The sequence below is a fragment of the Sparus aurata genome, unplaced genomic scaffold (assembly GCF_900880675.1).
Source record: "Sparus aurata unplaced genomic scaffold, fSpaAur1.1, whole genome shotgun sequence".
Taxonomy (NCBI): domain Eukaryota; kingdom Metazoa; phylum Chordata; class Actinopteri; order Spariformes; family Sparidae; genus Sparus; species Sparus aurata.
In genome coordinates this window covers 1-59,269 of record NW_022045131.1, presented here as the reverse complement: position 1 = coordinate 59,269, position 59,269 = coordinate 1, and the positions used below count along the sequence as shown (strand labels likewise).

General features: G+C 41.1%; 1 protein-coding gene, 1 long non-coding RNA gene and 11 gene segments (V, D, J or C); 6 read left to right on the top strand and 7 right to left on the bottom strand.

The window, feature by feature from the left end:
* The window catches only part of LOC115577912 (immunoglobulin kappa variable 1-39-like), a 693-nt gene extending 271 nt beyond the window's left edge, over window positions 1-422 (bottom strand). Inside the window, 2 exon segments of the V gene segment in view lie at window positions 1-51; window positions 267-422. The exon segment at window positions 1-51 is cut by the window's left edge and continues 271 nt beyond it. Of these exon segments, the coding sequence occupies window positions 1-51; window positions 267-318 (103 nt within the window).
* The window catches only part of LOC115577906 (Ig kappa-b4 chain C region-like), an 11,190-nt gene extending 2,189 nt beyond the window's left edge, over window positions 1-9,001 (top strand). The window contains 1 exon segment of the C gene segment in view: window positions 8,483-9,001. Within this exon segment, the coding sequence occupies window positions 8,483-8,826 (344 nt within the window).
* On the bottom strand, window positions 6,722-7,279 carry LOC115577909 (immunoglobulin kappa variable 4-1-like). The segment is given in 2 exon segments: window positions 6,722-7,085; window positions 7,182-7,279. Coding segments are annotated over 2 exon segments (432 nt in total).
* A 9,113-nt stretch (window positions 9,002-18,114) lies between the features above and the next one.
* On the top strand, window positions 18,115-18,716 carry LOC115577913 (uncharacterized). The gene is made up of 3 exons (XR_003983302.1): window positions 18,115-18,205; window positions 18,283-18,345; window positions 18,611-18,716. It is a non-coding gene; the product is annotated as an uncharacterized LOC115577913 (long non-coding RNA).
* Window positions 18,717-19,278: 562 nt separating this feature from the next.
* On the top strand, window positions 19,279-21,232 carry LOC115577901 (G2/M phase-specific E3 ubiquitin-protein ligase-like). The gene is made up of 5 exons (XM_030410773.1): window positions 19,279-19,492; window positions 19,671-19,849; window positions 20,120-20,292; window positions 20,490-20,704; window positions 20,793-21,232. Exons 1-5 carry the CDS (start codon window positions 19,279-19,281, stop codon window positions 21,023-21,025), a joined length of 1,014 nt encoding a protein of 337 aa, XP_030266633.1. The 3' UTR covers window positions 21,026-21,232.
* A 10,280-nt stretch (window positions 21,233-31,512) lies between these two features.
* On the bottom strand, window positions 31,513-32,733 carry LOC115577915 (Ig kappa chain V region 3381-like). The segment is given in 2 exon segments: window positions 31,513-32,368; window positions 32,589-32,733. Coding segments are annotated over 2 exon segments (360 nt in total).
* A 3,039-nt stretch (window positions 32,734-35,772) lies between these two features.
* Window positions 35,773-36,266, bottom strand: LOC115577900 (Ig kappa chain V region 3381-like). The segment is given in 2 exon segments: window positions 35,773-36,107; window positions 36,215-36,266. Coding segments are annotated over 2 exon segments (387 nt in total).
* Window positions 36,267-36,449: 183 nt separating this feature from the next.
* Window positions 36,450-38,401, top strand: LOC115577899 (Ig kappa-b4 chain C region-like). The segment is given in 3 exon segments: window positions 36,450-36,480; window positions 36,759-36,839; window positions 37,883-38,401. Coding segments are annotated over 3 exon segments (456 nt in total).
* A 661-nt stretch (window positions 38,402-39,062) lies between these two features.
* Window positions 39,063-39,928, bottom strand: LOC115577914 (immunoglobulin kappa variable 1-39-like). The segment is given in 2 exon segments: window positions 39,063-39,556; window positions 39,773-39,928. Coding segments are annotated over 2 exon segments (360 nt in total).
* A 4,728-nt stretch (window positions 39,929-44,656) lies between these two features.
* LOC115577898 (Ig kappa chain V region 3374-like) lies at window positions 44,657-45,147 on the bottom strand. The segment is given in 2 exon segments: window positions 44,657-44,988; window positions 45,096-45,147. Coding segments are annotated over 2 exon segments (384 nt in total).
* Window positions 45,148-45,570: 423 nt separating this feature from the next.
* Window positions 45,571-47,124, top strand: LOC115577917 (Ig kappa-b4 chain C region-like). The segment is given in 3 exon segments: window positions 45,571-45,620; window positions 45,672-45,727; window positions 46,597-47,124. Coding segments are annotated over 3 exon segments (459 nt in total).
* Window positions 47,113-48,787, bottom strand: LOC115577916 (Ig kappa chain V region 3368-like). The segment is given in 2 exon segments: window positions 47,113-48,412; window positions 48,629-48,787. Coding segments are annotated over 2 exon segments (360 nt in total).
* Window positions 48,788-57,242: 8,455 nt separating this feature from the next.
* On the top strand, window positions 57,243-58,962 carry LOC115577904 (Ig kappa-b4 chain C region-like). The segment is given in 2 exon segments: window positions 57,243-57,405; window positions 58,441-58,962. Coding segments are annotated over 2 exon segments (504 nt in total).
* The last annotated feature ends 307 nt before the right edge of the window (window positions 58,963-59,269 follow it).

Below are 59,269 nucleotides of genomic sequence, written 5' to 3'. Positions count from 1 at the left end.
CAGACGACTGAGCTCCAGGAGACTGAGTCACTGTGATTTCTCCTGATGAACCTGGAAAACATGAAAAAGAGGAGAAGAGTTATTGAGACAAATCCAGTTTGGAGAAAGATGATCAACATCCAAACAGAAGAGGATGATTTGTTTAACTTGGAGAACAGATGGAAGAAGGTCCATGCTGCTTGTTTCAGTGTTTCTCCATCATAGCAGAACATCACTGTGGTGAACCTGGTGGCATCCTGAAGCAAAGTTTTCAGCAGAGAGTCTACCTTGAACAAGGAGCCCCAGGGTGGCCAGCAGTAGAATCAGTGACATCATCATTGTGCTGCCGGCGTGTCAGTGGCTGTGAAAGGCCTGGACAGCCACTGATCAACACTGGCCTCTTAACGGCTGGGAGCAGAGAGGCAGGACACATATGCAAACACACAGAGTCAGTGAAGTGAAGCTGTCCTCAATGATTATTCTCTAATCAAATAATTCTTCCATGAAAGGATTGACACACTTTTATATTTAGGACTGAAACCTGTCTGTCGTCCTGGTTCAGCAGTGATGCCTCTCTGTTGCCATGGTTACTGAGCTCAGAGAGAGAAGTGAAACCAGTTTAAAGATCAGTTTCATCCAATCTGAGAAAGACCGACAGCTGCTGCTGCATCGACTTCAATCAAACTCTATTAACTTCACTTTACTGCCACTCAGTGGTGACACTGAATAGAATATCTTTATTGTCATTATAACAGATACAACAAAATTAAGTGCAGTCCCTGTTCAGTGAAAAGCATCTACTTGAGGTAGTACATGCACAACTAAATCCATATGAATTAATAAAATATGCTACTACTGTATGCATATTAATGCTAAAAACACATAGTTGACACACCCATACAGACATCCACATTCAAAAATTGCACATAGCCCATATGACAAAGATAAGTGGTGAGAACTTTGCTTCAGTAGCACTATTCAATGCACTTATGGCTGTTAGATAAAAACAGTTTTGTAGTGTGGTTGTTCTGGTTTTCATAGACCTGTATCTCCTGCCTGGCAGCAGCAGTTTGGCCAGTGTGTGACCAGGGTGTGATGAGTCCTGTACGATGGTTTTGGCCTTTTTGAGGCAGTGAGAGCTGTGAAGTTCTTCCAGAGGGGGGAGAGTGCAGCCAATGATCTTCTGTGCTGCCTTTGTGACCCCCTGATGCTTTTTCCTCTGTGCCACAGTGCAGCTTGAAAACCACGCACAGAAACAGTATGACAGGATGCTCTCACTTGAGCAGCTGTAGAAGGACAACAGCAGTTCTGGGAGGATGATGTTCCTCCTGAGACCTTTCCAGAAGTAAAGTCACTGCTGGGCCTTCCTCACTAGCCCAGTGGTGTAGACGCCCCAGGTAAGGTTTTCCATGATGTTTACTCCCAAGAAGTGGAAGTCGGAGAACTCTCTCCACACAGGTCCCGCCTATGACCAGCAGCTGGATGTCCATTTTCTTCCTCCTGAAGTCCACGATGACCTCATTGGTTTTTGATGTGTTGAGGAGCAAGTTGTTAACTCTGCACCACACCACCAGTGTTGGACTCATCCCCCCCTCGAGATGAGCCCCACTACTGTGGTGTCATCTGCGAATTTGAAGAAGGTGTTGCTGTGTTGGGCGGGGGTGCAGTCATGGGTGTGTAGGGTTGTAGAGCAGGGGACTCAGCACGCAGCCCTGTGGGGATCCTGTGCTGAGGCTGAGGGTGGAGTGTGGTATTCCAACGTCAACAGTTTGGACACCAGTCTATGGGGGAGGATGGTGTTAAAAGCAGAACTAAAGTCTATGAAGAGCAGCCTAGCGTAACTCCCCTGCTGCTCAAGGTGGGACAATGCAGCATGGAGGACTGTGGCCACGGCATCCTCAGTAGATCTATTAGCCCTGTCGGCAAACTGGTGTGAATCAAAGGTGGGAGTGTAGAATGACATGATGTGACTACAGACCAGTTTCTGAAAGCACTTCATCACCACAGGGGTGAGTGCTACTGGCCGGTAGTTGTTGAGAGTGTTGATGTTCGTCTTTTGGGCAGGGGGACTTTAGGCAGGATGGGACAGTGAACTGGGAGAGTGACTGGTTGAAGATCTTAGTAAAGTCCCCCACCAGCTGGTCCGCACAGTCCTTCAGCACGCGTCTGCAGACGCCATCAGGTCGGCCACCTTCCGCGGGTTGACTGCCCGCAGCGTACGCCTCACCTCATCTACTGTGAGGATGGTGTTGCTGTGGGCTGCTGGATGTGGTGTGGCTGCCTCTGGTGGCTTAACCTCAAAAAGTGGTTCAGCACTTCCACCAGTGAGGCATCCCCTTCGCCAGTCCCGAGGTTGGTCTTGTAGTTGGTGATGTGCTGGATTCCCTGCCACACCTGCCTGCTGTTGTTGCTGTCCAGGTGGTTCTCGATCCTCCCCCTGTAGTCTGACTTGGCCTTTCGAATTCCCCTCTTCAGATTGGTACATGCTGCACTGTAGAGAGCCCCATCACCTGATCTGAAGGAGGTGTTCCTCTCCTATAGCTGGTCATCCTTAATCATCCAGGGCTTCTGGTTGGGGTAGACCTGGACACGTTTGTCCACTGTGACAATGTCTATGCAGCTCTTGATATAACACAGAACACTGTCCATAAACATATCCACGTCTGGATGTTCAAAAATGTCGCAGCAGGTCCTGTCAAAGCAGTCCTGCAGCTGCTCAGAGGGTCCATCAGGTTAGTTTTAACAGTCTTTGTGATGGTAGGAGCAGCTTTACTGAGGCGGTGTATGCCGGGACTGAAAGCAGTGACAGGTGGTCGGACTGGGCCAGGTGTGGTAGTGGGCTGACCCTGTAGCCCCGTTTGATGTTTGAGTGGACCTTGTTCAGTGTGTTAGCTCCTCTGGTTGCACACTTAACGTGCCGATGGAATTTTGGGAGCACTGCTTTTAAGTCCACATGGTTGAAGTCCACTGCAACAACAAACACTGCATCAGGATACCTGCCCTGCTGACTGCTAATGACACTGGAGATTTCTGCCAAAAGATGTGAGATCTACAAACTTTAAAATATACTTTACATAGTTTTAATATGGTCAATCTGAGCTTCAGGTGGAACATTTACACATTTGACCTTAAAACAGTTGATCTGAATTATGCACATCTTCACCTGCTTTACTTTTCTTCTTCTTTAACATATATTTCTACTGAATGTAAAGAGCCCCCTGTATCCCCTTGTATATAAAGTGTACATGTACAATGATATAATTTACTTTTCCGTTGTTATATTTACTGTTTTTGTTGATAAAACAAGCAGACACAACAGAAAATGTAAAAACACATCAACACAATATGGATGTGCCACTGTGACTGACGCTTTGCCTGCTGCCTCTCCAGGTGATAGCGGTCTGGCTGATTACAAATATCAATAAGAGGGGGTAGGGTACTAGGCTCTCTCTCTCTGTCTCTTGCCCTCACCATTCCACCTTCTATCCATAGATGCAGTCAGTCAGCCTAGAGGCTGGCTATGGTGTTACGTTTTGTTTTATGTTTATCTGATGGGTGTAGTAGTGTAGCTTTGGTGGCTTTTTTTCTGCTAGGTTTTTTTTGTTTCTTTGTGTTGGAGCAGAGCGTTAGCCTCCAGCGCTTACGGCCCTGGTGGGTTGATTCAGATTCAGATTCAGAATACTTTATTAATCCCCGGGGGGAAATAGTTTTTTTTCCAATGCTCCATGCAAAGAAGAAATAGAACTACAGCATGAATGGAAACAAGTGATAAGATGAAGATGTAAATAAAATAAAATATTTAAGTAGACATTAAATAAAATAAAATATCAAAGTAGACAATAAAATACAAATAAATAATAAAATAGTATAGTATACAAACTGAAATATATACAATATACAATGAAATGGTTGTAACATTATTATTATTAAGTTAAATGAGAATGAATAGTTATATTGCTTGCTTTGTTTTATAAATAGCCAAATGAGTCCGATCATCAGAGGGAGGAGTTGTACAGTTTGATGGCCACAGGTAAGAATGACTTCCTGTGGCGCTCAGTGGTGCATTTAGGAGCAATCAGTCTCTGGCTGAAGGTGCTCCTCTGTTTCGACCAGAGCGTTGTGGAGAGTGTGAGAGACATTCTGAAGTATCGCCCGCACCTTCCACAGCATCCTCCTGTCTGATACTGCTGACAAAGAGTCCAGCTCCACCCCCACAACGTCACTGACCTTTCTGGTCAGTTTATTGAGTCTGTTAGCATCGGCTACTCTCAGTCTGCTGCCCCAGCACACCACAGCAAACAGTATAGCACTGGCCACCACAGACTCATAAAACATCCTCAGCATCGTCTGGTAGATGTTAAAAGAGCGTAGCCTCCTCAGAAAATAGAGGCGGCTCTGTCCCTTCTTGTAGAGGACTTCAGTGTTCTTAATCCAGTCCAGTTTATTGTCAATGTACACCCCCAGATATTTGTAGTGTTCAACAATGTCCACGTTATGCCCCTGGATGGAAACTTGGGTCTGGGAGGCTGCCATTTAAATTAAGGTAATTCTCAACATGGTGATCACAGTTGTCTGGCTCAAAATGTTCAATGTCCCTGGCTATAAACTCAAGCTCTTCAAGGCGGAGGTACTCTAAGCTAGCGTTTCTATGGACATTGACATCCCATGCTGCAGTTCTGTCTAGCTGAGAGGCAGGGGCAGGACAGCTGTTATCACTCTCATGGAGGTGCGGAGAGGAAGTAGGGCACTCCTGGAGTGATCTGGTCCCCCTTTCAGAGGGAGAGGCACTGATGAAGGTGTCATGCATCGGAGACTGGGAGCAGTGGGTAGAATATCTTCTGGGGGATAAACTACCTGTGACCGCACTGTCTGTTTCAGGAAGATGGAAAGTCATGTTACTGTTATCTCTGTCTCTCAGTGGAGGTTGAGAAACTGACTTCATTCCCAAGGACTTGGGGTCAGTTGAGAATTGTTCACATCTTCTGAGCGGAGAGGGAGTTAATCTTCCATCAAGGGAGGAATGTGAATCAGAGTAACCAGAATCACATTGGCTGAACAACTGTGGAGGGGAGAGACGTCCTGACCTAAACCTTAAAAGCTCCTCCTTGTGTGAACAAAGATCTAACTCTGTTGAGTGCAGGTCATCTAAAATATGTATGGCTTTCTTATTAGCCATCTGAACTTCATGGAGGAGACTAGAATTATGCACTCTAAGGAGATCTACCTCCTGTTCTCATGTTGTTTTGCTCTGAACAGCAAGGCTGGTTTGCCTGTGGGAGATCAGAAGCAAACATCTTAACTGGCCTGTGGATGCTGTCTGCACATAACAACTCTCCTTCAGTAGGAACTCTATCTCTTCATTGCACTCAATGAGATTTAACCTGCTAATGACTTCAGGGCAGCCAGGTTTACAATCTGTGCCAGGGAAGAAATAAATTGCTCTACACAGGGGCTCTCCATTGTTAAGCAAGTTGTCTAAACAACGACCAGTGTAGTTGGCTATTGTGTTGCTTGGCAGACACTCTGTAGTGTAGTTTGGGGGGAGTACACTAGCCTAACCAAACTGTGTGCTGGTCTACACTATAGGGGGTAGCTTCCTGTGGAGAAGGGGGGCTATGGCACAATCTAAAGGCTCTGTGCATACAGATTGGGGCCGATAAAGATAAACACAGTTTACAGCGTAACTTTGTTTACCAAACCTTAAACATGCACTAACTGGAATGCAGGGTAGTTACAATCAGACAATTGTCTCTTAAAGTTGACTGGAGCTGAAACACGTGGTAGAAACAGCTGAAGTGCAAAACTTCTGTTTCACAGGGCTGGTAGCATGCTGTGGCTCTCTCTCCAGTTCTACTTCTACTCAGGCTGAAATGCAAGGCAGTAACAGCCGGATATGATCTTCTATGTATCACACTCCAATTGTTTGTAAGTACAAATCAGCATCTACTCCTGCAGTAGACTAGTGGTGGTTAAATATAAAGACTTTTGGCTAAGTGGTTCGAGATATTAATCTCAAATTTTAACACAGTCCAAATTATGCTAAAATTAATATTACACATTTATGAGTGATTGCCAACAATACGGGGCACCATTAATGTTGGACTTGGTTTACAGGCACAATTAAGTAATGTTTATGCAATGTTACAAGGGAGATTTAGGAAGAAGTAGAGGGCGTCAAGTGAGAAAGCAAGAACAAGGAAGGTGCTGGAGTTTTGACCATCTGGGCAGAGGGGGATCTGTTACTCTGACCAATAGTAGCTCAAACCTGAATTTTGCATCTAAGTATGAGGAATGGTGAATTCTGGGACACTGGGTTCAGTTCAGAGGTCATTCTGAAATCCCACAATGAATGACTTCATCTGTGGGTCCCAACAGAAGGATGGAAAAAGGACAGAATACAAGTGTTTCTTAATTTAAAATGTTTTTGTTTTGATAACAATTTCTATTTTTGTATTTTACTGTGATGTAAAACACAAAAAATGTACAACTTGAATTGAACGAGGTGTTTTATAGATTCAGTTTATACTTTAACTAGTGAGTATTGGCTTTCCATGAAAAATGGTAGAAGATTAAAAACATAATTTTAGTGTCCACATGTTGTTAAACTGTAGAGCTGAAGTATTTAGTATTTAGTATTTAGTACAGTATATTTAGTGTTAAAATGTTCAAAGTGATTATTATTGAAGATATTTTTGTTGTGAAACCTCTGTTAATCAGTTCCAGTTCCTCTTCAGCTGAGGGAGGTTTTTGTACGACTCTTTTTCACTGTGTGAACACAGCTTGACTGTTGATGGAATGATGACTCTGACAGTAGTAAACTCCTGAGTCTTCAGCCTGAACTCCACTGATGGTCAGAGTGAAGTCAACTCCATTCCCTGCTCCATTTCCACTGAATCTGGACGAGATTCCGGAGAATCTTGCTGTTGTTACGTAGATGAGAGCTTTCGGAGCTTCTCCAGGTTTCTGATGGTACCAGGCCAGGTAGTATTGAGAACCAGAGTAGTGAGTAACTTGTGTGCTGGCCTTACAGTCAATTGAAACAGTTTGACCGAGCTGCAGTGATTTGGCTGCTGGCTGAGTCAAGACAACATTTTGTCCAGCAGAGCCTGAGGAGAGAGAAGAAACACTGGACATGAGACGCTGAGGTGAAACTCAGATACACTCCAAATGATTTTCACAGGACAGGAACATGATGTTCTCACCCTGAGTGAAGCAGAGCAGAGTCCAGATGAGGACGGAGGTCAAAGTCATGTTTGTGATGAGGAGGATTTCTGTGTCTTCTGTTGTCATGAAGGACAGCTGTCAGTCATCCAGTGTTCAACTCTCAGGACTATAAACTCTCCCAGAGCACTGGAGCATGCTGCTGCTGATGCAAAGTGGCTCTCTATGGAAATGTTCTGACTGACTCCAACAGGGACTTGATCACTCATATCATGCTGCTTATCAATCAATCAATTTATCAGAGTATTGATTAGACAATATTTTAATACCAATTTCATCTAATTTTGGATTCATGCTTATCGAAATCAAGGAGTTTGCAAATGTCGGCTGTCTAATTTAAATGAATTTCAAGAGAAAATGAAGTTTCATTTGAAAATGAATATATATGAAAGAAAGAAATGTTTTGTGTAAATCTGTGTCTCTGTGTTTTTGTCACTTTTCATATCAGTTGATGATATTTTACAATCAGAGACTGATTCAGTTGAGTGTGTTTGTGTCAAAGTCAGAGAGCCGTGTCTCTCTACAGTCAGAGGTTTTTGTAAAACGGCTCAGTCAGTTTGTATCACTGTGGTACACGTTCGGTGGAGGAACCAGACTGGATGTTAGAAGTAAGTTTCTGCACAAATACTACATAAAATACTGTAAAGTTAATTTTTAATTCAGATTTGTTTTGGATGTTTGAGGCAGATAAATATATCTTGTTTTAATTCCATCACTTTTAGTCTCCATGTGTTAATTCTGCTCCTTTATCATGGAGGCTAACTCAGAGCAGCTCCACTAAACATTTCTTTACACATTCATGTCAAAGTAACATTTAAACAGCTTGAAGTGCAGGAAAAATGAAAACTGTTTTACAAATGTTTTGAAAGAAGAGATATCATTTTTCACCTGAATGATATCAGTGTTCAAAACGCTCCTCTTGTCGATTGTTTGATCGTAATCAGTTCATTTTCTGCTTTTGTGTATGTGTCCACTAAATCCTTTAAAGTAACATATAGTTCAGGTTTTGGATGATTGTGATGAGAAAGTGTTTGCTCTTTTATTTCCAGTGTAGTTTGACATGTTTCAGGTCATATGAGGACTCTTTGTGTGCTGATATGCATGAGAGGTTTCTGAAAGGGAAGTGAAACCATGTGTGAGTGAGTGACTGGTGGAGCAGAAAAACCCTCTGACAGAAACTCCTTAAAGGACTAAATCATGTCTCACACAGTGAAGGTGTCCAGGTTGAGTTTGATTGACAGCCGTGTGGTCCCTGTCCTCTAAGCTGATTGGTGTCTCCTAGGTGATGTCCGTCCCACCCTGACGGTGCTGCCCCCCTCCAGTGAGGAGCTGCAGCAGGGGAAGGCCACGCTCATGTGTCTGGCCAACAAGGGCTTCCCCTCAGACTGGAGTCTGTCCTGGAAGGTGGACGGCAGCAGCAGCAGCAGCAGCAGCAGCAGCAGCAGCTGGGAGCAGAGCAGGAGCCCCGGGGTGCTGGAGAAGGACGGCCGCTACAGCTGGAGCAGCACCCTGAGGCTCCCTGCAGACCAGTGGAGGAAGGTGGGCTCTGTGACCTGTGAGGCCACCCAGGGCTCCCAGACTCCAGTCTCAGAGACACTGAGGAGAGACCAGTGTTCCCAGTCCTGACCTGACTCACTGGGACTCTGCTGCTGGTTTTACTCTGCTACTGCTCTCAGTCTGCACTCTGTAACTATCTCTCTCTCTCATCTGACATGTTTCAGCAGCAATATTTACCAGCTTGTTGCTGCGTCTCAATATTATTTCACTGTTTCCACATAATAAAGACGTGTTGATCAAAGAAGCTGTTTTCATCTTTATTATCATCAAAGTGTGTGAATGATTTTATCTTCATGGTGTCAGTGACTTTATTAAATCCAGAGACAAACTGAGCTGTGATGATTTTAAAACTAATGTGTGAGATCACATCATGTGCAGCCAAATACACTGAATATTAAAGGAGGTTGTAAACTCAGACAAATGTTTATAATTGTATCAGTACTGTCACAGCTGGCTCAAGGCCATGACAAAACAACAGAGATGCACTGTTTAAAGGAATAACAAAAAGATGTTTATTTAAATCAATAGTACGAATAAATCAAATAAGACACTAACATGAGGTGTGAAAGTCAATATAATCAGTGATGTAGGATGTGCATGCATAGTGAATATGGTTTGTGGGTGTTGTGTAGTGCATAAAGAAAACTAAAGGAACCCAAAGGTTTAAGGCTGCCGCGTCATCTGGGGAGACAGGTGTCTGCAGGGAAGAGAGAGAGACACAAGAGAGAGAACCTGCTTATATACACCAAACCAGATCACCGGCCCAGGTGTCCTCAGTTACCAGATTGCCCGGCTGGCCTAACCCCCTGCCAACCAGCAAACTACTCCAGACCCCACTGTCAAGCACCAACAGGGGTCGCCACAGTACAAACCAGTGATGGCATTAGTATAACTTCATAACTTGTTTTGATAATCAATAAAATACCGTCAGGACTGTGTAGTTTCTGTGCTGTGTTTGTCAGGTGTTGGTGTGTAGTATGTTGATAAAGGAATCTGCGGAGGCAAGGCTGGATGGAATGATTGAGCAATTTTTATGGAAACAGATCTCAAGCCTGCATCCGAACCAGGCAGCCACTCCCTGGTGTTCTCAAATCTATGACAAAGTTCTGCCCAATGCTTTGCTCTCTGCTCTATCAGAAATCCTATCGAGCCTTTCGATCTCGGAAATCTACGAAGTACCACCACCTTCTCTGCTTCTACGGGCCTTTTTTAAAGTCTATTCACTTGCACCTTCCTACTTCTAATTGGTCACTTTGGTGTATTGAGGGTCCATCTGTCCAATAGTAGAAAGAGAAGATGACCTGCCTCCTTCTTCTGTACATTATCTAACTCCGGTGAGGTCACTCCTTGGCGCTTACAGCCTAAAGTGGACAAGATTGTCTCTCCATGCTTATGTAACCTGTATGTCTAAACAGCCATTGTAAAACCTAATCAATCAGAATAGGTATGGTAGTATTAGAACAATTACTCCTTCTGTTATTCTGAAGTTGACATCTTTTTCAGCTAACTTGAATGTGAATCACATGAATGCTTCATAGCCAGTTGTTTCGTTGTTTTGTTCTCGCTAAGCTAGTTCATTAAACCGGACGGACAATGTTAAGTTCATCTTTGAAATGTGTAAGTGAAATGTTGAAAAAACTTATGATTATTGAAATGTACTCTGTTTTAGTTGTAATGATGATGATAGAGAAACACAAGTGAACTGTTCAAGTGGACAATTAAGTGATTGCTCTGCACGTTTTGTGCAGGCTGGTTTTTGTTGAGACTGTTCCACTGGCAGAGCTGTGCTGCTCGGGTCGCCGCTATTCCACTGCCTCCTGATCTTCACCTATCATCCCCATCCCCTCACCACTCTTTGGATCCATCCTCATCTTCATTCCCCCATTCCCATTACTCACGCCTGCTTCATCCCCTTCCATCCTTGTGGAAATCAGGACGGACAGTTTCCCTACTAAGGGTGGTGGTAGGAACTCAATCTCACGCAAAAAGGATTTATGGAAGTGTCTGATTCACCTTAAGACTGATTTAATATTGGAAGACACTTGTTTATTTTTTTTATTGAGAGACTATTTCATTCTGAAACTTTTGTTATTTTTGTTGTTAGTCGAATCACAGCATTTCATAACTGTGTGAAATATATACACTGGGATTGAGCCATATAGCCAAATATCGCTAAATTTGTTGCATCATTGAATGGAAAATTGGCTACAGTGGTTGGGTTAAATGGTTCAAGTCCAACAGGTGTATAACCTTAATGATTTCTGTAACAAAATAGAGGTGTGTTGCCTTAACTGAATGAAAATATGAAAGTTATTGTTCTACTGACAGGAAATAAGAGCAAATAATACACTACGGTCAACGTAAAAATACTTGGTTGTTGGTGTGAGTTATTCTTAAAGTAGGGATAAAGAAATGTCAATCTGTACATCACTGTTTCATGATGCGCCAGTCTCCTCTTAGAACCTAGACACTTTGATCCACCCTTTAAACTTGGCTACCTGGGCCAAGTGGGTTACACTTAGATGCAAATGTATACATTAAGTCAGCTCTGAACAACTGGCATGAGAGATAAGTTCAGTTTTAGTGTTCTATTCAGGCCTGTCCTCTAGCTAAACTTTAACGCACACACACAAAACTGTTTAATTGCTCCGGGGCCCCCGGACATGTAAACATCACATCGGCCACATCTCTTACCTCACAGTAAGGGAAAGCAAACTATCAGTGTTGGTCAAGTTACTTGGAAATAGTAATTAGTTACTGATTACTGATTACTTCTCCAAGAAAGTAATCCAGTTACTTTACTGATTACTTATTTCAAAAAGTAAGTAGTTACTTTACTAGTTACTTTACTTCGTTACTTTTCAAAAACATGATGCACAACCTGAACACGCTATAAAGCAATAGACCTTTCGTGGCAGCGGGAAATAAATGGACAACTGTCAGACATGAGATAAACAAACCCTGTGTGAGCCAATATTACAGTAGCACCAGCTCCCAAAGGGCTTTGCATCACTACCCACCTCTTCTAGTAGGGCTGGGTATCGTTAAGAACCCCATGATTCGATTTTGATTCTTCAGGTCGCAATTCGATTCAATATCGATTTGATTCAATATTGATTTGGATGCTTCGATATGTTTTAAGTAATAAGCAGTAATAAACAAATAATTCATTAAAGTACCTGTTGATCATTTTCAAATTCAAAAAAGTAAATTATAAATCTTTCCTCTAGGAAGCTCTAGTTGAAATGTAAACAAAGGCACACGATGTGTTAAGTTATAAAATAGTACAACCATAGTTAAGCTGAGAAAGTGCCATTGTTTCTGGGACTGCGTCGTACATTTTTGTCTGACATAAACAGACAGCGGTCCCTCCGCCCTCCGACTAGATGCAAGTGGGTAACACGTTGACACTGAGCCCCCTCTCTCCCCGGAGGAGAGTGCTACTCGCGGGCGCACAGTTATTACTGTAATGCGTTACTTCTAACGCGTTACTGCCCATCACTGCAAACTATCACTATTAAAGCTTAGCTCTGAATGTGTAACTGTGCAGACACCTCAACTGTAAAAAAAGAAATATCTTGTAGTTGCGGCAGAATTGTCTGTAATAATAAAAATTCATTTTAATTAAAATCCTCCAATCATTTTTATTACTGCTGTGAGATAAGGTTAATACGGTGGCCCTGAAGGGCAAACGACAACCACAAATAGAAAAACACAACAACATTAACAAAAACACAGTCACAAAAACAAAAACACAACCACATTAACAAAAACACAATGACATTAACAAAAACACAATTACATTAACTAAAACACAACAACATTGACACAAACACAACAACATTAACAGAAACACAATGACATTAACAAAAACACAACAACATTAACAAAAACACAACTACATTAACAAAAACACAACAACATTAACTTCTACCAGAAAAGGTAGGTACCTTCTACAACACGGATAAATGCTGATTGGACGAAAGCACGTCCGTCTTTTTAACAGGTGGGAAGGGCTGCTTTACGCCACACCAGAGGGGTGTACTGCGAAGCCAGTTTAGTGTGTTAGCAGGTATGTTGAGTCTAAAGCCAGGCTTCCCTGTACTACAAAGGTGGCTCTCTTTTAACCCGGCTAGATCACCATGGTAACTTATGCTTAGCTCATAACCTGGTCCGGACCAGGTTATGTTCAGAGTTTCATCTTAAAATCGGCTATAAAAGCGCCGCTGTTTCACTGTGTAACTCATTCGGAGATGGCGTCACCATTCATTGAGAACCCGGTGGACCTGGTAGCAAGAATAATTCGGGCAGCACTACGACGTGAGCGGCTTCTTCGAGATCGCGCTGATCCGCTGGCATTTCCTGATGAAATTCTCTATGAGCGATATAGGTTTTCAGCCGAGGGAATACGGTACATTTGCTCACTTATTGAGCTGAGTGGCAGGAATGCCACTCGAAGAAGCTGTGCGCTCACTGTCGGGCAAACTGTTTGTGTAGCCCTTCATTTTTTTGCCACGGGAACCTCCTTACATTCAGTTGGTGATGCAGAAAATCTGAGCAAGAAGACACACTGACAAAATGATGGGCAGCTTGGCTACATACTACTCTGAATGATGTTTTTGTATTTGGCTCTAACTTGCTGCCATGTCCGACTGCTGCTCCCACATCTTAATAAAATGCAATATGAAATATTAATTAGGCCAACCTAGTATTTATTTGTCACAGATAATGAGTAAAGTTAATTATTTCTTTGATGTGGCCATGAATAAACTGATGAACTGATCAATGTTTCACCCGCTGTAGGGCAGTGTACGCCCAAACACAAATCTTACAGGCTAGAGCTATTTTCACTGTCTAAAAGCTCTTTATTGTCATTGTACAGGGACAGTCGCTACATCTGCTTGTTCATCCCGACACAGTAATACGAAAAAAAAACACTGAACATTTGTAGCCTACGCACACTCAGCCTCGCTTTCAATAAAACACACACGCGCATTCTATAACTGAGATCAGTAAAATGTGAAAACAATATAGACATCATTCAAAAATGAAAAAAGATAGTTGTTGCTTCAGTTTATTTATTTTTTAAATTAATGAGGGTTAATATGTAAAAGTTGCACAATATTGAGCTTTCAGAAATTAAAACACTAAGGGCTTAATATAATATTGATCATAATATTAATCACTGTTAACTTACGCATTTACACGGTCAGCAATTTTCTGCCAGCAGCCCTCCCTCGCTCTACTGGCGGCGACAGTGTTACTTTCTGATGGTTTCTTTGAATTCTTCATAGCCTTGCATAATAACAATCTGCTCATCTTGAGTAAAATATGTGGCCCAGGATTGATCCATTTTAACACGGAAGTAGAATAATATGACGTCAAACGCCCCCTTTTATGTGAACGCGCGCAGAGCACAAAGCAGAGAACCGGACTTGACAAAGTAAGTTGATAACCACCGTCGCAGTACCGTTTAACTCTGTTTGGGGACTTGGGGCTTTGTTGAGCTGCAGCATGAGCACAAAGCCTGGCTATGTTGAGCCCCCTTCGCAGTACAGGCCTCAGGTAGTTTACGGCTCGGACTGCTTTCATTTACCATCAGATGAAGACAAATATTAAAGATGTATTGCCCTCACTGTGGCAGAAAGGTACCTGAAAACCTTGTCGAAAGGCCTAACTTTTGCAGTTATTGTGGCAAGGGGCTTCAAGACATGCTTAGCGTTGAACCCACCGACGCACCGCCTCCAGGTAAGTTAACTAATGTAACGTTAAGTGTGGCTAATGAAGTAGTGAATGGGCTCGTCAGACCTGGTGGTCCGCAGGCAGGCTACATGGCTACATAAAATGAAGAATAGTGTTGAAACCATATACTCTGGCACTTTATTGTTGTATAGCCGGTAACATTGAAATTCATGGATTATAACGGCGTTACTAGGAGGAAGGGAGGACATTTCTCTCTGTTTGATAACTTGAGAAGTAGTAAGTAAGAAAGGTTAGGTTTGCTAATTAAAAAAAAAAAAAAAAACACGAGACAAAAGAGAGCCGAGCAACAGAGAGCTAGGGAGGGGACGGTAGCGTGAATAGCATTGCAGTTTCTTTTTAGATGTGTTAAAATGGTATAATGTCATTACATTTCTACTGAAAAATATAGTGTCCTGCTTCTCTGACAGACGAACGCGCCATGCTGCGCTCCAGTTGAATTGGACGTCGGGAAATACAGAGTAACGTTACGTCTACTCGGTCTTTACCGGGCCTTCTAACGTTAGTACGTAAGACTGGAAAATGTGCGAAGCCTGTGTGAACTTAAGTTTTGTTACCTGGTAAACACAAGCCAGGAGTTTGTGTCTGAAAACAGCCCATGTCTCCCACCAGGCCTGAACATATTATAGGGGAAACCCTGTGTAGTTTAGCCATGCATTTTATTTATACCGCTGTTGTTGTATATATGCACCTGTAATGCATGCTTTGCCATTCATAAGAATGCATTTCGTTTATTTCCCTGTAGTATCACAGAATCCTCCATCTACTCCAACCCCATTGGTAAAAACCTTCCTGGAATACCGGAAGAAAAAGGTAGAGGAAAGGCAACATTTTTCCTGTGGTAAAATGGGGACAAAGAACAAGGAAAAAAGGAAAGTTCAGGTAACAGTAAACGTTGTTCCCAAAATCTCAACCCTCTAAACATGAGCCCCATAGTAGGGTCAATTTAATGACAACCAATATATTTGTATAGATATAAAAATGTTTTAAAAAAAAAAAAAAAATATATATATATATATATATATATATATATATACATATACATATATACACACACACACACACACACACACACACTAATAGGCCTCTGTGTTGTAGTCTGTTAACTCTCAAAACAGCATTGAATTTCTTGTTTTACCCTTTTTTTCACCTGATTTCTGATCATGAATATAAAATGTTGTGTAGGTTACATTGGAAATTAAATTAGTTATCTGCCCAAGATCGATTATTACATTACATTTTTTGTTTTTCAAATGTACCAGCAAATCTGCTGTTTACTAAAATTTGAAGTAAAGATCAATTTTGCATCTAAATGTAACATTTGTCAGCCTTCAGCGAAACAATCACTTTTGAATCAAGCATTGATCTTTAATCCAGATGTAGAATCACCATATTTTTTCTATTGCAGATAAATCTTGGCTTGATGACTGCTCAGAAATGTGGTTTAAAGCGACACTGTGGGACAACTATTTCCTTGACAACAGACCCTGACAGCACTGCTCAAAGTCTTCTTCGTCAGGCTGTGAAAAAAATGAGGGACTTCAATAAAGATTTGGATGAGGGACCCTTCATCCTTCTTTATCCGGATGGATCTGAAGTTATCAATACCCCTGGGACACAAAGACCTTTTATTCTAAAAGAATACAAGGCAGAACTAGGCAAATCATATCAATGAATCAACATTTTCATCTGCTCTAAGAAGGACTTTGAAGAAGGTTAGTGTTTTTTCCATCAGTAGCTAATGTGCCTAGCTGTTTTACCTCTCTAAGAGAGACTGTAGCTAATTAATGAAGTAAAAAAACTAAGTATCCAAGAAACTGCTGAATGCAAATCTATTTTACTTTTTGTGCAGGTATATGTTGCTGTTGCTCAAACAGAGATCTGAACTTGAGCCAAAATCAGCTGCTTCTGACACAGTGTGTCAAGGTGGCTTTCCATTCAGCACTTTCTCCTAGATTAAGCTACTTTTTAAATGTTTATCATTAAATAAAAGTGGATTGGTGGTGGCCTTGTGGTAAGGGATCTGGGTTTCCAAATGGAACACTGGAAAGTTATGAGTTTGATCCAAGGGGTAGCCACCATTCTGCCCCTGAGCAAGGCAGTTAACCGCAAGTTGCTCCAGAACGACTGTCCCTGTAGTCGATTCCCTGTAGATAACAGTGTCTGTTAAATGATGTAATATTGTGACTCTGAGATTTTCATAAAAAGACCCACAGACTTTGATCTAGCTGACACACTGGTGAGTGCAACATATTTTTGACAGATATTCAGAAGTGGTCAGGGTTGTCAATGATTGATGCTGATATTTAGAGAGCTGGGCAGCCAATAACTCCTATGTAGGAAGTTACACCATTGGTCAGCCTACTGCTGCTTCTTCCTGTATACATATCAAACTAAAAGACCCATGTTTCAATCATATACTAGGTTTTGACCTGGTCTTGTTGTTTTTTTGCCTTTATGAGTGGAGGCATCTGCATTGTAGTGGCGGATTTGTCCTAAATAATAATGCCCTTTGTTCAAATAAAAAACATCATCAAAATCTATTCAAATGGCCACAGAGACACTTCAAGAGTGAATCTTATGTAGGTATGTGACAAAACAATTTTCCAGTCATGGTGGTACAGGTTTGCAGGTTTATTTTCCCTTTGGTGCCAAACAATTGATGATGGCATCTGTGTCTCTCTTGCCCTGTCACCCTGGTAAAAAAAACTATAAACCCTTCCCAGTGCCTGCCTTCCACCATCTGCCTCGTCATGTATATAGATTGACCCCTGCCAGTGCCTTCAAAACAAAAGCCTTATCAAATATTCAAAATCACAAAACAATATAATCAAACTAATTAACTAACTTGTACTCAATAAACAATAACAAAATAAAAAAAATGTTGAAATTATATCACAGAACGATGAATAGCTCCAACAGGCAGATGACCTTAAAATGTCAGATTAATCGGTTTCCCACTTGTATTAATGAACTATTTTTTGTATCTTCATATGTAATATGCGATATGTTGTTGTTTTACTACAGCCATTTGAACCTCAGCATGAAAGCAGCCCTGTACCAAAAGTGCCAGAAATGGGGTAATTGCATTTTTTGCATTTACATGTTTTTAGTTTTTGAGAAGTCTGCAATATATTGTGATTTGACCCTTGCAACCCTCTGTTGTGCTACTTTTCACATCATAGTGGATCCGCCTGCACATCTAGCCCTCTCCCAAACAAGCTAATCACTTTTCTAAAGTCATGTCATTGTGATATCAATGTAATTCATTGCAAACATTCATGGATTCACTTTTTCATTTGTTTGTTTTCAAGCAGCACTTCAGGGGCATCAGCTCAAGTTGTAATGGAAGAGGTATTCTATATTTTATTGTTCATAATCGATGTAAAACCTTTTTATAATTACATAGTTTAGCACTATTAATACATTAGACTATTACTGTAGACATTGCTATTAGATTATTAGAATAAATCAAATAAAAAAATCTAATAAATCAAATAAAAAAATGTCAGACTATTACATTTAGATATTACTGTAATGTAATGTACAATTACAGCACAGCTTTCACACAGTACGTCATATTTTTTCATATTTATGCTGACATGTTAATCTCAAATCAGGTGTTTATTTCGGACACTGATGACCCATTAGAGTGCAACTCTGGAGGACGAAAGAAGACTACTCCAAGGTAGTGAGTAGAGCTGTTGGGTATAATGTGACATTATTACACTAGGCAGATACCTTAAATTAATGATCAATGGTTAGTGTTGCAGATGCAGCCCTTGCCACCGAGACTGCTGTGAAGACGATGGAAAACACATTGTACAGGTAGTGTTTCTTTTAGGGTTTCAACACACTTTCAAACACTCACTGTCATGTCTTGTTTCACCATTTGTTTATTTCATGGCGGGGTAATGGTTTCAAATGGATCACCGGAAGGTTGTCAGAATGATCCTATGGGCTGCTTCCATTGTGTCCCTGAGTAAGGCACTTAACTGGTGCCCCAGGGGGAGTGCCCCTGTAGTTGGTTCACTACTAGTCGCTCCGAATGGTTATCTGCTGAATCATAATTAATCACGTTTGTTATTTTCAGCAAGTACACACAGCTGTATGCTCCTATTGTAATTGAGGATGATGAGGACGACAGTCAAGATTGTGATGTTATACCCATAAGCACTGACCCTGCAAAAACAGCCAAGTAAGTATTTATGGCTGCAATCATGTGAATTTTGTGTCTTATTAGAGGTAATCACTGGACCTTTTTTATTACCATTATTAAGTCAAAAACAGAACATCAGTGCTTTTGGACATGGCAGTCTATTTGCTATAATCTAAGTTTATCGAAAAAACATACACCAGTAAAAAAAAAAAAAGACAAATGGACATCTTAGTGAAGTAAGAGACTTCTTCTGTAAAGGAGTTCAGCATGAAGTTCAGACAAATTTTTGACAAGGTCATTTATCTTTTTTGTGGAAAAACCAGGTTAGATGCAAAAGATTCTCTGAAAGACTCTATAATGTTAACATAATGGATTGCTTTTTTCCACTCTTTTTTATTCATTGTAAAAATGAATTTGATAAAACATATGAAAACATGAACAAGTATAACATGAACAAGTGAACAAGTATTTTATATACTTCTCTATTCTTTTCTGTATCTATTGTCATAGGGACCCAGGCATATCTGCAGCCGAGATCATTGTGGAATTAGCAGATGCCATTGACCACAAAACTGTCAACAGATTCAACATCACACGCTCAAATGTTTGGGATGGAGCATGGGTTCAGACGCTCAAGCTTCTCTGAAAAATCGGATTTGCTTGTGAAATTCAGTGACGATGCAGGCTCCTTTGAGGAAGGAATAGACAATGGAGGTCCTAAACGAGAGTTTCTAACACTTTTAATGAGCCAGTTGCAGTCTCGACCCATTTTTGAAGGACCCCCGGAGAGCCGGTACTTGGTGTACAATGCTACAGGTTTGTTGTCAGCCCTGGACCTTGAATAGTTTGATGTTAGCCAGTAGACAATGCAGGATTCAAATTTTCAAGTGCTTTACATTCTTATTCCTCAAGATACTGAATTTATATTTGTTATGTCATGTACTGTAGCTATGTGACTCAATGAAGTTTGTTTTCTACCCTGTGCACCCCTCAGCAATCGGAGAGGATGAGTTTTTCTTGGCAGGGAAGATGATAGCTGTGTGCATAGTTCATGGAGGACCAGGCCCACATTTTCTCTCTAGGGACCTGGTGAACCATATTGTTGGACAACCTGGTTTCTGTGCAAATGTGAAGGATGTGACAGATGATGAGATAGGGAGAGCTCTCAATGAGGTATGACAAAGAGACTACACTGGTCTTTGTCATAAATGTATTGTTTATTGTAAACCTCATAGGTACAGTACTTCTCATTGAGTTTACAGTGGAGGCCCTTATGAAAATGTCTGTGCAGAAACACTATAATACTCAAAGATTAACTATGCATTACTAAAAACATTGAAACCACATTCCTCTTTATGTAACTACATTTTAAAGGTTTTTGTTTACTTTGTCCTGGCCTTAAAATATCAATATTCTCTCTCTCTCTATCTCTATATATTTCAGATTGAGATGGCAGGTTCTTTGGAGTCTCTGCAAGACGTATTACTGAAGCACAGCTCCTTGCTTCAAACTGCAGGATGCTTCAGGCATGTCAACTCCGTGGAAGACAGACACTCAGTTGTGGCAGAATACCTTAAATGGTACATCATTGACAGAAATTACAGTGTAATTGAAAGGTAAGGCTAGATGTTTTCAGACTGATGAATATGTTGAATGGGGCTAAGTAAATCAGCAGCTTGTTTCAGGGCTAATACAAACACTGTATATGTCCTGAAATAATATGCCTACAGTAGTTACCTTGTACATTGTAACAAAAAAATTTACAATGGATTTTACTGCCCATAACAATTCACTAATCTGTATCTTCTAATAGATTCAAACAAGGACTAGCCAGCCTACACTTTCTTGATGCCCTTTGCCAACATCCCGGTGTACTGGCTCCAGTGCTGTGTCACATGGACAAGAGGCTGACTGCTACAGAACTTGAACAACTCTTTATACCACAGCTCAGTCTAGCAGGGAGCAACAGGAGGACAACAGAAAACTTGGCACTCAGTTTCTGGGGAGACTATATTATGGACTGTGAAGGTTTGTGAAGTAAAATACTGCTCTGATAAAATGATAAAATCAGATTTTACATGAATGCAAATGTATCTAATGACTGCTTCTTTTACAGAACAAGGACCTGTGTCAGTGGAGGAGGTGTTGATGTTTTCCACAGGCCTGAAGTCAATCCCACCTGCAGGAATGACACCCCGTCCATGCATCACATTTACACAGGAGTCCATGTATCCCTCAGCAAATACATGCGCCAACACAATCACACTTCCACTCTTGCAAACATACAATCTTTTCAAAGCAAATATGGACTTTGGTATTCAAAACTCGCCAGGTTTTGGATGTCTCTGAAAAGTGTGGAAGATAGAAGAAGTTACCAAGTAGAACAGGCAAGATAGTTCTAAGTTCTGCCTGGCTTGGTCTTTTGTGTCAACTTCCTTTCCAAAGTTTTGAGGTCCAAGTTAAATCAGTTTACTTTACCTAATTTTCTAGTCAACACTCCACTGTTTCAAACGAGTGGGGAAAAGGCAAGGAATTGCACTGATTGCATTGATCATGCTGTTAGATATGGTGCATAACAGTTGCAATAAACAAGTTGTTTAACAACAGATTGTCTTCTGGGTTGTGGTGAATTGCACTTAACTACAAGTCAGTGTACACTTTTTAGGGCTGCTCTGTGCTGTGTCCTTACACTGAAGGTGCTGTCCAGTGCCCAGTGGGCTGCAGTAGTCTGTTTTTGTATATCAGTCCATATTTATAGCCCAGCTATTTCCTTCAGAGTAAGGTATAGTTCTGAGGCTGACTCCCAATCATGTGGCTGCTGTAATCCATTTTGTTCCACAGCCTGGTGTAGATAATCCTGAATGTCAGGATCACTACATAGATGAATAGTTTGCTCCGACTCAGGAAACATATGAAGTTCCCTGTCTTCAACTGCCAATCCGCAGTCCCTTGATCCAAACCTGCACAGTGAGACAACCATATAATTCAAAATGAAAGGAATACATGTCCCTAAAATTTGGGAAATGCAGTTTCAAATTATTATTCTTTGATTTTGTTCCTTCATAGACAATAATGCGAAGGTAAACAAAGGCAGGGACAACTAGCCTAAAAATTAAAGGTTATAATTTGCCTACATCTGTAATGATCCAAATGTATTTCCCATGACTGTTGTGCTATAATACAACACTTTGCATATTTATAGGAATGTATATGGTCAGTTCATTATGAGTTGAAATGGATTACCTGTGAGGCAAGAGATAGAGTTCATTTGGAATGCCCCCAGGACATGATGCAAGTCTGGAGGGTCGAATCCTGTGCTTGTTCCAGAGGTCGACGCATTCATCGAGGTCTTTCTGCAGAACATCCCTGAAGCAGAATCTTAGTAAGTCCTGGTGTTCATTGCTGCCATTAAACTGGCCAGAGTCTCTAAGGTCTCCAAATAGATCCATCCAAAATTGAGCCCTGGAAAACATTAAATACAAAGTTGCTTATTATAAACATGAGCAGAACATCAAGATTGAATAACTTAAAACAACAAGTAATGCAGGAAAGCATTGATACTGCTGCCATCATTAGTGAAAAAATGACAGTGTGAATGCTTAGGCTTACGTAGAAGAGCAATGGACTTTATGCACAAGTGACTTTTTCTTTTTATGACTTTTGATTGATAAAATTGTGCAATAGTCTAAGAGAAAAGATTATAGTCTTATGAAGTAGACCACATTTTATAAATGTATAGAGGCATTACTCATCAATGTATAGCCGACTATAAGGCCTGATATACAAAACCGTATTTTTAATCCATCAAAAAGAAATTTACAAACCTTCCTTTCCTGAAAAAGGACCACCACGACTCGATACGCTGATTCCCTGCGGATGAGCCATAACTGTGACTTGACTCGCCTGCGAAGTAGTCGGTATGATGGTGGCGGAGGGTGCATTGTATGGCAGCCATTGTCCCATTTTCTGTTCCGAGGTCAGTTCTTAGTCTCATTGGGATCACACCAACACTCTTGGCAAATTGAATATAATTGTAAGCGATGACCGATGGGTTGTTGTTGGTTGCCCCACAAACAAGCCACATGATTCTCCTTGAAAATCCATCAATACATCCTGTGAGAGCCAAGCCAAAGGGTTTCATCTTATCGTAGCCGTCTACATGCCACATGTATTTTGGTCCCATCGAGTGATATGTACGCCTCATAAACCTCCGGCGTGTCCTCAGATCTGTCCCTTGTGGATAACAGTTTTTATTGATTGCTTTGACCTGTTTAAACAAACTGGAATCAACTTGGTTTTCATCATCACTGTCTCAGCAGAGCACAAGACACCTCTTGCAGATGTGTTAACCCTTTCTCATTGAATTGACACATTTTCCTCACCCTTTTGCAGAACAGTTAACACGGATGTCATTCAAGCAGTCAAAACTCCATTGTTTTAGCTATGGTAACCAAACAGAAACCATCTGTTCCTTACTATTAGAAACTACCTACATCAGTATGAAATCACTAAAGCACCTGTTTGACACTCCTAAACACAAATCTTCAATGAGCAATCAGTCTGCAGGCCTTAAAAAGTGCAGCGGCTGTGTTGTTCTTTACCAACATGGATTGAAGAGGTCTAAGGCAGATGAGAGTGAGAAATAGGTGCAGAGGAATGTCAAGGTTGGATGGCATGCAAGAAGATTTTTCCCTTGGTTTATTGCAAGAGAGGATAATGAATGTGATATGGATGAGGCCATGTGGCCCCATCGTCAAGACAGAAGAGACTGAGTATCAATAGTGGCTATTTCTTATACTTTACAGTAATAGATTGTTATACTTTACTGTAATATTTTATATCTTTAACTTCTTTTCTATGTTTTAAAACAGGTCAGTTGTTCAGGAAAATGCTTGCTGTGAAGCTGCAGAAATGTTTTGTGAACTATGAGACTACCAGCTTTCTTATTTTCTCATACTCTAATAGATTTTATTTTGGTTTCCATGTATTTTGTGTAATATTTACAGTATTTCAGTTTTCAGCCACAGTTCAATCAAAAAATGCATCAAAGCATTTCTGATTCTGGATTCAATTCTTTGCAAGACGGCAAATTTGACAACAAATGGCATGAAAGCTACGTAGAGTAATAGGCCACAATGACAAGCAATGGTGCACCGATTCGCATTGCTGTATTTTGTATTTTGTTGTCCACTGTGTAATGGTTGATTGGAAGAGCTCATACACTTGTTTGCAAGTTGTGTTGATTGAAGGCAAAATTAGCTTTTGTTGCATATTTTAAATGTTTTGGCACGGTTAGAGCCTTTCGCAAACAAAATGAGTCATTTTGATCATGAGTGCCACTGTTTCGGCCTGTGTGTTAACTGTTTTGAAAATGTGGAGTTTGAGTTGACTGCTGCATCAAAGCAATCAATAAAAACTGTAAGTTGCTTCAACAATCTGTGACGGCCCCCTGCTGTTCTATGGCCTGCTTTGTGTGTCCCTTCCTTCCTGTTTGCAGGTATCTCAGTGGGCGGGGCTTGAAACTAGGAGCACCTGGCCAGTCTCCTGGAAGTGTTAAGAGCGGCCGTCTCAGTCGATCTAGCTCTCTCTCACCAGAAGGACCTGGTTTTTCCTCCGGCGCCATTGTCTTGTTTTGTTGGCTGTGGCCTGGTTTTTACACTTTACAACACTTAGCACTCATCACTCACCAGCACTCATCGGCAGACACACTGATAACCATACGTTCACACCTCATAGCATTATTATGATTTATGTACTTTATTTAAATAAATATTGTTAATTGTTGCGCTTACCCCCGTCTCACTATCTTTTGTCATGGCTTTTTGAGCCGGTCATGACAAAGTGGGGGCTCGTCCGTACACGAGGTCCCGGGGATTTGACTCGTGTTTTCATTCATGTTCATTCATGATTTTTGATCGGTAGATTTATGAATGGACTCGTCGACTGCCGCTGAGCAGGTGACGTCAGCGTTTGTAGTACTACGAGGCTTTTGTGTGTAGTTATCTGCGTTTTGAGTTGCGAGATTGTGGACCTATGGTTTCATCGAGTGAGATGTGTGGTAAGTTGTGTTAAGTGGCTTGTGAGGTCATCAGTGAAACTGAAGGTAAAGTGAGTGTCTGCCGGTGTTCACATTGTAACGGAGCCATTTTCCCCTGGTAGGCTGTAGCAGCGTTGCTCCTTTGGGCTTTGCTGGGTTTGTTTTTTTCTCTAGTGCTGCAGTAAAAGTGGTCAGAGCTTGTCTCGGGAGCATGGCCGTGGTTGTGGGATGGTTGCCAGAAATTGGTCGCTTTCCCAGGCCAGCGGTCTCTAGTGCGTAAATACCCGCCGCAAAGCTGCATGAAGACTAGGGGTGAGTTAGTTTATGTAGTTTTTGTTAGGCAGTTTAGTTAGTGGGGATTATGCGCTCCGGCTGAGGTCCTGTTGGGCCGCGTGATCACGAAGCTGTCACTCGTTTTTTCCTGGTGTTGAGAGGTGTAACTTTTGGGCTTTTCTCTAGTTTGTGTGCCATGGCTGAGGTGGCCGAGTTTGTTAAGGCTCCAGCAGAGGAGTTGTTGGATAAGTGCACGAAGGAGCAGCTATTGAAAATAGCGGAGCATTATGATATTGACATCTCTGATAAACGGTTGAAAGATACTGTTAAAAGTATTCTGCGCGCTAATCTGAGTGAGATGGGTGTGTTGACAGGCGGTGCGCAGCCTCTTGGCTTAGACAAGGTGGAGGGTTTGGCTTCGCCGGTGGTTACGGTTGGTGGGCTTAGTAGTCTCACATTTGAGCAACAGAGAGAATTGCTGTTGCAGTTGGAGCATGACAAAATAATGAAAACGGCCGAGATGGACAAGCAGATTGCAGTGGAAAAGCTCCGCTACCAAACGGAGCAAACAAAGCTGTCTTTGGAGCAGTCCCGGTTTGAGTTGTTGAAAGGTGGAAGCTCTGTTGCTGGCGTTTCTGGAGAACAAGAGAGTTCCTCCGTTCATCCCGGTGGCGGGGGTGACGGTTTTGATGTGCTTGGCAATTTGCGATTGCTCCCGAAATTCAATGAGAAGGATCCGGAGACGTTCTTTTCTCTATTTGAACGAGTGGCTGCATCGAGAAAGTGGCCGGAGTCGGCGCGCACGTTAATGTTACAATGCGTTTTGACAGGGAGAGCTCAAGAGGCCTATTCATCCCTATCCTTTGTTGATAGTCAGAGTTATTCGGTGGTAAAGTCTGCTGTTCTCAAGGTTTATGAGCTGGTCCCCGAAGCTTACCGTCAACGGTTTCGGACGTGGCGGAAAGCTGAGAAGCAGACGCACCTGGAGTTTGCCCGCGACCTGTCGGTTCATTTTACGCGCTGGTGCGTGGCACTGGCGGTAGAGAATTTTGAAGATTTATGTGATCTAATAGTGTTGGAGCAATTTAAGAACTCTATTCCTGACAATATTGCTACCCACATCGGCGATCAAAAGGTTAACACTGCCATAGAAGCGGCTGCGCTGGCAGATGATTATGTCCTGACGCACAGGCGTGCGTTTGGAGAGGGGCGCGCTCGCGGCTCTGGTTCTGTTGAGAGTGTCGGGGTGGGTGATTATCCTCCTGTTTATCCGGCTAGAGCTGATATGAGGTTTCGTGGCGCCGAGAAGATTTGCAACTTCTGCCATAAGAAAGGTCACTGGAAAGTTGACTGTTATGTGTTGAAAGCAAAGCTAAGCAGCCCATGACGCATGTGAAGGGTGCGTGTATGGCGGTGTCTGCGCCCGAGGTACATGGGGTTCATTTGAATAACGGGGTGTTGCAGCGAGATGTTGCAGCTGGTGAGCTTGATGCTTTCTTACCTTTTGTGTCTAGTGGATTTGTCTCTTTGGTGGGAAGTGATGAGAAAGTGCCAGTTAAAATCCTGCGTGACACGGCTGTGTTTGACTCTTTTATCCAGGCTTCGGTGTTGCCTTTTTCAGAGAAGAGTGATACTGGGCTCACTATTCCTGTGTTGGGGGTAGGCATGCAGATTTTGCAGGTCCCGCTGCATAACATTCAGTTGTTTTCGGACCTAGTTCAGGGTCAGGTGGCGGTTGGCGTGCGTCCAGCACTGCCGATTGGGGGGATTACTCTTATTTTGGGTAACGGCGTGGCCAGTTCCCGTGTTTGGGCGGATGATTCACCGCCGCCCCTTGTTGTTTCATCTGTCCCTTTGGTCAGTACACATCCGGACGAATGTGAAGTGAACTTTCCGGAGGTTTTCACAGCCTGCGTGGTGACGCGCGCCATGGCGCATGCTGATGCGGCTGTTCATGTCCGCGCGTCGAAAGGTGAGAGGCACGACGCCTCGGAGTTGGTTGCATTTTCGATGTCAGATGTTCCCCTCTCAGTTTCCCTGGAGGATCTGAAGACTGAACAGCAAGCTGATCCTTCTTTAGCAGTTCTTTTTGAGCAAGTGCTTTCGCCAGAAGCCGCGAGTGAGAGCTCTCGGGGTTATGTTGTTGACAACAATATTCTTTTGAGAAAATGGGTTCTCCACTGTGATGATTTTGTTGCCGACCCGGTCTTCCAGGTCGTGGTACCATTTAAGTTTCGGGATGCTGTGCTGAGGTTGGCACATGATGATGCTGGCCATTGGGGGGTCAGAAAAACATATGACCAGGTCTTGCGACATTTTTTTTGGCCGCGTTTGAAGCGGGATGTTGCTGGGTACATCAAGACCCGTCACACGTGCCAACTTACAGGTAAACCTAACCAGGGAATTGCGCCTGCGCCCTTGTTCCCTATTCCAGCTGTCAGTCAGCCTTTTGAACACTTGATCATTGATTGTGTGGGGCCGTTGCCTCCTTCTCGGTCTGGTGCTGTGTACCTCCTAACTGTAATGTGTCAAACTACGCGCTAACCCGCTGCATACCCATTACGCACGATAATGACGCGGTCTGTTGTACGCGCGCTCAGCCAATTCATTTCGGTTTTTGGGATTCCGAAAGTGATTCAGTCAGATCAGGGGTCAAATTTCTCCTCCCATTTGTTCTACCAAGTCTTGAAGCAGCTGCATGTTAAACATAATAAAGCGTCCGCGTACCATGCGCAGAGCCAAGGGGCCCTAGAGCGGTTCCATCAGACGCTCAAATCACTGCTGCGTTCATACTGCACTGAGATGAAGGTTGACTGGGAAGAGGGTCTGCCCTGGCTGTTGTTGGCTGCTTGGGGGGTTACACAGGAAAGCACTGGTTTTAGCCCGAATGATTTAGTGTTTGGACACAAGGTGCGCGGGCCGCTGGCTCTGCTTTGTGATCAGTGGAAAGAAACTGAGATTCCAAAAAACTTAATCGACTATGTGAATGGGTTTCGCCACCGACTGTATGCAGCTGGCGTGCTGGCCAATCAAAAACTGTCGTCGGCACAGTGCAAAATGAAGAGAGTGTTTGATCGGCGCGCTGAGAGTCGGGAGTTCAGTGTGGGGGACCGGGTTTTGGCATTGCTGCCAATAGTCACTTCTCCTTTGCAAGCCAAATTCTCGGGTCCCTATGAGGTGGTGCAACAGGTGTCTGAGCTGAACTACATAATTTCCACCCCTGAGCGCAGGAAAAACACACAGATGTGTCATGTAAATCTGTTAAAGCCTTATTATGCTCGTGCTTCCTTGGACTCTCATACGGCGGAGGCTCCGGTCTCGCTGGAGGACCCGCGGCCGGTTTGTTCAACAGGTAGGGTGTCCACTGTCCATGTCCCTCAGATTGTGGCAGCTGAGGTTGAGGATGGGTTGCCAGTTTTGGACCCCACTCTGGTGCAGGGTCGTCTGAAGAATTCGGAGTCCCTGTGTAATTTACATGTGTTGTTGGGGCATCTGTCAGAGTCCAAACAGGCAGATTTATCAGAGCTGATTGCATTGTATCCTTGTTTGTTCAGTGACACTCCTACACAGACACATTTCATAGAGCACGATATAGATGTGGGGGAGGCCCAGCCAATAACACAAAGGTTTTATCGTGTAAACCCTGAAAAGCGTAAATACCTGGAAACTGAATTGCAGTATATGTTGGATCATGGTATTGCTGAGCCCTCCTCATCAAGTTGGGCCTCACCTTGTATTCTGGTGCCCAAGCCCGATAACACCTTCAGGTTCTGTACTGATTTTCGAAAGGTGAATGCTGTCACTCGGCCTGATTCCTTTCCGCTTCCGCGAATGGAAGATTGTCTTGATCTGGTAGGACAGGCAACCTTTGTTAGTAAATTTGATTTATTAAAGGGTTACTGGCAGGTTCCTTTATCTCAGCGGGCACGGGACATTTCAGCGTTCATAACACCTAACGGTCTGTTTTCATATCAAGTCATGCCTTTTGGGTTGCGGAATGCTCCCGCAACCTTTCAGAGGTTGATGACTAAAGTTTTGGGTGACCTGGAAGGGTGTGCTGTATATTTAGATGATGTGGTCGTGTTTTCTGACACCTGGTCTCAACATCTGGAGCGCATCCGGTCCCTGTTTACCCGCTTGGCTGAGGCGCGACTCACCGTCAACCTTGCGAAGTGTGAGTTTGCGAGGGCGACGGTGACTTATCTAGGTCGGGTGGTTGGGCAGGGTACCGTCCGTCCTCTGAATGAGAAAGTTCAGGCGGTCGCATGTTATCCTGTTCCAGTCACAAAGAAAGAGTTAATGCGTTTTCTTGGTTTAGTGGGCTACTATAGGAGCTTCTGTAGGAACTTCTCTGAAGTAGTTGCGCCCCTTACTGACTTGTTGAAGGCAAAAGTAACCTTTGTCTGGTCCCCTGTGTGTCAGCAGGCTTTTGAACGGGTAAAGATGCTGATGTGTGATGCACCGGTTCTTGCAGCCCCACGGTTCGATCGTTCGTTCTCCCTGCAGGTGGACGCCAGCCATGTGGGGGCAGGAGCTGTTCTCCTGCAGGAGGATGACTTTGGTGTTGCAAAACCTCTGAGCTTCTTTTCTAAGAAATTCAACTCCTATCAACTCAATTACTCAACAATAGAGAAGGAAGCACTGGCCTTGGTGTGGGCTTTAAAACACTTTGATGTATATGTGGGTTCTGGTGTTGTGCCAGTGGTGGTCTACACCGACCACAACCCGTTGACCTTTCTCAACTCTCTAAAAGGTTCCAACCAGAGATTAATCCGGTGGTCTCTGTTACTACAGTCATACTGGTTAGACATCCGGCACATTAAAGGTTCTGACAATGTGGTTGCAGACGCATTGTCAAGAGCACCTTGTCTGTAACATTTTCTGTGTTAAACTTAAGCTGCTGGGGTGTGTTTGCCACTTGGTTTCCCTGTCTCTCCTTTCCCCTCTTAAAATTGCTTCCTTGGTACCAGGTTGCTCAGAGGGAGGGCATGGTGATGGTGAGGAGCACCAGAGGTAAATAGCCGGCAGCAGGTAAGATGAAACATAGTTCATTGGTTAAGAGAGTTAAGCCCAAATGGTAAGGTATGACATGTATAGTTATATGGAATGTTTTATGATTGTGAATGTATGGCACTATTAGCCAAGATGGGTATTGGTGTGGGTTTGGTGATTACATTACTTTGTGGCTCTGAGGTCGGGCCACCTTCTTATGGAGGGGGGTGTGACGGCCCCCTGCTGTTCTATGGCCTGCTTTGTGTGTCCCTTCCTTCCTGTTTGCAGGTATCTCAGTGGGCGGGGCTTGAAACTAGGAGCACCTGGCCAGTCTCCTGGAAGTGTTAAGAGCGGCCGTCTCAGTCGATCTAGCTCTTTCTCACCAGAAGGACCTGGTTTTTCCTCCGGCGCCATTGTCTTGTTTTGTTGGCTGTGGCCTGGTTTTTACACTTTACAACACTTAGCACTCATCACTCACCAGCACTCATCGGCAGACACACTGATAACCATACGTTCACACCTCATAGCATTATTATGATTTATGTACTTTATTTAAATAAATATTGTTAATTGTTGCGCTTACCCCCGTCTCACTATCTTTTGTCATGGCTTTTTGAGCCGGTCATGACATCACTACACCACGTTTAACGCGTAGCTTGTATTTTTGTTTTAGTACTTGCCACATTGTCTGATAGCCAAACAGTTGCCCCGGCCCACGCAGCTCTGTCAGTATGGCTCGTCTCACCTGAGCGAGTGGAGAAGGATTCTTTCTCCTATACAACCCTGCTTCTCTTAAACGTGTCTTCAAAGTGCGAACACTCATTGTTATGCTATGAAAGGTTGACAGCATGTCAACTATCACCTCATATGTATGTCCCGCATCAAAATAATCCTTGATAAGTTCTTCGGTGGTACCCATGTTTACATACAAGCCGTAAACTACCTGGTGTGGCGTAAAGCAGCCCTTCCCACTTGTTATAAAGACGGACGTGCTTTCGTCCAATCAGCATTGATCCGTGTTGTAGAAGGTACCTACCTTTTCCGGTAGAAGTTAATGTCGTTGTGTTTTTGTTAATGTGATTGTGTTTTTGTTAATGTTGTTGTGTTTTTGTTTTTGTAATTGTGTTTTTGTTAATGTTGTTGTGTTTTTGTTAATGTCGTTGTGTTTGTGTTAATGTGATTGTGTTTTTGTTAATGTTGTTGTGTTTTAGTTAATGTAATTGTGTTTTTGTTAATGTTGTTGTGTTTTTGTTAATGTGGTTGTGTTTTTGTTTTTGTGACTGTGTTTTTGTTAATGTTGTTGTGTTTTTCTATTTGTGGTTGTCGTTTGCCCTTCAGGGCCACCGTAGGTTAAAGACACGATGTTTCAACTGTATCCAAAGGAAATGCATTATCTTTTAAGTAAATCAAGAACATTTTAAAAAATATTATGTCCTAAATCTGTAATAAACAACATGATATCATCTACATGGAGAGAAATAAAAAGAGTGTGATCAACAAACTTAAACTACAAAATATCTAAATGCTGCTTCTGCTAAAAACTTCAAACACAGAGATTAATGAACAATGGAAAAAGCAAATATACAAGTGTGGCTGAATTTCATACTGCAGAAATGGTTTTGTTTCAATCATCATTTTTCTTTTTTTCTTGTAATGTAAAACACAAAACATGACTAAAATGTGAAATTGACATGACAAATAATTTGACAACTTGAATGAAACCTTCTGTTTAATAGATTCAGTTTATACTTTGACTAATGAGTATTTGGGTTTCTATGAAAAATGATAGAAGATTAAAACATAGTTATAATTTTAGTGTGCACATGTTATTAAACTGTAGAACTGAAGTATTTCAGCAGAGGTTAGCATCTACAGACAGAAGAATGTTTCAATCCCTGTTGTACTAAAAGTATAAAAAGCAGAACTTTTTGGATTAAATACAGTATATTTAGTGTTAAAATGTTGAAAGTGATTATTATTGAAGATATTCTTGTAGTGAAACCTCTGTTGTTTAGTGTCAGTGCAGCTGTTGAGTCAGATCAGTTCCTCTCCAGCTGAGGGAGGTTTTTGTACGACGCTTTTTCACTGTGTGAACGGGAAGCCGTTGCTATGCTGACAGTAGTAAACTCCAGAATCTTCAGCCTGAACTCCACTGATGGTCAGAGTGTAGTCAGTCCCAGATCCACTTCCACTGAAACGATCAGAAACTCCAGACTGACGGCTTGTAGCTCGATATATCAGGAGTTGAGGAGCTTGTCCAGGTTTCTGGAGGTACCAAGACAGCCAGTTACTAACACCTGTGCTGGCTCTACATCTGATAGAAACAGTCTGTCCTGCAGCAGACGACTGAGCTCCAGGAGACTGAGTCAGGGTGATTTCTCCTGATGAACCTGGAAAACATGAAAAAGAGGAGAAGAGTTATTGAGACAAATCCAGTTTGGAGAAAGATGATCAACATCCAAACAGAAGAGGATGATTTGTTTAACATGGAGAACAGATGGAAGAAGGTCCATGCTGCTTGTTTCAGTGTTTCTGTCTCCATCATAGCAGAACATCACTGTGGTGAACCTGGTGGCATCCTGAAGCAAAGTTTTCAGCAGAGAGTCTCACCTTGAACAAGGAGCCCCAGGGTGGCCAGCAGTAGAATCAGTGACATCATCATTGTGCTGCCGGCGTGTCAGTGGCTGTGAAAGGCCTGGACAGCCACTGATCAACACTGGCCTCTTAACGGCTGGGAGCAGAGAGGCAGGACACATATGCAAACACACAGAGTCATTGAAGTGTAGCTGTCCTCAACACATCAGCCTGTTTCCTCCTCACTGCTGAAGGCACTGACCAAAGATTTACATACTGACATGTAGAGGATGCTGACAACGTCAGGAGTCAAGTGATCCAGTCATTTGTGGACAGTTTGGTTCAGTCTGTCCAGTTTGGTAACATGACCTTCTTTAATATTGATTAGTGACATTGGTCACACTTTGTTCTAGAGAACACTCATGAGACATTATAAGTTGTACTTTTTGTTAAACTAGACCATTTTTATTTCAACTTCAACTTCAGCTTTATTTATTTATGTAGCACCTTTCAGACATGAAGGCAGCCCTAAGTGCTTCACAGAGCAAAATTTAAAACAACAGCCAACAATAATTTGATGAGTAAAAAGCAGACAGATAAATAAATACAAAGGCATAGAAATAACAATAATTACAAAAGTGATCAAAGTGGATGAATACAAAATAAAGTAATTAATTAAGTAAGTACAAGCATGGAGTAAGAAATAAATATGTATACAGCTAAGAGTCAGGACAAAAGACCTAAGTAAAATAAATAGCATGAAAATAGATTAAAAAAAAAATAAAAAGCTAAATGACGAGATTAAAAGTCAGGCTAAAAAGAATTGTCTTTAGATGTTGTTTAAAAACCTCAGTCCCTCAGATCCAGAGGCAGACTGTTTCAGAGACGAGGGCCATTATGTCTGAAAGCTGACTCGCTATGTGAAATCTTGGGGACAACCAAGAGGCGAGCTGCTGAGGATCTGCGGAACCTGCTGGGTGCATATCTCTGAAGGATCTCAGAGAGCTAAGATGATGCAAGGCCATTTAGTGATTTACAAACTTGTGAAAGGATCTTAAAATCAATTCTAAGACTAATGAGCAACCAGTGCAGGGACTTTAAAATAGGTGTTATATGTGTTCTCTGTCTGATTTTCCTCAGAACTCGGGCTGCTGCGTTTTGAACTAATTGTAAGCGGACGATTTTTTTTAGGAAGAGCAGACAGGAGTGCATTACAATAGTCCAGCCTAGAGGTTATAAAAGCATGCATCAGTGTTTCTGTGTTTGCCTGCGAGAGAAATGCTCTGACCTTGGCAATGTTTCTCAAGTGATAAAAAGATATTTTGGTGACATTTCTGATGTATGTGTCAAATCTCAGATCAGAGTCTAAGATGATACCATAGTTTCTCACCTGGTTCTTGGTGTGAAGGCCAAGTTACTTTAGGTGCACAGATACTTGCTCTCTTTGAGCTTTTGCCCCAAATATTATGACCTCTGTTTTCTCTTCATTCAGTTGGAGGAAGTTCTGTGACATCCATGTATTTATGTCAGTTAAGCAGTTTATTAAAGGGACAGTGTGTAACAATTTAAGCAATTTATTAACTCAAATCAACGTCTTCGTTCTTAAGTAAGTCCTCATTGGTGTACAATTACCTCTGCCAACAATCTGACTTATCCTCCTGAGTGAAGAATTACCGATCTGAATATATATAGCACGGGCAAGCTCTATGGAGGCCGCCATGTCTTTCTGGTTTAAAAAAACTATGGACTGCCGAGAGGGACACAAAGCACTACGTGGTACTACGTAGTAAGGCTAAACGCGTTTTCGCTCAGAGCTAGCTTGACTGCGGAACTGAGAGGGAGCTCAGCGAAAGTGCTCGTCACTAACAATAACAATAACTAACTACATCTTTACCTCATTACTTGAATCAGTAGAAATACTACGAAATAGTTTCTTGTCCGTCAGGGCCACCATAGCTTCAGGAACGTCTCCAACGTCTTCAGAACGGGAGGAGTGAGCAAAGGAGTGTTGCAATGTAGAACCTCACAGCTAGATGGCGCTAAATACTCGATATATTACACACTGTCCCTTTATGTTATACAGTGGGCTATGGTCATGTGGGGATACAGAAACATATAACTGGGTGTCACTGCATAGCCGTGGAATTCAACATTTTGCTTTCTAATTACATCACTAAGTGGCAGCATGTATAAATTAAAAAGAACTGGGCCAAGAATGGAGCCTTGTGGGACCCCACAGGTTACAGCCATTTTCTCTGAGGAGGAGTCACCTATGGAAACAAAAAACTCCCAGCCAGTCAGACGTGACTTGAACCAATCTAAAACCATTCCTGACAGACCAACCCAGTGTTCAAGTCTATGTATAAGAATTTCATGGTTGAAAGTGTCAAAGGCTGCTCTGAGGTCAAGGAGATCCAGAACTGAAAGATTATTTAAGTCTTAGGTTGTTTACTACTTTGACCAGTGCGGTCTCTGTGCTATGTTGGGCTCTAAATCTGGACTGAAACGTCTCGAAGATGTTGTTATTTTTTAAACAAGTGTGTACTTGACTAAAAACGACTTTTTCTAAAATCTTATATAAAAAAGAGTGGTTTGATATGGGTCTGTAATTATTAAAATCTGACGGATCCAAGTTACTTTTTTTAAGAATAGGTCTAACCATGGCAGTTTTTAAGAAATCAGGCAAAGTGCCGATGAGTAAGGAGTGGTTGATAATCGTTAATAATTCCTCAGGAAGACAATCAAGAACAGTTTTTAAAAAAGGGAGCCGGTATGAGATCAAGTGAACAGGTAGAGGGTTTGAAGTGGGAGACTTATTACTGTCTGAAATTTCAGGCATGTACAGGTTTAGTTTGGTCCAACTTTTATCATGAAGTTTCTGATGCTGATCTGTGATGTCATATTTTCTGTAAATGGATACAGTTGATATAGTGGAGATAGTTTTGTTAAGTTTGAAGCTCAGGTCAAAGGTCATAGGCGAGACTTTTCTCAATAACTGGCCCACGTTGTCTCCTCTTGATTATTTGGTTAATCAGATGAGAACATGGGATCTTATAGTGGTTATATATGAATGTGGTGAGAAGCTGTGTGTGTGTGTGTGTGTGTGTGTGTGTGTGTGTGTGTGTGTGTGTGTCCTCAGTGAAGTGTATCAGTCTCTGCAGTAGCTTCCAGCTGCAGCAGTCAGTTCAGTTTCTGAGGGAGGTTTTTGTACGACGCTTTTTCACTGTGTGAACACATCCTGACTGTTGATGTAATGATAACTCTGACAGTAGTAAACTGCAGCATCTTCAGCCTGAACTCCACTGATGGTCAGAGTGAAGTCTGTTGATGATCCACTGCCTGTAAAACGACCTGGAATCCCTGACATTCTCTCACTGGTTCTGCGTATTAACAGTTTAGGAGTTTCTCCATCTTTCTGTTGGTACCAGTATAAACAGTAAGCACTGTTACAAGGATAAGCAACCTGTTGACTGGTCCTACAGCTGATGGTGACGGAGCCTCCCAGAGCAGAGCTCACTGCTCCAGGCTGAGTCACTGTGACCTGACCTCTGGACTCTGAGGACACAGAGACAGAAACATAAAGCAGCGTCATGGTTCTGTGGGCTTCATGTCAGAGGGACGGATGTTGATGGAGGAGAGGAGTTTGATTCTCTGGACTTTACCTGTGAAGCAGCAGCAGAGCAGAGTCCAGATGAGGACGGAGGTCAAAGTCATGTTTGTGATGAGGAGGATTTCTGTGTCTTCTGTTGTCAAGAAGGACAGCTGTCAGTCATTCAGTGTTCAACTCTCAGGACTATAAACTCTCCCAGAGCACTGGAGCATGCTGCTGCTGATGCAAAGTGGCTCTCTATGGAAATGTTCTGACTGACTCCAACAGGGACTTGGATCACTCTCATCATGCTGCTTATCAATCAATCAATTTATCAGAGTATTGATTAGACAATATTTGAACACAAATTTTATATTATTTTGGGTTTGTGCTTATCGTAATAGAAGTGTTTTAAAATGTCATCTGTCTTATTTAAATTAATTTAAAGACAACGTTTAATTTAAAAACAAATATATGTGAAATAAAAACATGTTTTGTGTAAATCTGTGTCTCTGTGTTTTCGTCACTTTTCATATCAGCTGATGATATTTTACAATCAGAGACTGATTCAGTTGAGTGTGTTTGTGTCAAAGTCAGAGAGCCGTGTCTCTCTACAGTCAGAGGTTTTGGACGACGGCTCAGTCAGTTTGTATCACTGTGGTACACGTTCGGTGGAGGAACCAGACTGGAACTTGGAAGTAAGTCAAATATTTAAATGTTTTTATCATGTTAGTCGCAATTTTTATTTCTCTTATTCAAATTTGAAGAAAACTGTCTCTTCTCTGTATTTATATTTAATATTTGTATGAACTAGTTTTTGCTAACAGAAAAAGTTCACTTCAGAAATAGAAATTCAAAAACTCTTGAAAGAATATGAAGATAGAAAACATGAAGCCAGAAGATAAATGATTATTTTAAACTTTAATAGTGAATCTTGTAGGCTGAGTTCAGTCAGACAGAGTCAGAGCCGTGTCTCTCTACAGTCAGAGGTTTTTGTACGACGGCTCAGTCAGTTTGTATCACTGTGGTGGACTTTTGGTGGAGGAACCAGACTGGAACTTGGAAGTAAGTTTCTGCACAAACACTACATAAAATACTGTAAAATTACTTTTTTAATTCATGCTTTTTGTTGGATGTTTGAGGCAGATAAATATATCTTGTTTTAATTCCAACACTTTTAGTCTCCATGTTTTAATTCTGCTCCTTTATCATGGAGGCTAACTCAGAGCAGCTTCACTAAACATTTCTTTACACATTCCTGTCAAAGTGACATTTAAACAGCTTGAAGTGCAGAGAAGATGAAACCTGTTTTACAAATGTTTTGGAAGAAGAGATATCCTTTTTAACCTCAATGATATCAGTGTTTAAAACGCTCCTCTTGTCGATTGTTTGAGCGTAATCAGTTCATTTTCTGCTTTTGTGTATGTGTCCACTAAATACTTTAAAGTAACATATAGTTCAGGTTTTGGATGATTGTGATGAGAAAGTGTTTGCTCTTTTATTTCCAGTGTAGTTTGACATGTTTCAGGTCATATGAGGACTCTTTGTGTGCTGATATGCATGAGAGGTTTCTGAAAGGGAAGTGAAACCATGTGTGAGTGAGTGACTGGTGGAGCAGAAAAACCCTCTGACAGAAACTCCTTAAAGGACTAAATCATGTCTCACACAGTGAAGGTGTCCAGGTTGAGTTTGATTGACAGCCGTGTGGTCCCTGTCCTCTAAGCTGATTGGTGTCTCCTAGGTGATGTCCGTCCCACCCTGACGGTGCTGCCCCCCTCCAGTGAGGAGCTGCAGCAGGGGAAGGCCACGCTCATGTGTCTGGCCAACAAGGGCTTCCCCTCAGACTGGAGTCTGTCCTGGAAGGTGGACGGCAGCAGCAGCAGCAGCAGCAGCAGCAGCAGCAGCTGGGAGCAGAGCAGGAGCCCCGGGGTGCTGGAGAAGGACGGCCGCTACAGCTGGAGCAGCACCCTGAGGCTCCCTGCAGACCAGTGGAGGAAGGTGGGCTCTGTGACCTGTGAGGCCACCCAGGGCTCCCAGACTCCAGTCTCAGAGACACTGAGGAGAGACCAGTGTTCCCAGTCCTGACCTGACTCACTGGGACTCTGCTGCTGGTTTTACTCTGCTACTGCTCTCAGTCTGCACTCTGTAACTATCTCTCTCTTTCATCTGACATGTTTCAGCAGCAATATTTACCAGCTTGTTGCTGCGTCTCAATATTATTTCACTCTTTCCACATAATAAAGACGTGTTGATCAAAGAAGCTGTTTTCATGTTTATTATCATCAAAGTGTGTGAATGATTTTATCTTCATGGTGTCAGTGACTTTATTAAATCCAGAGACAAACTCAGAATTGTCTGTAATAAAAAAACATGTGGATAAAACTCATGTGAGGAACATTTTAATTAACATCCTCCAATCTTATTACAGCTGTGAGATAATGTTAGACTTGTTGTTTCAACTGTATCCAAATGACATGCATTACCTATAAAGTAAATAAAGAACATTTTTGAATATTCTGTCCTAAATCTGGAGAAAACAGCATGATATCATCGACATAGAGAGAAATAAAAAGAGTGTGATCAACAAACTTAACTTACAAAATATCTATATGCTGCTTCTGCTAAAGACTTCAACCAAAGAGATTAATGATGGATAGAAAGAGTAAATAATAAAAGTGTTGATGAATTTCATACTCAAGGAAATGTTCTTGTTACGTTCATAATTTAAAGAAAGTATATATTTCACTGGAATGTAAAACACAAAACATGACTAAAATCTCATATTGACATGATAAATAATTGTACAACTTGAATGAAACCAGGCGATTTATTGATTCAATTCTATGTTTTAACTAATTATTTTTTTGGGGGGGTGGGTGTCTATGAAAAATTGTAGAAGATTAAAGCATATTTTTAATCCCTGTTTTACTAAAAGTATAAAAAGCAGAACTTTTTGGATTAAATACAGTATATTTAGTGTTCAAATGTTGAAAGTGATTATTATTGAAGATATTCTTGTAGTGAAACCTCTGTTGTTTAGTGTCAGTGCAGCTGTTGAGTCAGATCAGTTCCTCTCCAGCTGAGGGAGGTTTTTGTACGACGCTTTTTCACTGTGTGAACGGTGTGCTCAAACCCTGCTGACAGTAGTAAACTCCTGAATCTTCAGCCTGAACTCCACTGATGGTCAGAGTGAAGTCAGTCCCAGATCCACTTCCACTGAAACGACTTGAAACTCCAGACTGACGGCTTGTAGCATAATAAATCAGGAGTTGAGGAGCTTGTCCAGGTTTCTGAAGGTACCAGTGGAGGTTGCTTCTAACAGTTGTACTGGTTCTACATCTGATAGAAACAGTCTGTCCTGCAGCAGACGACTGAGCTCCAGGAGACTGAGTCAGGGTGATTTCTCCTGATGAACCTGGAAAACATGAAAAAGAGGAGAAGAGTTATTGAGACAAATCCAGTTTGGAGAAAGATGATCAACATCCAAACAGAAGAGGATGATTTGTTTAACATGGAGAACAGATGGAAGAAGGTCCATGCTGCTTGTTTCAGTGTTTCTCCATCATAGCAGAACATCACTGTGGTGAACCTGGTGGCATCCTGAAGCAAAGTTTTCAGCAGAGAGTCTCACCTTGAACAAGGAGCCCCAGGGTGGCCAGCAGTAGAATCAGTGACATCATCATTGTGCTGCCGGCGTGTCAGTGGCTGTGAAAGGCCTGGACAGCCACTGATCAACACTGGCCTCTTAACGGCTGGGAGCAGAGAGGCAGGACACATATGCAAACACACAGAGTCAGTGAAGTGTAGCTGTCCTCAACACATCAGCCTGTTTCCTCCTCACTTTTTAAATCATCTTCATGTTGATGAACATAAACCCAGAATGCTGTACAGTACTTCTAACTTAATCCAGTCAAAGTTTTATTCTGTAAAAAGTCTGTTTTAAAGAGAGATCTGGCCACGATGGAGGCATGAAGACAACATCATGTCAAGACAAGCGTCACGTACTTCAGTAGGAATCACACAGAGTTTATAATTAATGTGCACAAACAGATAATTAAAATAGAAAACTTGTTTATATAGGATTAACTTAATTTTACAAAAGTTGATTTCAGCTGTTTTAGTCAGTACAACACTGGACCAAACATTTTTAATGTTGTAAAAAACCTGTGATTAAATATGGATTATAAAACACAATCAATTTAATCATTGTAAAAAGTGCTGTCATTAGTAAATTAAACTTCGTGTCCACATAGAGTCCAGAGGTGTGTTGTCCTCTGAGCCACTGATCAACACTGGCCTCTTAACGGCTGGGAGCAGAGAGGCAGGACACATATGCAAACACACAGAGTCAGTCAAGTGAAGCTGTCCTCAACACATCAGCCTGTTTCCTCCTCACGGCTGAAGGCACTGACCAAAGATTTACATACTGTGTTAGATCCTGAGTTTACCCCTGTCCAGGAGGCACTGGACCAGCTATCCGCTATAAAGGGTAAGATCTCTAAACCTACAGAAGGTTGCCTAAAATGTGGGAATTTAATTAGGTCAGATACGGCCACCAGCCACGTCCGTTATGGCAGCTCTCCTCTAAATGATCTGTTCACTTGGTATGGTGCTAGGTTGGATTTTAGGGGCTTTTGGTAAACCCTAAGGGACTGTTTCAATTTGGTTGGCTAGAGTAACCTTTAAGAACCTTAAATATATCATGCACACTTAACACCTGACTTTTACTTCCATCAAAGAGACATAAAATCAATGTCCACAACTTTAACTTTAACTATGTTATGTTGGTTTTATTGCATAGACTTTAGCAAGAGCAAAGCATACAGCGCAGTACTTATTCCAGTTACAATCACTCATTATCAAAAATACTTATTGATAAAGTCACAATCAGTGTTGGGGAGTAACGAATTACATGTAACGACGTTACGTAATTTAATTACAAAATTTCCGTAATTGTAATCCGTTACATGACTGGGAGAAAATATGTAATTAAATTACAGTTGCTTTTGGAAATTGCAATGATTACAACTTAAGTTACATTTGAAAAATAACCGCAAAAGCTCGGATTTATGAAATACTTTTTCGTCCCTTCTGGATTCATGTTTGTTTTTAGTTTTTTTCCATATCAATATCCTCCTTCCAAAACTGACTTGTGATTGGCTCTGTCTGGTCATGTGCCAATCGACTCAACCGACAAACCGTACGGCGGCAGTCAGACTCAGCAGCAACAGTGTCGGCGGCGCACAAGATGTTCCTGTGCTGGAAATACAAAAAACACTTCATACAGACAGAAGCCAGGCTTCCCTGTATTACAGAGGTGGCTCTCTGTTAACCGGCTAGATCACCATGGTAACTTATGCTTAGCTCATAACCTGGTCCCGACCAGGTTCTGTTCAGAGTTTAATCATAAAATCGGCTATAAAAGCGCCGCTGTTTCACTATTCAACTCATTTACAGCTGACGTCACCTTTACTTTGAAAGTCCAGTGGAGCTGGATCAGAACATTTGTACGGAGGGAGAGATCGCGCTGATCCGCTGCTGTTTACTTTCTCTCTGAGTGTCTCCGCCTACAGATGTTCAGCTGAGGGGATACCCTGCTCAGCTGATGATCCGACTCGCGTCAGGAGGTCATTTATTAGGCTGTAGCCTGTTTACTTTTATATACAGTCAGTCACCACTGAAAGAAGTTGTGCGCTCGCAGCAGGACAGATAATTTAACTTAATGTGGCCATGAATAAATTAATTGTTTCGCCTGTTATGTGTTGCCCAAACGCAGTAAATCTTGAGTAGGTCTACTGTGTTTTCTCACATTTAAAAAGGTCTTTGTACAGAGACAACATGAGATTTGCTTGTAGCTACAGCACCTAAAAAACCCACTGTAACTATTTTCATACGCACACCCAGCCTCGCTTTCAATAAAACACACACTGACATTTTATAATTGCGATCAGTGAAATATATGAAAATAATATAAAACACAGTTTAAAACAACAGTTGTTGTTCCTCTAAAGCTTCATATTTAAAAGCAGCTCAATGTAGAGCTGTCAGAAATTAAAATCAGCCTCCTCTTGTCATATTTGCAGCAACACTGTTGCTTCAGGCTTTGATCAGGCTTTTTGTATCGCTCATACTCTCTCCATTAAAACAACCTGCTCCTCTTGGCTGAAATCAGCCCGTTGTCGCTCCATTTAGTGAGGAAGTGAGCCTCCTTCAGTACAGGCCGAAGGTCAGACTCATAATATATGGTTCAACCTTTGAACTGAAAGGTTTATCACACTATAGGTCTTAAAATGTGAAAATTCAAAATATAGAAAAGTATAGAAAAGTAATCAAAATGTAATCAAATGTAATTAGTTACATTACTTTGAGAAAGTAATTGAAATAGTTACACTACTATTACATTTTCAACAGGGTAACTTGTAATTGTAACCAATTACATTTCCAAAGTAATCTTCCCAACACTGGTCACAATACTGTAAATAACAATTTAATCTAAAAGAGCTGAGGCCTGGTTAAACATGCTTGGATGTAGTTGAGATGGAGAGGGTCAGGTCTTTCCATGGCTCGCCTTTCCCTTCCTGCTGAAAGTTGAAGTCCTTAAGGTAAATCACATTCCCCGCCCGACGTCTCTCAATTTCCCCAAAGTCCAAACTTCATGCCAGCAGAGTGGACAAGTACTCCAATATCCAAAGGGTAATCCATAGCAATTTGGTAAAAATGGTTAATCTGTTGTGCTCTTATTTTCTTGGTCTGTTTCTGCTGAAAATTTCTTGAAGTCCTTTCTGCGATGTTCTGGTTGCTCACATTCTCCGTCTCAGGTGTTTCTTCAAGGATAGAGCGAGTGGAAGAACACTCTTTAATCTGTGCTTCTGATTTACATACTCTTTGACCTTGGGCAATAGCTAACGGTTTCCTGATGGCAGTTCATGATTTCTTATCGCTCCAACCGTCCTGTTCCCACAGCCTCTCCTCTCCTCTTGTCTCATGTCAACATGATCACTTCTTTAACACTCTCTCATGACCTCAGCTCAACACCGATCCTTCACTGATTTTCATTAGATTTCTAAACTTCAGCACATTGATTTCAATCACACAGTACACACAATACACATTACACATATTTTTTACTATTCTTATAGCAAAGTTCAATACTTAATTCTTTTTGTGATCATGTTAAGGCCTGAGTGCACACTTCCCCTTTTCCTCTCACACAGTGTTGCCACGTCCTCCTGCCTTTCTCCTCCTACACAACCTTAATATAATGATTTAACACTCCTTCATTACATTTCTAACCTCCAGTACATTTGTTTCAATAATGGTTACACATTACACATATTTTTACCATACTCAAACTAAATCCTTCAATGTTTATGATGACAATCAAAAATGATCCTCTCCCCCCTGCCAGAGCCTTCAGTGTAGCACTTCCTCTTTTCTTCTTACCCACAGTGCCATCACTTTTCCTGGCCTCTCTTTTATTAACCCTCTAAACTTTCATACATTTATTTCAATCTTAAACATTCTTCTACCAAAAACACAATGCAGCAAGGCAAAGCTCTGATATATTCTGGATGTGTCTGGATGTTTGTGTGTGCGTGTGTGTGTGTATTTTAATGGGTGTGTGTATGTGTGTGTGTGCGTGTGTGTGTGTGTGTGTGTCTGTGTGTGTACATAGTGGTATGTCTTTCTGACAAGAGTAAATGGATCTCAACTTTTCTGATAACTGACATGTAGAGGATACTGAGAACCTGAGGAGTCAAGTGATCCAGTGATTTCTGGACAGTTTGGTAACATGACCTTCTTTAACAATGATTAGTGACATTAGTCACACTTTATTTTGGAGTAATGAGACAGTATAAGTTTTATGTTTTTTGAAACTAGACCATGTTTATTTCCTACCTGTGAGACTGTTATCAGACTGTCTTAGAGATTTATTAGAAACACAGAAATTGTACTTCGACATAAAACCATGGTGACATTGATATTAAAGCAGGTTTGATATATTTGGGTGTTTGTGATGTGGAGATATTACCAACTTAAACGGTGATGAGTGATGAGATTTTCCTCAGAAGATATGAATTTATACATTGTACATTTGTACAAAAATATACTGTCTTAAATTTCAGGCATGTACAGGTTTAGTTTGGTTCATCTTTAATCATGAAGATTCCTGATGCTGATCTGTGTCATCATATTTTCTTTAAATGGATATAGTTGATATAGTTGAAAGAGTTGATATAGTTTGATTCAGTTTGAAGCTGAAGTCAAAGGTCACGACCACGACTTTTCTCATTAACTGGCCCAGGTTGGCTCCTCTTGATTATTTGGTTAATCAGATGAGAACACGGGGTCTTATAGTGGTTATATATGAATGTATGGTGAGAGGCTGTGTGTGTGTGTGTGTGTGTGTGTGTGTGTGTGTGTGTGTCCTCAGTGAAGTGTATCAGTCTCTGCAGTAGCTTCCAGCTGCAGCAGTCAGTTCAGTTTCTGAGGGAGGTTTTTGTACGACTCTTTTTCACTGTGTGAACACATCCTGACTGTTGATGGAATGATAACTCTGACAGTAGTAAACTGCAGCATCTTCAGTTTGAACTCCACTGATGGTCAGAGTGAAGTCTGTTGATGATCCACTGCCTGTAAAACGACCTGGAATCCCTGACATTCTCTCATTGGTGAAGCGAATTAGCGGTTTAGGAGTTTCTCCATCTTTCTGTTGGTACCAGCTCAAACAGTAAGCGCTGCTACAACCATAAGGATGTTGACTGGTCCTACAGCTGATGGTGACGGAGCCTCCCAGAGCAGAGCTCACTGCTCCAGGCTGAGTCACTGTGACCTGACCTCTGGACTCTGAGGACACAGAGACAGAAACATAAAGCAGCGTCATGGTTCTGTGGGCTTCATGTCAGAGGGACGGATGTTGATGGAGGAGAGGAGTTTGATTCTCTGGACTTTACCTGTGAAGCAGCAGCAGAGCAGAGTCCAGATGAGGACGGAGGTCAAAGTCATGTTTGTGATGAGGAGGATTTCTGTGTCTTCTGTTGTCATGAAGGACAGCTGTCAGTCATCCAGTGTTCAACTCTCAGGACTATAAACTCTCCCAGAGCACTGGAGCATGCTGCTGCTGATGCAAAGTGGCTCTCTATGGAAATGTTCTGACTGACTCCAACAGGGACTTGGATCACTCTCAGCATGCTGCTTATCAATCAATCAATTGATCAGAGTATTGATTAGACAATATTTTAACACAAATTGTATATATCATTTTTGGTTTGTGCTTATCGAAATAAAAGAGTTTTAAAATGTTGCCTGTTTAATTTAAATGAATTTAAAGATTAATTAAGTTTAATTTAAATATGAATATATATGAAATAAAAACATGTTTTGTGTAAATCTGTGTTTCTGTGTTATCGTCACTTTTCATGTCAGCTGATGATATTTTACAATCAGAGACTGATTCAGTTGAGTGTGTTTGTGTCAAAGTCAGAGAGCCGTGTCTCTCTACAGTCAGAGGTTTTTGTACGACGGCTCAGTCAGTTTGTATCACTGTGGTGCACGTTCGGTGGAGGAACCAGACTGGATGTTAACTGTAAGTACATTTGTCTCCTTTAATAACACAAATGTTGTATATTTTCTATTTGAACTTCATGGCTGTAGACCTTATAGAAATACTTACCCTGATATTTGAAATGTGATATGTTTAGAATAATTCTTGAAGGCTTCACAGTGTCATTAACTAGACTGAAATCCACTCCTCTCAAACTTTATCTTTGATTTACAAGATCTGATCATTTTTTTGTAGAAATCGACTCAACATTACTCTGTATGAAGAAAAGATGTTTAAAATGTTTAGTTTAAATATTCTGACTCAGTAATTCTGTCAATAACATTTGGTTCAGTGTTTAATGTGCATGTGTATTACACCATGTATCTCCCAGCAAACTATTTTAAAGTCAGTCCATAATTTTCTTTATGGGTTTTAAAAAGTAGTTGAGTAAACAGAATTAATCTGAATGTTTCAGTAATGAAGTCTGACTGTTCAGTGATGATTTCTGCTGACATAAAGAGAACAAACACATTTGATCATTTATGAGGTTTTCGGCTGGAGACAAGAAATATTTAAGAGAGTTAAAACATTAAAAGTCTTACAATCTTCATCGTGTGTTTCACCATGAACCTCTGAATCCTAACTTTATTAATCATAAAGTACTCAGTAGATTTACAGTGTGCCAGTTTGAACTTTTTATCTTTAGTACTGAAACATGTCTGTTGTCATGGTTCAGCAGTGACGCCTGTCTGTTGCCATGGTTACTGGACTCAGAGAGGGAAGTGAAACTTTTCAGATTAGTTTCATCCAATCTGAGGAAGACCAGCAGAACCAGAGGCCTCCTCTGCTGCAGCCAACAGGACGGAGTTCAGCTGACCTCATGTAAACTTTATGAATCTCTCTCTCTGCAGTGGGTCGAGTCGTCCCCACCCTGACGGTGCTGCCCCCCTCCAGTGAGGAGCTGCAGCAGGGGAAGGCCACGCTCATGTGTCTGGCCAACAAGGGCTTCCCCTCAGACTGGAGTCTGTCCTGGAAGGTGGACGGCAGCAGCAGCAGCAGCAGCAGCAGCAGCAGCAGCAGCAGCTGGGAGCAGAGCAGGAGCCCCGGGGTGCTGGAGAAGGACGGCCGCTACAGCTGGAGCAGCACCCTGAGGCTCCCTGCAGACCAGTGGAGGAAGGTGGGCTCTGTGACCTGTGAGGCCACCCAGGGCTCCCAGACTCCAGTCTCAGAGACACTGAGGAGAGACCAGTGTTCCCAGTCCTGACCTGACTCACTGGGACTCTGCTGCTGGTTTTACTCTCATACTGCTCTCAGTCTGCACTCTGTAACTATCTCTCTTTTTCATCTGACATGTTTCAGCAGCAATATTTACCAGCTTGTTGCTGCGTCTCAATATTATTTCACTGTTTCCACATAATAAAGACGTGTTGATCAAAGAAGCTGTTTTCATCTTTATTATCATCAAAGTGTGTGAATGATTTTATCTTCATGGTGTCAGTGACTTTATTAAATCCAGAGACAAACTGAGCTGTGATGATTTTAAAACTAATGTGTGAGATCACATCATGTGCAGCCAAATACACTGAATATTAAAGGAGGTTGTAAACTCAGACAAAACTCATAATTATAATCTAATCAGTACAAACCAGTGATGGCAGAAGTATAACTTCATAACTTGTTTTCACAATCAATAAAATACTCTCAGGACTGTAAAAAGAAATCTCTTGTAGTTGCTTCAGAATTGTCTGTAATGATAAACCTGTGGATAAAACTCATATGAAATCTGTAATGAACAGCATGTTATCATCTGCGTAGAGAGAAATATAAAGAGTGTGATCAACAAACTTAACCTACAAAATATTTATATGGTGTTTCTGCTAAAATCCTCAACCACAAAGACATGCACTTTAAATAATAAAAGTGTTGCTGAATTTCATTCATCAGAAATGTTTTTGTTTCAACCACAATTCTTTTTTTGTTGTTGTAATGTAAAACACATACAATGAATAAAATCTCATATTGACATGATAAATAATTTTATGACTTGAATGAAACCTTCTTTTTTTAATAGATTCAGTTTAAACTTTAACTAATGAGTATTTGGGGTTTCTATGAAAAATGGTAGAATAATAAAAACATGTTCATAGTTGTAGTGTCCACATGTTATTAAACTGTAGAACTGAAGTATTTCAGCAGAGGTTAGCATCTACAGACAGAAGAATGTTTCAATCCCTGTTTTAATAAAAGTATAAAAAGCTGAAGTTTTTGGATTAAATACAGTATATTTAGTGTTCAAATGTTGAAAGTGATTATTATTGAAGATATTCTTGTAGTGAAACCTCTGTTGTTTAGTGTCAGTGCAGCTGTTGAGTCAGATCAGTTCCTCTCCAGCTGAGGGAGGTTTTTGTACGACGCTTTTTCACTGTGTGAACGGGAAGCTTTGACTCTGCTGACAGTAGTAAACTCCTGAATCTTCAGCCTGAACTCCACTGATGGTCAGAGTGTAGTCAGGGTCAGATCCACTTCCACTGAAACGACTTGAAACTCCAGACTGACGGGATTGTGCATTATAAATCAGGAGTTGAGGTGTTTGTCCAGGTTTCTGAAGGTACCAGTGGAGGTTGTTATAAACACTTGCACTGGTTCTACATCTGATAGAAACAGTCTGTCCTGCAGCAGATGACTGAGCTCCAGGAGACTGAGTCACTGTGATTTCTCCTGATGAACCTGGAAAACATGAAAAACAGGAGAAGAGTTATTGAGACAAATCCAGTTTGGAGAAAGATGATCAACATCCAAACAGAAGAGGATGATTTGTTTAACATGGAGAACAGATGGAAGAAGGTCCATGCTGCTTGTTTCAGTGTTTCTCCATCATAGCAGAACATCACTGTGGTGAACCTGGTGGCATCCTGAAGCAAAGTTTTCAGCAGAGAGTCTCACCTTGAACAAGGAGCCCCAGGGTGGCCAGCAGTAGAATCAGTGACATCATCATTGTGCTGCCGGCGTGTCAGTGGCTGTGAAAGGCCTGGACAGCCACTGATCAACACTGGCCTCTTAACGGCTGGGAGCAGAGAGGCAGGACACATATGCAAACACACAGAGTCAGTGAAGTGTAGCTGTCCTCAACACATCAGCCTGTTTCCTCCTCACTTTTTAAATCATCTTCATGTTGATGAACATAAACCCAGAATGCTGTACAGTACTTCTAACTTAATCCAGTCAAAGTTTTATTCTGTAAAAAGTCTGTTTTAAAGAGAGATCTGGCCACGATGGAGGCATGAAGACAACATCATGTCAAGACAAGCGTCACGTACTTCAGTAGGAATCACACAGATAATTAAAATAGAAAACTTGTTTATATAGGATTAACTTAATTTTACAAAAGTTGATTTCAGCTGTTTTAGTCAGTACAACACTGGACCAAACATTTTTAATGTTGTAAAAAACCTGTGATTAAATATGGATTATAAAACACAATCAATTTAATCATTGTAAAAAGTGCTGTCATTAGTAAATTAAACTTCGTGTCCACATAGAGTCCAGAGGTGTGTTGTCCTCTGAGCCACTGATCAACACTGGCCTCTTAACGGCTGGGAGCAGAGAGGCAGGACACATATGCAAACACACAGAGTCAGTGAAGTGAAGCTGTCCTCAACACATCAGCCTGTTTCCTCCTCACTGCTGAAGGCACTGACCAAAGATTTACATACTGACATGTAGAGGATTCTGACAACGTCAGGAGTCAAGTGATCCAGTCATTTGTGGACAGTTTGGTTCAGTCTGTCCAGTTTGGTAACATGACCTTTTCTAACCCTAACCGACTAATAAGATGTAACCAGTGAAGGAACACGAGCCTTTGTCTCTGCATCTTAAAGTGGTCTCATTTCGGCCATGATTACCTTTAACCCAAATCGACTTCTTTTTCCAGCATATGGGACTGAAAGCCCCCCATATCCGGGCCTGGCAAATCCTCTCCTCTCCATAAAGTGAGAGAATCTTGTTTATCTTGCTATAAACGGATCACCAGAGATCTTCTTTTAATAATTTACAACGACTAAGCACATCTGGTCTGTTCCCCTTCCTCCAAAGAAGATGAACCCCTTTTCTTCAGGTCAAACAAGGTCAAGCCCGATATTCTTCCTTCTCCACACCAAAAGGAAGGAGGAATGTTTTCTAACATAGATGTGGTGATTTAAGATGTCTTACTAATCTACGTCTCTCTCCCTCTGGAACATTCTCCAGTGGGGGAAGGCTTAATGGGAAACCTAATCTGTGTGTTCTTCTCCTCACATGTCCAACTGTTATTTATGACCGTTGCTGTTCCTGGGTCTGACATTCCAATTCCTGTCTTCTATTCTCACCCAAATTCAAATACGTCCTAAAAAACTAATAAACTACAATTCCAACTTCTTAATTTTAGCAGATTCCAAAATAGCGTAAGAAGGTCATACAATAGATCTTTCCCATGTTACTGTTAAGCCCAAATGAAGTTTATTACTCAATAAGTTTGAGGTCAACAGAAACCAGCCCTCCCCTTTGTCGATGGAGGAGAGACTTGGAGATCATCATTCCTTGTGTAATACTTGTGTTATTTACCAGTTAAATGTCTGATATTTTTTGTTAAAGATAGAACTACAAGGAATATGTATAAGTCCTTGGTTCTACCGTGTATTGTATACTTTATTGTTATATGTTTTATACTGTATTGCTTCATGTCTTAATCAGGTTTTAATTCCTTTGAATGATAAGTTGTCATTGTCATGTGGCATCTTTTCACGAAGGCAAAAATTCAACTTTTAAGATGGTGACGTTTTGGGAAGGTTAAAACACGATTTCAAAATGTTAAATACAATAGTATAGTTAGATTAACTTTATGGGAGCCTCAACTCAGATCAACCCCGTTCATTCTGCCTGCTGCAGGTCATAAAACAGATACTATCCCCTTCTCTCACCCTTTGCTTCTCCGGGCGCTTCTTCTCTCCCAGCCCTTTCTTCTCTCCCTCCTCCTTCTCCTGACTTCTGCTCTTCACATCTCCCACTACTCTCTTTTCTCGTTCCATTCATTTTTATTTAAATTTTTAAAGTAATCTTTACTTTTATTTTTGCAACAAGCTCTAAGACAAGCAAACTGAATCACTACTTTAAGTGTTTTACTTTAATCCAAATTTTAATAGAACTAATTCTTTTCTTTTTGATTTTTGATTTTATACTGTTAAAGTATCACCGCCTGATTCAGAAGAAGTTGAATTAGTTTCAGAATCAGAACTTAAGTACCACTACTTGAAACCACCAAGAAAAGTCTTTTTCAAGACTGTGATCATCTGATGAAGCCTTGCAAGCCTTGCAAGGAGTCTCCAACAAAAAGAGACTTTGTGTGCTCCCAGCCGAGACCGACTCTGCCCCCAGTGCTCCCAAGGCGGAAGCCCCGCTGGGCCTTCGGACCAAGAGTTCCTCAACAGAGTACCGGCCTTCCCTCTGGCTACTGGACCGACGCGCCGTGCCGTAGTCCAATCCAGGACTCTCTAGAACACCAACTTCAGTGCCTCCTGACTCCCAGACAAAACAGGCTGAACGTCTTCATGCAGCTGGATCCACACACGTGAGAATGAGTGGTGTCTAAAGTTCTGACTTCTTTCAAAGTTCTGACTTTTGTCTAAGTTCTAACTTCTATCTTATGAATTTAAGAGAATTAAGATTAGGGTCTCATAGTATTAAAAATTACTCCTGTAATATTTGATATATAAATCCCGACCCTTTAACTTTACCATCTACCGACGGTCACACAACGTTATTACTTTCCTTATTACAGTCTTTACCTTCTCTGTTATCTGTTGTTCGTCTAAAATTGTCATGTCTTTTATTTTACCCCAAATTATTTAGTCAATAAACATGTATAATCGTTTGTTTTTGTCTGGAACTTAATTTTAATATGGAGAACCGATGGATACGTGCAAAGAAGTCACTACTTCAGAATATTGAGACTAAATAAATTGATTTTGAATGGACTCTAACTGTCCAAGCCAACTGGTACAGTTAGGTGTTTGGAATAATGTCCTCCGGATTATTATAACTAAACACGGAGGTGGTGCCCCATTAACGAGTGTAATATTAATTGCCAGTGATTAATAATCATATATATATATCAAAGTAGTGCGTGTGAGCAGTGTCTCCTACATTATATATTTATGGTGCTGCCCATGTCAGGCCCATATACTATCCTACACCAGCTAAATTTCATATCAAATTATACAAAAAATAGAAATAATAGTCAACAAAGTTATACATAAGTGATCAACCATAGTCTAATAATTAGACCCAGAGTTTATATACATAGAGCTCTGTACTGAATTATCTTCTAATTATAGATGAAAAAGGAGATCATCATATACTCTTGCACACAACATAGATAAGAACTCAGTTAAGGAGTTCATCCTGAAGGGTGTTTAGTAACCTCTTCTGTGTAACCTCTCCTGGGGATATGTGTTCTGACAATGGTTGATGTATGAAACATAAACTATGTAATGTACATGTTAAATCTATGTTAAGCTGTGGTGGATGTGGAGATAGTGGGAATGTTACTTTTAGTGAGTTCACATGTAACCTTGTGACTGCTGCAATTGTGTGTATTGGTTTCTACTATTATAAAGGATGAGGAGAGACTGCCTCTCTTCAGACATCATCTATGTGCTGCTGATGTCAGACTCTTGCTTACAAGCAATAAAGAACTTGTAGAAAAGAAATATTGTTGAACTTGATGTCTTGACCAAATCTCATCTGAACTAGACAAGTGACTGATTTTCAGTTGGCACGACTTACAAAATAAAACAGAGACGATTTTTGTTTCCTGCCTGTTAGACTGTTATCAGACTTTCCTAGAGATTTATTAGCGACACAGAAATTGCAATAAAGAATAAAACCACACTGACGTTGATATAAAAGCAGTTTGATATATTTGGGTGTTTGTAATGTGAAGATATCATCAAGTCAAACAGTGATGAGAGATGAGATTTTCCTCAGACGATATGAATTTTTACATTGTAAAAATATACTGTCTGAAATTTGAGTAATGTACAGGTTTAGTTTGGTTTAGTTTAGTATATTTGATCATGAAGATTCTGATGCTGATCTGTGTCCTCATATGTTCTTTAAATGGATATAGCTGATATAGTTTTATTCAGTTTGAAGCTGAGGTCAAAGGTCACGACCAAGACTTTTCACATTAACTGGCCCAGGTTGGCTCCTCTTGATTATTTGGTTGGTTAATCAGATGAGAACATGTGGTCTTATAATCAGAGGTGGGTAGAGTAGCCAAAAATTTTACTCAAGTAAGAGTATTGTTACTTAAGAATAATAGGACTCAAGTAAAAGTAAAAAGTAGTCATCCGAATAATTACTTGAGTAAGAGTAATAAAGTATTTAGTGAAAAAAAAAGTAGTGAGTAACTTCTGATTTATTGTTTTAATAATCAGAGCATTAATGTAATCAAATTGTCACACCGCGGTGAGGTTTGTCCTGTCTTGGGTTTTTGTCTTGTGAATTTCATGTTTTATTTTGAAAAGTAACTCTCCTCTCGTTTCAGGTCACTTGCTCTTCCTCTTGTGTCACCGGTCTGGCGTCTTTCCTGATCCCTGATTGTTTCCACCTGTGCTCCCTCCCCTCATGTGTATATAGTCCTTGTCTTCCCCTGTCTTCGTTGCCAGAGTATTTCGTTCGTCTTCGTCGAGTACGGCCAGCCTTATTAACAGCCTTGTTCATAGCCCTGATTTTTCCCTTGAGAGATAAGTATTGCCAAGTTTTGTTTTTTCATATAGTTGTCCTCTGTTGTAGAGTGATTTTGATTTTGTGTAACTTTTGGTCAGATTTTCGTTCATTTGTTTATTAAGTTCCATAGCGTTTGCTTTTCCTCCTATCGGAGTGTTTTCAGTTCATTAAAGTTTTTCAGCCTTCTTAGTGTAGATAAGTTTATAGCCTGGGTGTCTTCCTCCTCGAGAGTGACTTTTATTTTGATAGATTTCATATCTCCTAGTTTTCTTTAGATCAGTGTAGTCTTCCCTTTTTCTCCTGCGGGAGCTTCCGTTGTTCTTGTTGTGTTGTGTTTAATTTTTGGTCCGTTGGACCCTTAGTGTTTCACAGCCTGTTTCTTTATCACTCTGTCATCAGAGAAACTATATTTAAAAATAAAACCTGTCTTTACAACTGCCTTCCGCATCCGAGTCCTCAGTTTCTGCCCAGGCCTGACACAAATAGACTAAAACATACAACAGCAATGTGCAAATTCTTTAACTAAAACAATAATAAATTACATTTCTACAAAATAACTAAAATAGCATTACATAAAACATAAATCAACATAAATTAAGGCAATTTCAGCCACTACGTTTTTATCATTGTAAAGATAGAATATATGGCAGAGCTGTTGTGGAGGGACAGCGAAGGAATTTTTGATCTTTGCATTCTTTCTTTTTAGGAGGTTTGTTAGAAGAGTAGGACTTTATTAAGTCTGTGTACCTCGTCAGTTTGTTGGAGTGAACACGCTGTGGTTGGAAAAAAATATCAGTGAGGCTACAGGGACTTTATCCATTAAGACAGACTCATCACCACAACACAACATGCCAGCGGGATACTCTATGACTTTTATATTTGAAAAAACATGCTCAGTGCCTAACAGAAAAAAAAACAAACTTTTGTTTATTATACATTCTTTTATTCACTGAAACTCACTTTACTTTCTCTCCACCGTGGTGACTGTGCTTTTCACTGACTCTGTGTGTGTGTGTGTGTGTGTGTGTGTGTGTGTGTGTGTCTGAGGCTGCAGTGTGACAATAAATTACTCCAAAGCAATGTACATTTGACAGTTATTTACGACGTTATAACAGGGCTAACATTAGCCTATCCACAGCCGAAACACATATACAACTTACCACAATGCATTTTATCAAGTTCGAGGTGGAGTTCCTGTAGACTGAGATGTCGACATGTTTAGGCAGAAATGTTTGACAGCGCATGAGCTGTTCTTTTTCATAGTCTGTAAGGTAAACATAGATTGAATGTGAGGCCAGGGGTGTTCTGCCTCATCTGATTCCGAATCACACTCCGTTCTTTCCTCCAGTGTTTTCTGCTTTCAGTCACTTTGTTTCTGTGAGGGGCCGCAGGGATTTTGTGTGCAGTCATGTGACTGCCAGGCTCCGTTTGATTGGTGAAATGGAATCAAACGTTGTTAGTGGCTACGTTTGATTGGCGAAGAAGTGTGATGTGACAGAACCTTTGGTGGAAATCTCTGACAAAACAAAACAAACCACTGCATACTGAATAAAGGATGCATAAAAATCAAAAATAGCAAGCGGAATGTATCTCACAGTATAAATAGTGTGTCTTCTTCACAAATATACTCAAGTAAAAGTAAAAAGTATGTTGTATTAAAACTACTCTTACAAATACAGTGTATCCAAAGGTTAATTAAGTTAATGTAACGGAGTAAATGTAGTGTGATACTACCCACCGCTGCCTACCCTTAGCAAAAAGGAGTTTATTCAAGTGTACTACAATTATACTTATTTTATACTAAAACTGAGGCAGTATACTTGAAGTGTACTTTTTATATACTATATTTTATATACATAAGAAAAGTATAGTGAAGTATTGGCTTATACTGAAAAGTATAAAGAATAGTCTAAAACTAAGTACATTAATACTTAGACTTACACTTATACTTTAATACTAAAGCTTATACTTGTACTTTAGTATACTGTGAACTGTGGCGCAAATACTCTTGGGTATTCTGTTGTTATTGGTGTAATTATGGTTTGTGAATGTGGTTGTGAATAAGTTGATGTGTAAAGATGGTGGCGGGTTAATTCACATCCTTGTTCTGTGGTTAAATTGTGTCGAGTTAACAAAGATGATACAAATGTTGGTACCGTGAGTGAAGGGGTGTTTTCTGGGAGAGACTTCCTGTCTGTTAAGCTATCAGTATGTGTGGTAATAAATGGTAAGTCCCTGGCTAGAGTTTGCCAAATTACAAGTACTGATACTTAGTATATCTTGATTTAAGTTCAGATTAAGGCGAAGTCATTGACTTGTGCTTACATTTTAATTAGCAGAAGAAAGATATTTTTCACTACCCACATTTGCTTTGAGGTGTTACCCCTGTTATAAACTTGTATGTAACTAAACTAAAATGTGGACTACAAGTATATACTTAGTACACTAGTAGTATATAGATGAGTGAACTTGTTGTATACTTGAAAGTGTACTTCCGTAAACTTAAAATGACCATATAAAGTATGCTTAAAGTATACTTTTACAAACTTAAAATGTTCCAATTTAGTCCGAAGAAGTATTAAATTAGTATACTTTCTAGTACGCTACAAGTACATAGTCCATAGTAGACTTGTTATACTTATACTTAAACTTAAGCATACTTAATAACATTAACTTCAAGTATACTACTTTTTGCTAAGGGTATACTGGTTATATATGAATGTATGGTGAGAAGCTGTGTGTGTGTGTGTGTGTGTGTGTGTGTGTGCGCGTGTGTGTGTGTGTGTGTGTGTGTGTCCTCAGTGAAGTGTATCAGTCTCTGCAGTAGCTTCCAGCTGCAGCAGTCAGTTCAGTTTCTGAGGGAGGTTTTTGTACGACGCTTTTTCACTGTGTGAACACAAACTGACTGTTGATGGTATGTTCACTCAGACAGTAGTAAACTGCAGCGTCTTCAGCCTGAACTCCACTGATGGTCAAAGTGAAATCTTGCCTTGATCCACTGCCTGTAAAACGACCTGGAATCCCTGACATTCTCTCACTGGTTCTGCGTATTAGTGGTTTAGGAGTTTCTCCATCTTTCTGTTGGTACCAGCTTAAACAGTAAGCACTGTTACAATCATTATCAACCACTCGGCTGGTCCTACAGCTGATGGTGACGGAGCCTCCCAGAGCAGAGCTCACTGCTCCAGGCTGAGTCACTGTGACCTGACCTCTGGACTCTGAGGACACAGAGACAGAAACATAAAGCAGCGTCATGGTTCTGTGGGCTTCATGTCAGAGGGACGGATGTTGATGGAGGAGAGGAGTTTGATTCTCTGGACTTTACCTGTGAAGCAGCAGCAGAGCAGAGTCCAGATGAGGACGGAGGTCAAAGTCATGTTTGTGATGAGGCTGATTTCTGTGTCTTCTGTTGTCATGAAGGACAGCTGTCAGTCATCCAGTGTTCAACTCTCAGGACTATAAACTCTCCCAGAGCACTGGAGCATGCTGCTGCTGATGCAAAGTGGCTCTCTATGGAAATGTTCTGACTGACTCCAACAGGGACTTGGATCACTCTCATCATGCTGCTTATCAATCAATCAATTTATCAGAGTATTGATTAGACAATATTTTAACACAAATTGTATATAATTTTGGGTTTGTGCTTATCAAAATTAAAGTGTTTTAAAATGTCATCTGTCTCATTTAAATGAATTCAAAGAGAAAATAAAGTTTAATTTAAAAATAAATGTATATGAAATAAAAACATGTTTTGTGTAAATCTGTGTCTCTGTGTTTTCATCACTTTTCATATCAGCTGATGATATTTTACAATCAGAGACTGATTCAGTTGAGTGTGTTTGTGTCAAAGTCAGAGAGCCGTGTCTCTCTACAGTCAGAGGTTTTTGTACGACGGCTCAGTCAGTTTGTATCACTGTGGTACACGTTCGGTGGAGGAACCAGACTGGATGTTGGAAGTAAGTCAAATATTTCAATGTTTTTATCTTTTCAGTTGCAGTTTTTCTTTTTTCTCTTTAAATTTGAAGAAAATTGTCTCTTCTCTGTATTTATATTTAATATTTGCATTAATAAGTTATTGCTAAGTGACAAAGTTTCCTTCAGAAATAGAAATTCAAAAACTCATTGAAGAATATGAAGATAGAAAACATGCAGCCAGAAGATAAATGATTATTTTAAACTTTAATAGTGAATCTTGTAGGCTGAGTTCAGTCAGACAGAGTCAGAGCCGTGTCTCTCTACAGTCAGAGGTTTTTGTACGACGGCTCAGTCAGTTTGTATCACTGTGGTGGACTTTTGGTGGAGGAACCAGACTGGAACTTGGAAGTAAGTTTCTGCACAAATACTACATAAAATACTGTAAAATTACTTTTTTAATTCAGATTTGTTTTAGTTGTTTGAGGCAGATAAATATATCTTGTTTTAATTCCAGCACTTTTAGTCTCCATGTGTTAATTCTGCTCCTTTATCATGGAGGCTAACTCAGAGCAGCTTCACTAAACATTTCTTTACACATTCCTGTCAAAGTGACATTTAAACAGCTTGAAGTGCAGAAAAGATAAAACTGTTTCAAATGATTTTATTTTCCACCTGGATAATAACAGTGTTAAAGGCGATTTTAAATAATTCACATGTAGAACATTTGATCGTAGTCGGTTGATTTTCTGTTTTTGTGTATGTGTCCACTAAATCCTTTAAAGTAACATATAGTTCAGGTTTTGGATGATTGTGATGAGAAAGTGTTGGCTCTTTTATTTCCAGTGTAGTTTGACATGTTTCAGGTCATATGAGGACTCTTTGTGTGCTGATATGCATGAGAGGTTTCTGAAAGGGAAGTGAAACCATGTGTGAGTGAGTGACTGGTGGAGCAGAAAAACCCTCTGACAGAAACTCCTTAAAGGACTAAATCATGTCTCACACAGTGAAGGTGTCCAGGTTGAGTTTGATTGACAGCTGTGTGGTCCCTGTCCTCTAAGCTGATTGGTGTCTCCTAGGTGATGTCCGTCCCACCCTGACGGTGCTGCCCCCCTCCAGTGAGGAGCTGCAGCAGGGGAAGGCCACGCTCATGTGTCTGGCCAACAAGGGCTTCCCCTCAGACTGGAGTCTGTCCTGGAAGGTGGACGGCAGCAGCAGCAGCAGCAGCAGCAGCAGCAGCAGCAGCTGGGAGCAGAGCAGGAGCCCCGGGGTGCTGGAGAAGGACGGCCGCTACAGCTGGAGCAGCACCCTGAGGCTCCCTGCAGACCAGTGGAGGAAGGTGGGCTCTGTGACCTGTGAGGCCACCCAGGGCTCCCAGACTCCAGTCTCAGAGACACTGAGGAGAGACCAGTGTTCCCAGTCCTGACCTGACTCACTGGGACTCTGCTGCTGGTTTTACTCTGCTACTGCTCTCAGTCTGCACTCTGTAACTATCTCTCTCTTTCATCTGACATGTTTCAGCAGCAATATTTACCAGCTTGTTGCTGCGTCTCAATATTATTTCACTCTTTCCACATAATAAAGACGTGTTGATCAAAGAAGCTGTTTTCATCTTTATTATCATCAAAGTGTGTGAATGATTTTATCTTCATGGTGTCAGTGACTTTATTAAATCCAGAGACAAACCGAGCTGTGATGATTTTGAAACTAATGTGTGAGATCACATCATGTGCAGCCAAATACACTGAATATTAAAGGAGGTTGTAAACTCAGACAAAACTCATGATTATAATTTAAACAGTACAAACCAGTGATGGCAGTAGTATAACTTCATAACTTATTTTCATAATCAATAAAATACCCTCAGGACTGTAAAATAAATCTGTGTTGTGGTCGTTGCAGAACTGT

Bases quoted from the DNA above. Each gene is read 5' to 3' on its own strand.
- LOC115577901 (XM_030410773.1), top strand. From the start codon at position 19,279: ATGTTTGGGATGGAGCATGGGTTCAGACGCTCAAGCTTCTCTGAAAAA. The intron at 19,493-19,670 runs GTTTGTTGTCAG...TGCACCCCTCAG, and splicing joins CTTGGTGTACAATGCTACAG to CAATCGGAGAGGATGAGTTT. The intron at 19,850-20,119 runs GTATGACAAAGA...TATATATTTCAG, and splicing joins TAGGGAGAGCTCTCAATGAG to ATTGAGATGGCAGGTTCTTT.